This window comes from Urocitellus parryii, chromosome 10, assembly GCF_045843805.1.
Source record: "Urocitellus parryii isolate mUroPar1 chromosome 10, mUroPar1.hap1, whole genome shotgun sequence".
In the NCBI taxonomy this organism is placed as follows: domain Eukaryota; kingdom Metazoa; phylum Chordata; class Mammalia; order Rodentia; family Sciuridae; genus Urocitellus; species Urocitellus parryii.
In genome coordinates, this window is record NC_135540.1 from 55,471,194 (window position 1) to 55,543,282 (window position 72,089).

Sequence of the window (72,089 nt, forward strand, 5' to 3'; positions counted from 1 at the left end):
ATGGAAACACTTTGGCCCCAGGCTCTCCACCTCCCTGAGATTTTCACAGCAAATGCTGATCTGACTGCAACGAAAGCTCCACTCATCTGTTGTGGTAATTACGACATTTGTTTTCCGGAAATTCTTTTTTTTATTTTTTTTTATTTTTTTTATTGGTTGTTCAAAACCTTACACGGCTCTTGACATATCATATTTCAGACATTAGTTTCAAGTGAGTTATGAACTCCCATTTTTACCCCAAATACAGATTGCAGAATCACATCAGTTACACATTCACCTTTTTACATAATGCCCTATTAGTAACTGTTGTATTCTGCTACCTTTCCTATCCTCTACTATCCCCCCTCCCCTCCCCTCCCATCTTCTCTCTCTATCCCATCTACTGTAATTCATTTCTCTCCTTGTTTTTTCTTCCAATTCCCCTCACAACCTCTTTTATGTAGTTTTTTTAACAATGAGGGTCTCTTTCCATTTCCATGCAATTCCCCTTTTCTCTCTCTTTCCCTCCCATCTCGTGTCTCTGTTTAATATCAATCTTTTCTTCCTGCTCTTTCTCCCTGCTCTATTCTTAGTTGCTCTCATTATATCAAAGAAGACATTTGGTATTTGTTTTTTAGGGATTGGCTAGCTTCACTAAGCATAATCTGCTCTAGTGCCATCCATTTCCCTGCAAATTCCATGAATTTGTCATTTTTTAGAGCTGCGTAATACTCCATGGTATATAACTGCCACTTTTTTAATCCATTCATCAATTGAAGGGCATCTGGGTTGGTTCCACAGTCTAGCTATTGTGAATTGTGCTGCTATGAACATACAATCAATCAACAAATACATGAAAAAATGCTCACCATCTCTAGCAGTCAGAGAAATGCAAATCAAAACTACCCTAAGATACCATCTCACTCCAGTAAGATTGGCAGCCATCAGGAAGTCAAACAATAACAAGTGCTGGAGAGGATGTGGGGAAAAGGGTACTCTTGTACATTGCTGGTGGGACTGCAAATTGGTTCAGCCAATTTGGAAAGCAGTATGGAGATTCCTGGGAAAGCTGGGAATGGAACCACCATTTGACCCAGTTATTGCCCTTCTTGGTCTATTCCCTGAAGACCTTAAGAGAGCGTACTACACGGAAATTATTCTTTAAGTCAAGCCTCACAGGCCCCTGGGAGAAAGACATTCCTGTTTTGGATGTCAGGAGGGAGGGAGCATTAACCCTGGCCCTGTTGTTACCTCTTGTCACTAAAGTGACCCTGAGCAAACCACAGGAATCTTCCCTTCCCAGGCCACACCACCCAGAGTGTTGGTGAGTGTAAGAAAATAGGTGTTAGCACAAATTCCAAAATCTTCCTAAACTTTGACTTTTAATACTTTTAGAGACCCCAGCCCCCAACGGCTCTGCCCCCTTTCCTCATCAGACACCTACTGGAAGCCTGGGAATAATGTAAACAATGTTATATTATTGGGGGAAAAAGGCAATTACTCAGTTGCCTATTCACTCAGAAATATTATAGTAGCTACTCACCAAATGATTATGAAATGACAGGAAAAATATACAGGTTGAGAGGTACCAGGAACCTTATAAAGGTAGGTTTTGTTTGTTTTGGTCCCAGGTGTTCATGAGCTGCTATATTGTTCCAAGGAATGGGTTTCACTTCTCCTCCAAAGGATAGGGACCTTGTCTTTCTTAGTCATATCGGATGCCCAGCACCTAACTTTGTGCCTGATGTATAGTGGGAACTCAAAAGTGTTTGTTGAATGAATTAGTAGGTCAAACTTCACTAAAATGAAGAAAAATAGAATGTGACCCTAACACCCTGGCCCTAGGGTATTTAGGAATTTTGCAAATACAGATTTTTAGACTTTGCTACAGATCTGCTGTAATGGAATTTCCATGGCAGGAGCCTGGGGATTTGTATTTTTAACAGGAACACCAGACACTTCCTAGTAGCAGATTTTGGAAACATGGCCCTAGGGTTTTACATAAATATGCTTTTACCCTTGTCAGTGTCTCAACCTGTACATTTTCCCTGTCATTTAAAAATCATTCAGTGAGTAACTACTATAACATTTCTGAGTTATAATACTAAGCAGTTCCCCCATTTTCCCTATAAGATAACGTTGTTTACCTTATTCACAGGCTGTCTGGTGGTTAATACACTTTCACTTATTCATTCATTCACTCAACAAACTCCCATTGAAAGTTTCCGATAGGCCAGTTATATCCAAATAAATTTAGTTGGAAAAGGAAATGTTCATTGAAGTTATTCCTCTGATCCCTGCTCAGCTGTTTTCACTCAGCTTGACAAGCAATTTATGATGGTGGTGGAGAACTGTGGAGGAAGGAGAAGTGGGAAGAGCTGAGGTTTGGCCCCTTGTCAATATGAGCATCTATTCTGCCCTTGGTAGTGGACAGGGACTGTCCAGACTCCTTAAATGGCCACGAGTGTGGTCAGAAAAAATATTGTGTGCTACTGGGGCTCTGATCTTACTATTTTTTCAATAAGGTAATTTGGGTGGTGGGAGCAGTGATCTAGTTTGTATCTGGAGTGTTCCCCAAGGTCACTTGTGTTAAAGGCTCAGTGGTCAGCCTGTGGATATATTGGGCGAGGTGTGTGTGTGTGTGTGTGTGTGTGTGTGGGTAAACTTTAGGAGATGGGGTTTAGAGGAAGCAGCATGTCCTTGAGGGGTCTGGAGTCCTTCCTTTTTGCTTCTAGACCACAGTGGGGTGAGCAGTTCCTCCCTTACCCACTCCCCACTGTGATGTGCTGCCTCAGCCCAGACCCAAAGGAAACAAGACCAAGTAACCACGGACTGAACCCTCTGAAGGTGTGCATCAAAATAAATCTATCCACCTTTTAAGCTATTTTTCTAAGGTATTATCACAGAGACAGAAAGCTGACTAACAGCATCTGACTTGGAGCGATTCTCTCCTGCTTGGGCAGGACGACTCATTTAATCTCCAAATTCAGTTTGCTTTTGCCGCTTCGCCTATGACCTTTTCTTTTTAAGTATGGGGTCCTTCTTGCTGGATGGTATCCTTTATCAAGCACAGGTGAAATGCAGACTGGCGTTACAGACCTGACCCTATTTGGTTTTGCATGTTCAGGAATGTCTTTGAATTCAGAGCTGTTCTTGTGTGATGGGGCACATTGTTACCATGTGTCCTGGTGATTCTGATGCACATGGAGGTCTGAGGAAAGATACAAACTCTGAGGCTTAGGAGTTTTTTTCCATAGTAGAGTTCACCTCCTTGGATTTTAGCTTTCTCAGCTAAAAAGTCACAAGGGTGGTTGCTCTGAGGAATGAAGATAATAAATGTAAGCACAGCTTCTGCACATGTCAGGTGCTCAGTTGGGGATCATCACCTGAAACTAGGTGCTTGGAGTATAAGAGGTTTAGTCAACATAATTCTCATCACCCATTTTCCTGCCAACCTAATTTCTCCCCCAGCGATCCCATCAATGGTTCTCAGACTAGGCTGCTCATAAGAATTACTCATGGAGCTGGAACCTTTTAAAAATCCTGAAGTAGCCAGGTAGGCATGGTGAAGCACACCTGTAATCCCAAGAATTCAGAAGGCTGGGTTGGGAGGATTGCAAGTTCAAGGACAGCCTCAGCGGGTTAGTGAGACCCTGTCTCAAAAAATAAAAGGGACTAGGGATATGGCTGAGTAGTTAAGTGATCCTGGGTTCAATTCCTGGAAACAACAAAACAAAACAACAACAACAACAAAAAACATCAGAACTTCCTGAAGTGGAGCCCCAGACTAATTCCATCAGGATCTCTGGGGTAGGGCCCATGGCATCTTGATTTTTAAAATTCTCCAAGTGAGTGCAGCTGGTCTGCATTCCTTCACTTTCAACTTTTTTTCTTTTTATGTGTGTCCATAACACATTTGATCTTCTAATGCTTTTTTAAAAGAAACAGAAAATAGTCTGTGGCTATTATAGCTATTTCAAGTATACTTTTGAGGTTGTTTCTAACAGAGACAGTGTTTTGGTGTCCATTCTGTTTATTATAAAAATGGGCACCAGGGCTGGGGATATAGCTCAGTTGGTAGAGTGCTTGCTTTGCCTGTACAAGGCCCTGGGTCCTGGGTTTCTGTTCTTGTGACTAAAAGGCTCAGGGGTCACTCCAGTTGAACTGGGCTGAACTGGGCTGCACAAAATAACCACACAAGAGACACAAACACCTTTTCCTTTGAGGTCGCTGTGATGGCTCCTCTGACCTTAAGGGTCCGCAGGAAGAAAGAGAGCGAGAGCATGCACTGACCCCTTTTATTGAGGAGAAGCTATTCAAATGAGGCAAGGGGTCAGGTTTCAGGGGACTGAGTCTATCTTCATGATGTCCACTGTCAGGAGGTTGACTGACACCTGGGTAGGCCACACCCAAGGGCACAGTAAGAGAAGGGGACACACACAAGGCACTTTCATGGAAGATTCTGTCCTAAACAGGGCAAGGGGTTATATTACAAAGGAACAGGTGAGCATAGCTCTACCCATGGGGCTGTAGCAAGACACACCCATGCACCAGACACCGACCCTCGAACCCAAGAAGGGTGGAGAAAGCTCTGCCACATTTCTGTGACTGAGCGTCTCAGCACCCAGCAGGGGAGTGTGACTCAGTCACGTTAGAGGTTGGTCTCCCACACCTAGGTTCAATCCCCAGCACCACAGTTGGGTGGGGGAGGCACCATTTGATAAGCCTAGGATTAAGGCTGGTGAGACATGTGACCAGACAACTTTCAGCAAGCACAAAGGGAGACTTGGAGTGGGGCTGGGAGCTGAGGGAAGCTCTGTGGCTCTGCTGGGAAGATTGGCAAATACATACTCTCTAACTTTACCACAGGAAAAGGGGTGGGGGCAAGGTTCCTTGGTCTTTGCACTTAAACTAGTTTAAGACAAAAAACAATTAACCAAGGAGAATTCAAATTAAAAAGATGACAGGGTTGCAGAGGGACTCAAGGGCAGGCAGTGAGCTCCAGGAGGGCTGGAATGAGGAACCCTCAAGGCCTGGAACTCTTCCTCCAAACTTTGTTTTCCTGCGTCATTTTATGCAACAGTCTCTCTGCCCTTTCCCTGGTAAACAGATTTCTCCTCTAGGCACAGGGCATTTTGATTCCTCAGAGATCCTGAGTTTATGTGTTAAATTTCTGGCTACACAGAGAGATTCAAATCACTCTTTGTCCCAATTCCAAATTTTGCAGCAGAGGAATTTAATGGTCTTAAGCATCTCTTGTGACTTTACAGACAGTTACTCCCTCTGAGGCTCACTCAGCAGCTAATTTTGCATGCTGTTGGTCATTTTATTTCCTTCAGATAGTGGAGCAATTTGACTATAAAATACCCTTGTGGTAACTGAGGTTATAGGTATGTGCTCTTTCTGTGTTTTTTACTAAGATAAATTAATACTCATTGGTCAGGGGGAATTATCATGGTTATTTGTTAATTCTTTGATATGCTGTCATCAGCTATAGACAAGTGACACAGATTGGAGAACATAGCATTATGGTGACAGTTATCCATTGCAGAAATAAAAGGCATAGCATATGAGCCCATTCATAGGAATAAATGTGTGTATCTATTTACCATATTAATGTACAACTTGTCTTTCCACAGCTTACTAATTATGGCATGGTGGGTGTCCCAACTTAAGATAGGGGACAAAAGTAATACTTCTTATCATGTGAAGATAAACAAAATAATACCCCTGAGATACTTTTAAAAAATGCTTGGGATATTTAGTAATCACTCAAGATCTCTTAACTATTCATTGTTATCACTGTATTCATTTTTATCACTAAGGGACCAAACTTGGTTCCTAACTTATAAGATCTACAAAGGACATATATATAAAATAGATGTTCCATGGCATCATTATAAAGGAATCTCAAATTAGGAAAAATTCTTTAAAAATTCTACCACCACATGCTACAATCTGGCAGTACCAGTAGGGGCAAAAGTACAGGTTGACATTCTCTGGACTTAAGGACACAGTAGAAGGGGTGGAGAGAAAGCCCTTTGTCAATTGGTGACTCTGGCAGAAAGCTGGTTTAGAGATAAACACTATTGAACAAGCTTCACTTTGCCCTTCACCCAAGGTGATGAAACTGACAGATGGTAGGACTGCCAGAAAGATCAGGAGATAACCTCTCTGGCCAGTCAAAATTGCTTTTGTCCAGAACAGTGTGTAAGTCCAAGACTGCATGCAGGAGACTCCTGAATACATAACCCTGATACAGGTTGTTTTCTCACCTGGTGCTGATCCTACTAAAGGTTATTGGGAAGGCAGAAGGAAATCAGCATTTTTTGATTATCTGTCATGTTGCAAGCACTGGAATACGTGCTGTTTGCAAAGTTGTACAGGAGAAAAGTCTAAGTCTATATTATAAGTATTAGCTTCATTTTACACCTGGAAAGGATGAGGGCTAGGGTCCAGGGGTGGGAGGAGAGAGAAAGAAACTAATACAACAACTACATAAAACATAACTAAATAAAACATAAATACAGATTTTTAACATGATTATTAGGAGACACACTTATGACGACAATCAGGTCAAGAAATAAAATAAGTGCTACTTATGTATCCCTTCCAAATCATGATCTCTTATTTTCCTTAGAGGCAACCACTCCACAAACTTTTGTGGTAATCAGTTTCTTGCTATATTTAAAATTCATCAATCCCTAAAAACTATTGCTTAGTTTTTGCTAACCTTTAGCTTTATATAAATGGAATCATATTGCAAATATGCCAGTTCTCCCAAAATTGATTTACAGACTCAGCAATCACAATAAAAAATCTGAAAATTATTTTGACAAGCGGATTGTAAAATATATACAGAAATGCAAAGGGCAGAGAATTAGTGAAGTAGTTTAGAAGAAAATTAGCGAAGTAAAAGAACTTGTTCTACAAGATATAGAACCTTATAAGCCATACAGATTGAGACACTGTGGTGTTGCCCCAAGTTTGGACAAATAGACCAACAGAACGGAATAGAACCTGAAGTAGGAACACTCATATGGGCACTTGGTGGTGACAGTGCAGGCCTTTGGAGAAAGAATGACCTTTTTGGTAACTGTTGCTGGGACAGTTCGGTATTATCAGTGAGAGTATATGAGTCAATTCTAGATAGATTAAATACTTAAATATGAAAGGCTTTTAGAAAATATACCAGATTGACCTTCCATATGCACAGCTTCCACATCTGTGGATTCAAGAAATTGTGGGTAGAAAATATTCAGAAGAAAAATTAACTGATGTTCTTGTCATTTTCCTGAAGCAATACAATAGACAACTAAATTGTATTAGGCATTTGTATTAGCATTTAAATTGTATTAGGCATTATAAGTAACCTCAAAGTGATTTAAAGTATACAGGATGACATGTAGATTATATGCAAATACTATTCCATTTTATATAAGAGTGTTGAGCATCTGCAGATTTTGGTGTCCATGGACATGGCTGAAATCAAAACTTTGGACTTGAGGGGTAACTATAGCTTCATGAATCTGGGTTATGAAGGATTTTTTTAAAGATGCAAAAACAGAATTAGAGTTAAATTTAGATTTGATTGGTTGACAAGTCTGTGTTCTTTTGACTACGACTTGCTTTAAGAAAGAGACAGATATCTCTGTCCTGTGGCATTCTGAATTTATGTTCATAATGAGAGAGGAACTTGATTTAAATAAAAAGAAACTTGGAACAGCCTTGGAAGGTATGTTATTTCTCCAAATACTATAAGCTTTATGCACACATGATTAACTACACTAAATTATGTCTCATGTGTGCAAGATCCCATGAAGTGGATCTAGTTCTGCTGCTGACCTTGAGTACAGATGAGTACTGGCCTGAGCCACAAGGTTCAAAAGATTCTAGAGCTTGTCACTTTTAGATACAAGGCTCTGGGTCCCAGTATATAATTTGTCTTTTAACTATATCTAGTGTTGAATGATGCCATGCTTGTGTAATAGTATTCCAAAGCCCAGGTGCATTGGGGACAAGGAGGCCACAGTAGATAAGCTGTGTTCTGCTCTTGTGCCTGTGGGCCTCATCATTCTAGTCCTTGAGAAGGTGTATCCTATTGTAAGTGCCTGTGACTCTGACTGAGGACTTTATCTTGATCCAAATCCGGGGCCAAGCAGAAGCAAGTGAAGGGCCTTGTTAGCAAATTAATTCATTTCTCTCTGCTAATGATGGATGGGAATTGTAAGATAAATAAATCCAGCATCCTTTCCAGTTAAGGTAGGAAACTCCAAGGCTAAGTCTCACAGCAGCCCCACATTTCCTGGCAGGGTTGAGATCCAGTTTCCCAGAGTGATAACCTGCGCTGTCACACATACTTTATTGGTTTCATTCCCTTCCCTATATTGCTGTCCCATTTCCCTACCAGCAGTTCTTGAGATAAACTATTGTATCCAATCCTTTTATCGGAGTCTGCTCCTGAGGAACCCAACTTAAGACAGGGGAAGGAGGGGACACCCTGGAGATCAGGGCACAGACAAAAGAAACTGTTCCCAAGAAAGCCCATGAATATAGAACCAGGGACTAGAAGTCCACAGCCCTGGATCCATGAGGTAGGAGAGACCGCGGAAGAATTACTGTTAGAGAATGTTTATTCCCAAGGAGGGGACACACACTTTGCTAAGCTTGCAGAAATGCCATCAGGACATGATCCAAGAAAACACAGAGGCCATGGTAGCTTATGGTCATGACTGGATCACAGATTGGAGGATGCTGCAGCTCAGCTTCCCAAGAGAATTTGGGGCAGTAATCTAGATTGTCAGTCTGAGCTGTGGCCTTGCGTTCTTAGTGGCCAACATTTTATATGCATCCCTGTAAAAGGAGGCATCTTGGTGTTCTCAGCAATGTCCTTCCATGCTTCCTCCTTAAATGTCCCTCTCTGTCAATGTTTCACAGAAGTCAGTGGGAGAAGGAAGAATCAGACAGCGAGGAGTGTCTATGAGGCGTCCCCTGAATAGCTCATGTCTTTTTTATTTTAAAATTTTTATTCTTTTTAGTTATGCATGATAGTAGAATCTATTTTGATGTATTTATACAAGCATGGAATATAGCTTATTCTAATTAGGATCCAAGTCTTTTGAGGTACATGATATTGAGATTCGCTGTGTTGTATTCATATATCTGCAAAGGAAAGTTTTGTCAGATTCATTGCACATCTTTTTTATTCCTATCTCCCTTCCCTTCATTCCCCAACACTCATGTCTGAATGCAGAATTGTTCAGAGGTGAAGTCATTTAGATTATGAGAGCTGTAACCTTATTGTGGCTTAATCCATTTGATGGATTAATAATTTGGATAGATCACTGGGTGGTAACTGTAGGCATGGGAGCATGACTGGAGAAAGTAGGACACTTGGGTGTCCCCTTGGGAGTTATATATCATTCCTGGCTCCTCACTCATTCTTTCTTCTTCCTGGCTATGAGCTGAGATGTTTTCCTCCACCATACCCTTCCAGCATATGCTCTGCCTCACCTTGAGCTCAGAACAATGGAGTTGGTCAACCATGGACAGAGACCTCTGAAACTATGGGCCCCAGATAAACTTATCCTCCTCTAAGTTGTTCTTGTTAGGAATTTTTGTCACAAAAAGCTGACTAACAGAATGTAAGCAGAGAGAGTTATCCTGGCTCTAATGTTTACTCATAGTATGAAAAGACATGCACTAGTGTTTTTTTTTTTTTTTTTGTTGCAGGTAGTAGGAGCAAGTAACTTGAGAAGGTTAAAAAAAAAAAAAGGCAGAGTTCCCACAGAATCCAAGAGCAGGAATGCAGCTAGGCTCAGTGAGGGTCTGGAAAGGAGAACTGGGAGGTCCTAGGGCCTGTGCTTCCTTCATGTTTTTCTGTTACTTCTGAATAACTGCTTTATTCTGCTGACCAGTTTCTCTGATGGTGCACAGGTCCATGGCATGGAATATGGTTCTGTAATACACTTACAAGTTATATTCTCTGAATATAAAAATTGTATTTCTAGCCACATAAAGTCTTCAGTTGCTAATGGTTTCAAACATGGAGGCAAATAAAATGATTGGCACATCCGGGTATATATCCTTGGCCTGGTTTGTTATAACAAGTGAGTTATGTGTATAGGGAATAAATATGGCTCTTATGGATCTACTTGTGTTAAGGGAAATTCTCACAGAAGGTGGGGAGTGGTTGCTAGACCCACAAAAAGAAGTGTACTTCAGAGGTGGAATGTATGCTCCTGGGATTATCATTTAACCTTCGTAAGTCTATTTTTTCCTACAGAGCAAGAAGGGTGGAGACTAAACACTTTTGTGACCAGTGACAGCTTTATTATCTAGGAACTTAAAGCCTTCCTTTGCATTCTGTGACATTTGGTAAAGCCTGACAACCATTTCTGGTAACTGCCAGGGGAACATCTTCACAGAAGTGCCTCTTTGTTTTAGCCAGGACTTCTTTCCCTCTCAAGTTGGCCTGAATTATTTTCTTTCTGGGAAGTAAGTGCACACTAGGAAAACTGTGAAGCTGGCTCAGAAGCATGTGGGAAGCCCTATTAGAGTCTCTGTCTCTTTCAATCTCCATGGAGGAGACATTCCAGATATCCCACAGGAGGTAGGATGGACTGCATCTGCAGATTAGCTCTTACCCTTCCTTGCTACATGCTTTACCTTCCTGCCAATTAACAGTAGATGGCTCATTTGCATTAATGATGAACTCAATCCTAGATAATAGGAGCAAGTAGAAAGTAAGTAATCTTTCCCTGTATTAACCTCTTTTTATTCTTCTGCACCCCACAAAATATCCACTTTTGCAATACGATATAAATCTGATTGTTTTGAGCACTGGTCAAGTCTAATTCTCATCCCAGCTGGAGCTGCTCACACTGGGGCTTCCCAGAGAAGTAGGCGGGGCACTGGAGCTCCACCCACTCGGGGCTCAGAGGGCCGTTCCTGACTCCTTCCACCCCAATCAACCATGTTTTTCACAACAGGGGAATCCTTTCAGCAAGTATAACCACTGCTGACCTTCTACATCAAAAAGCCAACCATTGCTATGTCGTAGCATCTTCTCAACATTCCAGGTACTCTAGGACAGAGAATTCACCATGCCAGGCATGAGTGAACATACATACATTTTATAAGCCCCCACCATTGTAATTATTGTCAAGAACATACACACCTACAGAGCACTTCTTATTTTCACACATTTTTCTTCTTACTGCCTAAGACAACCCTGTCAGATGAGGTAGAGATTTTGTAAGAAGATCTTTATTGAGGGTTCACAGAGAACTAGAGGTGGCAGGTCTGTTGGGTTCCAGATGGGGCTATCAGTTCTCAAGATTCTCAAGGCAGGAAGCTTTCAACTAGACCACTCCTTAACAGGTAGCCCTGTAGACATTTTCTACCTCGCCCCTGCTTATCTGCAATCTCTCAGTGCAGACCAGAACGAAGGCAAGTCTTTCAATATTGTATGAAAATGTAAACTTGGGTGTGTAAACTTGGGAGAAAAACCAGAGGAAGAGTGACTCTGAGTACCCCACTATTTCACACACCCCTATATTTATACACACACACACACAATTTTAGATTTGTAAATATAGACTATTTTATATATAAATTATATAGGTCTAGCTATAGCTTGCTAATAATTATTCACACATCTAATTTTTAAAATGTCCAAATAGTTGAAAAATTTTTAAAATTTTTACAAATAAATTTTTACAGGTAGATTTCTCAACAGTTTCCTTTTTGGTTTCTGAATTGTGTAACACACTTAGGCTTTTTGGACTTCATGAAATATTTTTAAAAATTTTCCATGATTTTTTTTCTGTTTTTTTTTTTTTAAATAACCCTTAGATCTTTTATGTAATGGAATTTAACCAAGTACAAGATGTGGACTATAGACCTGGTTTCATTTTTCTCCAGGAGGCTACCTAGTTTTCCCAACACTAATAAGAAATAATCTACCAATTATAAACACATTAAGAGCCAGATGCATGGGTTCTATTGTTTGTGAGTTTTCACGTGTGTTTTTTACTTGTATTTTATGTTATTCCTGTTGAGGAGTAAAAGTCAGAGTTATACATATTAACTGAAGTATCTAGGAAAAATTGTTCAATATGCCTAGAAATATTTACAGTTATAAAATCATGCCTTTGAGAAAGTATGGAGAGGATCTAAGAATAAAGTAGTAGCATATAATTAAAATATTTAAGTCAAATGTAGCAGTGGTTAGCTATATACAAAGTCTGCAGAAATTTTAAATCTCTAAAGAATTGTTTTGGAGAAGAGATTTAATTCTGGAGGAGGCAATTTTAAAGGGTTTTCTTAGGACATCATGCAGGTGGATGAGCCCACGACAGTTATTTTTGGAAGGATCAAAAATGCTCAGTTCATTACCTTTTGTAGGTGTTGATGAAGACAAGAAAATTTAGTGGATATGGTGAGAGGTTGGGCAGGTGAGTAGGCAGACTCCACCCTTTACATTCTCTTTCTTTTAAGATATCTTCTTTTAGCTGCCTTACGATGTAAAGTAATCTGGGGCCTGAGTTCCAATTCAGTTCTGCAATTGATTTTACCACTTCCTTATTTGATATTTACTTATACTAAATGATTTTGGAGTAATCTTGGAACCAGGAAAGACATTAAGGAGTGGCCTAGATCCCTGATAATCTTTATCAGTTCTCCAAAGCCAACCCTCACACTCATAAAAGCAAAGAAGAAACAAGTTGCTTACCTTCAAAGCCTGGTCAAGACCAGGACCCTAGTTCTTAGCAATCTAATTGGAATTCTGTCCCTTAAACTCTCCATATAGAAAAATCACTTCTATAAGCTGATGTGGTGGCACATGCCTGTCATCTCCACTTTTTGGAAACCTGAGGCAGGAGGATCACAAGTTCAAGGCCAGCCTGGGCAACTTAGTGAGATCCTGTCTCAAAATCAAAAAGTTTATAAAGGGCTGGTAATGTAGCTCAGTGGTAGAGTCTTCCAGGTCCAATCCATAGTACTTAAAGAAAAAATAAAGTTCTATGATAACTCTATTTGATATATTTAACTCTAGGATTATGTTACCATATTTTCCTAACTTATGCCAAAGCCCAGGGGGGAAAAGTATTTATTCTGATATGATACATACTAAAAATATTAAGAATGCCGTGAATAGCATTAAGGAGGATGTCTTGTTGGATGTGAAGGTACACACCTATAATCTCAGAAACTCAGGAGGCAGAGGCAGGAGAATCCCAAATTCAAGGTCAGCCTGGGGAACGTAGGGTCTGGGAATATAGCTTAGGGGTAGAGCATCCCTGGTTTTAATCCCCAGTACTCTGAGAGTGGGGAGAATGTCATAATATTTCTCTTATTCATTTTTTCATTCACATTTATTCCACAAAGGATATCTGTTAGGAAATATTAGTCTGCAAAAAGAGAAAGCTCTGTTCAAAGGAACTTCATGGATAAAAGGATTTATTGGCTCATTTAACTGGAAAGTCCATCAAAGGGCAGTCTTTAAGATTGATTCCCCCCACCCCCCCCCATGATTCAACAGGGTGCTTTTTTTTTTTTTTAACAGAGGTATAATTTTTATCCTCATAATAGTTAGGTGTCTATAGAAGTTTCAGACTCACACCCTCATCATAAAAGTTCTAATGGTCCATCATTCACTTATCTGAAGTTATTCAGGCCAATGGACCATGGACTGTGGTGTAAGAAATGGAAAGTGCTGATTAATTTTACCAACGTGTGTGTGTGTGTGTCTCCAATTAAAAATCTAGTACTGCCAGGATGCAAGAAGGAGAAAGGCAAACTGGACTGGCAGATAACAAATGTCCCCTGTAGAATGTGTGTTCCACTGTGTGGGGGATGAAATTATGAATCAGAGCAGTGACTGCTCCTAAGGCCTCAAAGGAAAATAGTTAAGATGTATTTCCCCAAATACCTGTACATCCGTGTGCTTCACTTTGCTATTACCCAACTTTGATGCTGTAATCGAAGCCTCCTGAAAGAGAGCATTGTTACATTTTTCATGACTCTGTGGACACTGCTACCCTGGAATTATAGCACTTATATAATGGCGAGAAAAAAAAATAACATGAGAATTATAGGAAAAGCATTGTATAAGGAAAGAAAATGCTTCAGCTTCCAGAATACTAATTTCTTTCATCTGCATGTATTTGTTAACTGTTCATTCATAACAAGCTTCTCATTCTGTGTGTGTGGGAAAAGAAAAGGAAACATTATATTCTTCCTTCCTTGAGCTCTCTTATGTTAAGCTATTCCCATGTATTTTGAGGGTTCATTGGACTCGTCTTTCACTTGGAAGCTATCACTGTAGGAGGCTGAATAATGGTCCCCCAGAGATGTCCTCATTGGAATCCCTGGAAGTCTGAGTGTTACCTTATATGGCAAAGGAACTTTGCAGATGTGACTAAGTTAAGGATCCTGAGATAGGGGGATGACCCTGGATTAATCAGCTAGTTCTGGTGTCAGGCCAAGAGTCATTATGAGAGCAAGGCAGGAAGGTCAAAGAAGGAGTGGGGACCCCTGGTGCAGGAGCTGGAGTGATACTCTTTGAAGACGGAGGAGGTGGACAGGAGACAAGCAAGGCAGGTGGTCTCTCAAGCTGGAAAAGACACGGAAACCGATTCTCCCCTGGGCCTCTACAAGTCACCAGCCCTGGCAGTTCCTTTTCTTTTTTTTTTTTTTTAACCCCTTAGGACTCATTTCAGACTTCTGACCTCCTAGAACTCTAAGAGGATAAATTTGTATTATTTTAAGTCACCAAGTTTGTGATGATTTCTTACAGCAGCAGGGGAAGCTAATACAATGTCAATACCATATTCAAATTTACTTCTCGTCTACACTGTGGATGCCTTAGAGAACTCTTCATATAATGCAAATCTGGGAAACACTTTTCACAGCCCCACTCCCTGCCTCAGTCCAGGAGATAATATCCAAACTCTTTCACAAATGGTCTGCATTTCCCTTCGCAACTCTTACTCTCCCTTTCTCCTTCCTTTCATTGGTTCCCATAATATTAGTCAGCTTTTCATCACCATGACCAAAATACCGGACAAGAACTACTTAGAGGAGAAAAGGTTTATTTGGGCTCATGGTTCCAGAGGTTTAGTCTATGGTCGGCTGAGTCCATGACCTCTGGGTGCAAGGTGAGGCAGAATATCATGGCAGAAGGGCGTGGTGGAGGAGCGCTAGTGAGTCACACACCCTTTCCTTCCTTTCTGCAATAGTGTAGATAAACCTTAAAATGGTTCCTTTGGGGCTGGGGATGTAGCACTGTGGTAGAGTGCTTGCCTCCTATGTAAGTTGGGTTCACTTTTACCAAACAGACCCCCATCTTAGTCACAAGCTTTTAATCCAGAGAGAATGCTCCAGGAGAAACCGGGGAGGAGACCCAGGGTTTTGGATACTCTTAGTTTGAGCACAACACTTGTACTTATGGATATAAGTACAACAGCAGTCCCAACTTGGGAGTAGTTTTAGAAAGAAAGCTAAGAATTTCAAATAATAGAAACTCAGTTAAACATTCAGCCTTTAACTGATGATCTCGAAGTACTTTTAAATAAGAGTATAAAATAAGAGAGGATAAGATGCTTTGATCGGTCTCCTGGTACAACCAGGACTTGGTCTATTGCTAATTTACCCTGACCCTCTTGTTCTTCAGTCTGGGCTACAAAGGTTGTCTTTGCTATAATCCTTCTTTCATCCCAGCCTCTGAGAAGCTCCAGCAATCAATGGGAAGGGCCCAAGGGAACAAGAAAGTTTGAGAAGAAACAGGCAGAATGAATGTCTAATCTTGACATTGAAGGAATAAGAAAATGCTCCACTCTCCCTTTCCTTTAGTGGCTCGATTGACTGTCTAATCTTGACAGTCAAAAAAGGAAAATAAATCAAAGTTTGGATGTTGTCATGATGGAGTTCCAAATCATACAACTAGGAATCCAGGTTTTTGGAATCCTAAAACTTATACAGTCTTGGGCCCTCTTCAAGGAAAAAAAATACAAAAATATTATTTCTTTATTTTACAGAAACAAATGACCAAGTGAACCTATTGGGCTTGGGCAAGGGATTCCTGAAGCTTAAGCTTTATTTCACAGTAGATCCTCTTCTGCAGGCTCCAGGAAGTCCTCAGATGACACCTGCTACACATACACACCTCCCTGCTGTTTCCCAGCCCTGGTCCCTGGGCCAGAGTCTAATGGCTCCTGCTAGTGATAATGTTCCTGATGCTTTCTGGATCAGGAGCTGGCTGCTGAGGACCCTGCCAAGGTTTGTCTCCTGGAAAAGTTAGAGATTTTGTTGGGCTCAGGGTTCTAAATAGGGTCTATTTAGAATCTAACAACAGTATTATGCCTCATTCAAAGATAAGGGCTCACTTTCCCCAAAAACATGACTTTCATTCTCCTAGCAATTATGTATGTATATTTAGACAGGACTCCCGAGGGAAACGCCAGTGGGCTTAGCTGTGTCAATAGGTCAATATTGATATTCAGCCCCTGGGGCCACTGAGTCAGGCAGACATGCTCCTGTGGGCTTTGGGTATTTACTCCAGGACAAGCAGATGCAACTAGAAAATGTAGTATCCCTGAGGCAACCCTCAACCAATGGTTGAAGGAATAAGAAAATGCTCCACTCTCCGTTTCCTTTAGTGGCTCCATTCTAAAATGCATCACCAAATTTGTTAGAGACCACCCTGGGCCACTGTGGCTAATCTCATTACCGCTTCCTCCCCTCCCAGTCTCCAATTTCCCCACTTCCACATTCTCTTTCTGGGATTATCTACAAAGCAAACCCTGCCCCAGGTCTTTGTCTCAAGGTTTACCTTTTTGAGTAAATCCAGACTGAGGCATTGTTTAAAACACATGGCTATCCATTAGGGAAAAGGAAGACTTTCATGACTTGACTATGGGCATAGAGAGCAGAAGCGGAAAGTTTTCTGCTCTTTGATTTTGAAGTCTCAGTGCCTGACCTAATCATCTGGTAACTTTGAGGATACTCTACTTCTCTTTCCCCTGACTGGGGGCAAGTCCCTCTCCAGGGACCATCCCTGTCTGCACTTTCAAATTATGGCACCCAGAATCAAGCCAGCTCAGACACAATAGCAATGCTGAACTATGTAATGCAAACATACCATTGAAAGAAAAGGCTATTTCATATCACTCTTGGACTTAACTTGTGAAGCTTTTATAAAGACACATGGAAGCAATTGTAATGAAAGATTTAATGTATTTTTGGAGTAATGCTTATTTATTTTAATTATCTTTCAAGTTGAATTCCATGATGTTAGAAAGACTTTAGAGGAAATCTTAGGTTTTATTTTCAAAGCTATAGATTTCTCATTTGTAATATTAATTATTACTATTTTTTTTTTGGATAGGAACAAAATGACCCAGATTGAGGGTTCAGTTAGGATTTTGTATTCTTCACAGGATGTTTTTCCTATTGAATATGCAAATGGATTCTTTTGTGTGAGGATTCCCAAAGCAGTTCTTGTTAACAAGGATAACTTCACATTTTCAAGGGAAGGCAAACCTTGTATAAATTACCAACTACATGAACTTTAGGCTTTATTCTAATCCATCAGAGGAATTTTGACTTTTCTGTTTTGTCTTTATAACTTTGAATATCAGAGAAAATTCATAAACTTTATTCTCCTTTTACATTAGACTGACAGAGGCCTCATTGATTAGAATAAAGAGATTAAGTTAACCTCTATGGTCAGGCAGCTGCCTGCAGACTATGGTTTCCCTGAAAGACAGCACTTCAATTCTTGACCCACAAATGATGACACTGAGGAGGAAACTGGAGTCTCTTCCTGATGCCCTTTGACCTGACCAAGGACCAAGGAAACACCAAGGCCTAGTTGCTCACAGAAGCAGCGGACCTTCACGTAGACTTAATTGTAAACAGACAATGCCTCTGAGTGTAGACATGGGATATTCTCCACCCCAGTCCTCCCAAACAATTCATAGGTCCAAACTATTAGCCAGAAATATACTCTGTGGTTATGCTGTGGACTAAATTGAACCCCACCCTCAAGTTCAGATACAGCCCTAAAACCCCTAATGTGATGGGAAATAATTAGGTCTAGATGAAGTGGAAAGGTTGGAGCCTACCTGGTGAGCTTAGTGCCCTTATAAGAAGAGATGCCAGGGACCTGGCTGTCTCTTTCTCTCTCTACTGCATAAGCATAGAATGAGAAAGTGGCCATCTCCAAGTCAGGATGAAAGCCTTCATTGGCACCCCAAACCATGTTGGAAGCCTCATCTCTGACTTCTAGCCCCCAGAACTGTGAGAAAATTACTTTCTGCTGGTGAAGCCTCACAGCCTGCGGTATTTTGTTATGGCAGTCTGAATCCATAAGCACCACTCAGGTAGGTAGAGGATTCATACATTCTCTTTGCTTTTCCTTTAAAGCCTTGCCTCTTAGAATTCTCCTGACAACCATAGTTCTTAAAGTCAAACACACAATGATCATAGACCAGAACAAAAGGGCTTTGTTTTCTTCCCAAGTTTTCATATGTTTGTCAAATATGCAATATGTTACCAATCTGTAGACCTCAAGAGGATGAATTTTACTGTATATAATTTATGATTCAATAAACCTGGATAAAGAAAAAAGACAATGTTTGGAAATAGGTTTCTATGAGGAAAGCCTGGAATCATTGAGTTTATTTAATTTAGAAAAGACAAATTCAGTAGTAGTTTAACATTTTATTTATTTACTTATTTATTTCTGGGGTCAAATCACTTTATTGAGGAGGTTGGAGATTAAGGAGTACAGAAGTGCTGAATTAACAATTACATCCGACACCCTTCACAGGGCCAGATATTTTAAATCCAAATGTTGGTTTCTTGTTCCACCTAAGGGGTCAAATGAAAATGCTTTTGAGCAAAAGCAGCATCTAAATCTTTATTACATATATATACAGAATTCCATTGAAATCCTTGTTCATAATATATTCTCATTGGTTCATACATACATGGTCTTTTATGTAGTTATATTATTAAATATTGTACTAATTGTAACAATAAACACTTGAGAATGCAACATCTGAATCAGAAGCTTGTACCTTGACAGTCACTGACATTCAAACATATGGCACTTTCCAGCTAACTCTTCTATTTTCTCTTACCCATAGTAATGTAACCCTGTGTTCCTCATTGCCCTGTTTTGCTTCTGCTTACTTTTTTTGGAGGGGGATATATTTAAATGTATTCTTAAAAATCACGTATATTCAGGCACTGTGGTGCATGCCTATAATCCCAGGGGCTGAGGCAAAAGGATTACAAATTCAAAGCCAACCTCAGCAACATAGCGAGGCCCTGAGCAACTTAGCAAGATCTTGTCTCAAATAAAAAATAAAAGAAGTATGCTGGGGACATGGCTCAATGGTTATGCACCCCTGAGTTTAATCCTTGGTACCATATAAAAAAAATCACATATGTTCATAACACTTTGGTTTTAACTTTCTAAGCAGGGGTCTCATGCAGTATGTAATCTTTTGAACTTATTTTTAATTTATTAATAAGATTTCTACAAAATTGTGTAGCATTGCAGCTTATAATTTTTTACTGCTATATCATATTCCACTCTGTGAATATGTGATAGTTATGAATCTACCATGTGATGGGGGACAATTGAGTGTTTCCAGGTTTTACAGTTATGAACAGCACTGCATTGGCTATTCTTACATATTCTCCCCTGGCACACTACAATAGTTTCGGCTGCTGAGAGCAGTGGAATTGCTCTCAGGGTATATGAATGTTCAACAGTGTTAAGAAGACCTGGGATTTGTCTTAGTCTGATATGGTAGGACACACAGACATGGAAATTACTGTTATAAAGGAAGATGTTTTTTATACTCACAGATCCCTAGAGGCTGAAGGCACAGTATGACACCAGGGCCACTGTTAGAGTCTGTAAACAAGTTAGGATGGCGCCTGGCATTTTGCTAGAGAAATATTAGGGTCTGTAAACAAGTCAAGATGGTGCCTGGCAAAATGCCAGAGGGAGTGGTCTGCCGCAGTCCGGCTGCAGCAAAATAACAGGGGTGGGGGTGGTGGTGGGGTGGTGGTGGGGTAATGAACAACTTGTGTACATTGATACAGCAGGAGAGGGAGCCGTTTATTGTAGGACAACAGAGGTATTTATACATTCCACACAGCTTATCTAATTAACATAAACTCAATACAGCAGTCAACCAATAAGGAATCTCCACACTTAATGGCTCGCTGGCGTTACTTTACAATTTGTTTAGCAATTTGTTGTAACAAGTCTTCCAAGTAATTTTGATTCCTGCTTTATTAGCCATTGTTTTATTTCAAATTTCATTTTTTTAGTTAAAAAATATTTCTATTTAATGTTTTTAATATTCATTTTCTTCTCCTTGCTTCTCTGTATCTTCCCTTTTCTCCTTTAACATGTTAACATTAAGTTCTTAGTCCTTCTCTGCTAATATTTAGGCACTTTGATATTTGTAATCTATTGCCTTGTTTTCATTTTGGAAATGCTGGTGTTTTACTATTTTAATCTGATCACACCTTGGATTATTGGCGAGGGCAATGGATTGGGGAAGTTCAGAACCCTCAAACTCTGGGAATGGGGTGTGGGTGGTGGAAGAGCATCAGGCATCAGAAATATAGTAGGTGCTCCCTGCCCTGCACAGAAACGCCTCCAGACTTTCCACCCCAGGGAGAAGTAGACTTAGGAGGGACTTTCCATTTTGATTCATGGCTTAGAGGAGGAGGAGTGGGAAAGCAAGAACCTGGGATTGCTGCATCCTCACCTACATTTCAACCATGGACTTTTAACACTCATTTTTCTCCTGGGGACACTTGAACCTGAGGTCTGGAGACACTGTGTGTGGCGGCAATGGCAAGGGTGGAACCACAGCAAAGCCCTCAAATCTCCCTCCCTGTTTTCTTTCATGGCCAAGCTGGGCTGCCTCTTTCCCAGACCCACCTTCCCTACTTTCAGCCATCAAGCTAAGCACCCTCACTGAGGATGTGTCACACTAGCTTTTATGTTCCCTTGGTTATTTCTGCTACCTTGATCTTTAGGAGAGGAATAGGCTGTTGTTGAGCATCTGGATCCGAAGTGTCGTGGTTTTGAAGTTGGTCCTTGAGAGCACAGGTTAGTATGGCCATGGTTCCTAAGCACTTCCGTATGTGTTGTCTCATCTTCTCAGGACCATGTAGGAGGGGCTGCCCCAGTTCTGGACCAAAGGCCTGACTTTGGGGATCCATCAAATCAGGGCTGGCCACCTGCCCCAAAAACCAAACAGAAAAGGTAATGTTGAAAAGCATGAGAAGAACTGTAATCTGTGTAGCTATACTGGGAAGGGAGGACAAGGAGACCCATGTCTTTAGTCCTAGATTTGAGGGCTAATAATGACTTTGAGGTTTTACAGAAAGGGGAATGAGGGTCAAGGTGAGGGTTTGCACAGCTGGAAGCTTTTCACAGTTGCCAAAGCAGGTGATCTTGATCAGGTGTGGTCTGTCCATCATTATCTCAGGCTGGATCAGGGGGCCTTGTCTACAATAAGAAAGTTGCTCTTGTTGGGAGCAGGGGGCTTTGATTCATCTCCAGAGATTTATTGATCATTCCTGGAATCCAAGGACACTCAGAGCAAAGGAGACAGATGCAAAATGGAGGCAGAGATGCTGAATCTTTAATACTGTTTTTAGGTACCCATCGGACCTGGATATCTGCAGGCAAAGGTAAAGAGTCAAAGTCCTTCTTGCAGAGGTAGCTAGCCCAGGTGTTACTATCCTTACTCCAGAGATAAAGAAAATTCCAAAAAGCAAATGAGTCACTGAAATCATGGCAATCCAAGTGGCAGAGCTGAAAGTGAACACGAGCTGTCCCCTGGTTAAGCAGATCCTGCTGTGACCTCTGACCCTGAACCTATGTACTTATGCTCTGAGAACACAAGGGACCACAAGGACCCCTGCCCTGCGCTCCTGCTTCCCTGGGTTCGCTTGGCTTGAACATGCACATGGACGCCACAGGGCAAGCCTTAACTTGAAGCGCCCCTTACTATTCCTAGCTAAAGACAAGATTTGTGTCTAATGAAAAGAGAGGTTTCTTGTGGTTCCCACTCCATAAATATTCTCTAACTGCTAGGAACCTTTAGAATTTGTTTTCCTGATAATGAAAGGAAACGATGTTTTTAAATGCTCTTTCTATGCTCAGGCACATGCCTCTGTCTTGAAATGTGTTGGAGGTCTCAAAGCAAATAAATGGTATTTAAAATCTCTTCTGTGTCTAAAAAAAAGAAAGCATTTTTGATGGATGCTGTTGGTGTTCTACCACCCCTCCTCTGTCACACTGGTGTACCCAACCTCCAGTTTCTGGGAGTTGGCTGGTAGTGGCTCACAGCTGCCCCTTTCTCTAGAGCATGTCTTCTGCCTGAGAGAGCTGCCTGTCCAGAAATATCTAGAAACAGCCCCTGGACTTGGTCTGTAGCCAGTTGCTTGAATCAAGGCAGGTTACATGTAGCAGGTTCCAGAGAACCTGGTGGGATGCTGCAGGGACTCTCTGTAGGCTCCTTTGCCTTCACTCTTCTCTTTTCCCCTTTCTTTCTCCTAACAACTTCTTCCTCATCCCCAATAAATTCTTGCACAAGAATTCCTGTCTTAGGCTTTGCTTCTAAGGAACCTGACTAACCTATCCTTCAATTAATAGAGAATATATTAATGTACTCCAAGTGCTAAGGGCTGCATTAAAAACTTGGTATAATAAAGATCAGAGCACAAAAAAGAAAGTATGTAATAAGAAACAAAAAGGATTTTAAAAAGAAGAAGAAAACACATTAGATCAGAAATACATGAAAGATACCAAAAAATAAGAAAGATCAATAAAAGGAAGAGCTGTTCCTTCAAAAATATAAACGAAAATGTTTCTAGACCTTTAACTCGACTTAGAAACAGTAGACACAAAGTCAGAGATGAAAAAGGGAAAAGATTACAACTGTTGCTAAAGAAATAGGATCATTAGATTATTATGAACAACTATTGGCCAACAATTTGATAACGTAGAAGAAATAGACAATCCCTGGATACAGACTCCTTACCAAAACAATCATGAAAAAGAAGAAAACCTGATTAGACCAATAACAAGTAATGAGAGCGAATCAGTAGTAAAAACTCTTCTATCAGGGAAAAGCCCAGGACCAGATGACTGCACTGCCAAGTTCTACCAAACATTTAAAGAAAAACAAATACCAATTCTTCTTAAGCTATTTCAAATTGAAGAGGAAATTCTTCCAAACACATTCAGCAAGGCCCGAATTACTGTATACCAAAACCCAGATAAGAATGCAACAATCAAAACAGCAGGCCGACATCCTCCATTAACAGATGCAGAAATCCTCAGCAAAATCTAGCAAATCTAATCCAAAAGCACATTAAAAGATTATTCCTGATGATGTGGAATTCATCCCAGGGAGGCAAGGAGGTGCAACATATATAGAAATCAGTAAACATGATGTGCCATACCCACAAAATGAATGTCAGAAACCATATGATCATCTCAACAGATGCAGAAAAGGCATTTGAAAAAATGCAACATCCCTTCATGATAGAAACATTGAACAAATTAGGTATAGATGACGGCACCTCAGCAAAATAAAGGCCATATGTAATTAGACAAGAGCTAACATAATGGGGAAAAGATGAAAGTTTTCTCAGGAATAAAATTAGGATGCCCACTTTCACCACTTTTATTCAACATAGTCTGAGAAGTTCTGGTCAGAAAGATCAGGCTAAAGAAAGAAAGAGAGGACATCTAAACTCAAAAAAAAAAAAAGAAAGTCAAATTGTCAAATGTTTGCAGGTGATATGATTTTATATATAAAAAACCCCAGTGATGTTACCAATAGTGTTTGGAGAAACTATTAAAACTAATAAATTTAGCAAAGTTCTAGGATACAAAACCAACAGACAGAAGTCAGTAGAATTGCTATGTATCAAAAGGAAATTATCCGAAATAGAAACCAAGAAAGCATTTTTATTTACAATGCTACAACAAACAAACAAAACCTAAAAATCTAACCAAAGAGGTAAAAGATATCTACAATGAAAATTTATAAAACATTGATGAAATTTTAGGATTGAAGATTGTCATTGGTATTTTTATAGAGATTACACTGAATCTGTTCATGGTTTGGGGTACTATGGACATTTTAAAGATATTGATTCTTGCTGGGCTCTGTGGTGTATGCCTGTAATCCCAGCAGCTAGGGAGGCTGAGACAGAAGGATTATGAGTTCAAAGCCAGACTCAGCAACGGCGAGGCACTAAGCAACTCAGTGAGACCCTGTCTCTAAATAAAATACAAAATAGGGCTGGGGATGTGGCTCAGTGGTTGAGTACCCCTGAGTTCCAATTCCAAGTTGTCCCCATCCCCCAAATAATGATTCTTCCAATCCACAAATAATCAGTGGATGGGGCAAGATTGATTAATGGGTACTGAGCTATGGTTAGATAAGATTAAGAGTTCTGGTGTGCTGTTGTACATACTGTAGACAACAATAACATTCTGTGTATTTCAAGAAGTTAGAAGATACTAAGATTGGTGGCACATGTCTGTAATCCCAGATACTTGGGAGGCTAAGACAGGATGATCACAAGTTCAAGGCCAGCATAGGCAATTTAGTGAGATCCTGCTCAAAATAAAAGATAAAAACGGCTGGAGATGTATGTAGCTCAGTGGTAGAGCATTTTTGGCTTTATCCCTAGCACTGGGTTTGCAAATAAACTTTCAAATAAAGAATTTTGAAAGTTTTAAAGAAAAACAAATACCAATTCTAGAGCATAGTCTTCTGCCTGGGAGAGCTGCCTATCCAGAAATATCTAGAAATACCCCCCAGACTTGGTCTGCAGCCAATTGTTTGACTCAGGAAGGTCAAGCCCCTTTCCTTAAGGCAGGTGACAGGTGGCAGGTTCCAGAGAACCTGATGGGATGGTACAGAGACTCTCTGCTGGCTTAAAGAAATGATAAACATTTGAGAAGGTAGATATTTAACCTGATTTGAACATTGCACCACTATATATGTGTCAAAACATCAAACAGTTGTGTCATAAAAATAAAATTTTACTTAAAAATTTGGTATATTTGATATTTGACATTTACCATTTCTAGTGTCCCATGAGAATTCCATTTGACCAATGATTTAAAATAATATTGTTTAACTTCCTAGTGTTTGGAGACTTTTCTGTTACTTGGCTGTTAATTTTCAGATAATTCTATTCATGAAAGAGAATACTTTGCATCATGTATCAGTCAGAATCCAATAATAAAAACAGCTTCTAGGTTATTAATATCTATATCTATTTGATATATTTGTATATATATATAATATATATATATATATTATATATATATATATATATATAATCTTTATCATCTCTGTAAAACAGTACAGTTTTCAGACGGTAAACATGGATGTGAGGTAGGTACAGTAAGAGGAAGCTGGAATTCAAAGCATACACTGCAGCCTGTGGGGAAAGACTGAAACTCATGTGGGGTTTTTGTTGCCTCTGACCCTAGTGGTGTGGATGTCCTGCATACACTGCGCCTTTTGTTATGGAGCTTAACACAAATACCTCAAGTCTAGAAGACATAGTTGCGAAGGGGGAAAGTGGAGCCACTGCCTCACACCAAGGAGGCGAGTCAGCAGATCAGCAATAAAGTTGGCTAGAAAGTAACTACTGCTTCACCTCCTCACATCAGGATCACTCCTGTGGCCCACCCCATCCAAAAGCAGGTAGGAAAAGAGTGCTCAGAAACTATTCAGCCTAGGCAAAGCCCCACAGTTCTCCTCTCGTCCCAGGCACATCTATAACAAATTCAGTCCACATTTCTGTCTCACAAATTCATCCCTATACCACATACAGCCCAAACCACTGTATAGCTTTCTCCAGAGGAGGATAATGTGTCCCCCTCCTTCCCTCTCTTTGAAAAACCTCTTTAGTCGATGTTATCTTTCTTTTGCTTTCCAGCTGTACTTTTCTTTACCTCCATTGTATACTAGAAACACCATTTTCCCTTAAGGATCAAAATCAATCATCACAATGAGTTAAAGTAACCACCTCCTTTGCTGATTGATTCAATGGCATGAGACTCCTGGTAACAGTCTCAAACTTCTAGTTCAGGGGAATCACTGTTGCGCTCTCCAGAATTATTCCTTTGGAACAAAGACTTCTAGATCAGTAGAGTCCAAAGTTGCAGAGACAGAGGATGCAAAAGTTTTCCTAAAGGATTCCTGGGATTAATAGAGGAGGCACTTCATTTCCACCTCCCCTCCCACAACCTCCTTGATAACACTCCTGTGAATTCCTATGCGAGAATAGCACCATGTGGCCACTGGTTTAGATCATATGCTGAATCCTGGGGGATGTTTCTCCAATCTTGCAAGCTGTTTCAATTTAGTTGACACCATAACTATTCATGCAAGCTAGTTTTTTTTTTTTCCAGGATGATGGAGAACATGGGAAGACTGGTGAATTCTGTGAACATGTGCCCTTTTCTATACTTCATTTGCTTTGAAAGAAAATCCTGATCAGAAATACTGCAGAATGAGATACCAGGACTATGTATGTTATTCTATAGATCCATGAATGATAGTTTTGGTAGAAGTGTCACAGGCAGGAAAGGAAAATTCATAGTCAGAGTAACTGTCTCCTCCAATAAAAACATACTAGCCTTGTATGAGTAAACCTAGTACAACTTTATCAGCCTGCTACCAGGGGTCTGGCTGATCTCCTGGGGATGATGCCATTCAGTGTTGGTCTCTGCTGTTAGCGGATTGGGCATTCAGCAGTGGCTCTAGCTAGACTGACTCTGCAAACTGAAATTTCACATTATTGAGTCCTTCAATTTCCCCCTTGATGTTTCTAGAAAAGTAATCAGAAAGGAAAATAAAACTGGAAATTCTAAGATATCTTAGGAATCTTGGGAATACTACAGGGTAATATTTACGAGATACTAAAAAAGCAAATTATTAAGCATTTGAAAGAAATGAATATCTCTCATTCTTCTTTTTAAAATTTTTTCACACTGAAAACATAAGCTATTTTGTGAGGCATATCATGGGACTCCTCAGGGTGTTCTGAAGAAGGCTTGTTAGAGGACCATAGCTCTCCGTTTTCTAAATCTGTACTTTCTGCTCTCACAGTCCCATTTCCACTCTAAATCCTGTGCTCTTATGGCTATTTTCTTCTCTTCAGGGGACAGAAAATGAGCTCTGGATTTCTAATGGGGTGGCTATTTATTTCACTTCACAAAAGATATTGCTATTGATAAAGGAAGCACAGGTCAGCAGTTGGTGGCCAATGTTTCATTATGTTCACGTCAGTATTACCCAGTAGAATTATTATGTATTTGATACTGTATCACTTGGGTGAGTTTTCTTAATTAATATTTTCGTGTCTGTCACTGATTGATAAACAGTGTTTTGCCTTATGCTTGCTAGTAGTTGAAAGCCAATTCATCAAAATAACTGGGTTTATAGCATTTCATTAGTAAAGTTGACCATCCATATCAATTGATTACTTTTAATGCTTCTGATTTTTGATGTTTTTAAAGGGTGTAAAGGAAAAAGCACTGGCAAGAAGTTACAGTAGTTGGGTGCCAGCCCTGGCTTTGCTACTGAGGATGTGGGGCACCTTATTCTGTCTCTTAACATCTGTAGCCTTCAGTTTATCCATCTGTCAAACAAGAAGCTGAGTCACAGACCCATACCAGAGAGAATACTGAAAGGATGTTCTTTAAGAGAAAAGGAAGAAATGAAGAACAATTAAAAGTAAAGAAAATGTAAAGCAATTATATGCAAGTCTAACACTGATTATATAAAATGACACTAAGGTAGATATACACAACAATAACATTCCAGTTAGGTTGTGATAAATGACATAAAGATATTCTTAAAGTTTTTGCATTGACCAGGAAGAGGATAAAAATCTCTGTCAACAATGGATTTTTATGAGATAAGGATGTATGCTATAATTTCTAGGATAACTCCTAAGAATGTTGCATGTCTGCTAAGTTCATGGTGGGGTGAAGAGCATATAGAATAATTAAAAATGCTTAAGCATATTCCAAAGACAATAAGAAAGGAAAGAGAAAGGGGAAAGAAATTGGTAAAACAAATGGTCATTAAGGAAATATTTTAAAATCCACATATGTCAGAATTATATTAAGTAAAAATACTTGAATTAAAAGACAAAGGTTGTCCGATGGAATAAAAAGTACAACTCTGTATACTAACTTACGGATGTGGCAAAGTTGGAAAGAGTGAAAGTCAGAAGAGTAGAAAGAAAAACTCTTCCCTAAGAATGAATATTCAACAATTATATGTTTGTACACATAAAGTAATATCTCTAGATTACATAAAGTGAAACACAAAACTATAAAGAAACAAAGCATGTATATTTTTATACACATCTCCCTTTAACTGATAGAACAAGCAAACATTCTAATAAAGATATAAAAATTTGAACTTGATCAAAAATTTGACTAAATGACACACATAGAACATCACAGAATTCATATCCTTTCAAGTACATGTTTGACCCATATGTGGGGCCATAAGGAAGTCTCAACGAACTTCAAAGAATGATAACATGTTAGAGTCTGTAAACAAGTCAGGATGGCGCCTGGCATTTTGCCAGAGGGAGTGGTTTGTGAAGTAACACCAGTGAGCCATTAAGTGTGGAGATTCCTTATTGGTTGGCTGCTGTATCTATTTTATGTTAATTAAGATAAGCTGTGTGGAATGTATATATACCCCTCCTGTCCTACAATAAACGGCTCCCACTCCTGCTGTATCAATGTACACAAGTTGCTCGTCACCCCCCCCCCCAGGTTATTTTGCTGCAGCCAGACTGCGGCAATAACAGAGAGAGAATGTTCTCTGACCAAAATGCAGCAAGTGAGAGAAAGCAGTTGAATTTGTAATTCAAGACCTTCCCATAAAGAAAATATGGAATACAAATCACAGCACAGTAACCATTCCATTATGCCTAGTGAGAAGGAAATAAATAATGGTAAATTTTTGCACTGACCAGGAAGTCCTTGGCCTGTGGAGAAAGTGACATCATAGCGAAGACCAGGTAGAAGCCCCTGACATTTCCCCTTCACGCACATGGTGTCCATGCTCAACCAAGATGATAAAGGCAATATCACATTCTAGGTTGATGGTGGAATTAGGACCACTCTTAAGAATCTAAAGAATACTAATCTAAACTTCCTATTTTAACTTTTTAAATTGCCAATGTGGCACAGAAAGTAGATGACAATTGCAGAATACTATATTACTGCAAACATAGCCAAGCAGGGACCTCAATTGTATCTGTAGTGTCAGACATGATGTTGTGGCTAGGATTAGTCAGGTCTTAGGTACATGATATGTGGCTATTAATCTGGAGAATATGCTTATTATTAGGCTCAGCAGAAGCAGTCTGTATTCCTATGGAACACAACATGGCGGTGATCCACTGCGTGGATGGCGCAGTGCTGACTCGGGAGATGTAAGCAGGAGGAGGGAGTATGCTGGAGGCCTTGAGAAGACATGTGCTCAAGGGGGTGGAGATAAACCCTATGAAGAGTCAAAGTAAAATGGATGATGGTTGCTTTGCAGCCACACTCAATGGTGGCTTTGAAGGAATGGCAATGGAGACTCTTCCTGGTGGCAGAGCTTTGAGTGGCATACCTGGCCATCCACCTTGTGTAGAAGGAGAAGTGGTGTGTGTGTGTGTGTGTGTGTGTGTGTGTGTGTGTGTGTGTGATGACAGTGGTTAATGGTCTGATTAGTTCCCAGGAGCCTGAAAGTACTAAAAATCTGAGACAAAGAATAGTTAAGACAGAGGAGGGCACAGGCATATGAGTAGTTTTATGGAGTAAACACCACATATTAAGATTTTTGTATCACATGTTTATGTCCACCAAAAAGCATCCACCACAGAAAAGTACTGAGCCTCGAAGTACACAAAATGAGTTGGCTGGATGATGTTTACTGGCTCTTGTCTTCAGTCACCACACAACGAGCATAATGGGCTCATGAGCAGAGTACACACAGTGGCACAGATGAAGGCAGTATGTGGGCCAATGGCATGGGCTCCCACTTGTCAAGACAGATTCTGCTATTGCCCCCACCCACTGCCTACCACTGAGACCAATACTGGCACTATTCCTTGGGGAGGCCAATCAGCCACTTAGCAGCCAGCTGACTACATTAATCCCCTTCCATCCTGGAAAGTTCAGTGGTTTGCTCTCCTACGAATAGACACCTTTGGGGGGTTTGAGTTTTCCTTTGTGTTTGCTATTTGTAGATCTTCAGCAAACACCACAATCCAGGGTTTTACAGAGGACCTGATCGACAGGCATGGGATTCCAAAAACATATCCAAAGGAGGGACCAAGGAGAAAATGTACAGGAGCAGGCTCACGACCATGAGATTGACTGGTTATATCATACTCAAACCTTTCAGAGGCAGCCAGCCTGATGGATTTGGAATGTAATGCTGATCTCAGGCACCATCTCAGAGGTAATGCCCTGCAAGCCTGGGGTGCCATCTTTCAGGATGCAGTATCTACGTTGCATCAGAGACCTCCATATGGCACTGTGTTCCAAATGGGATCCTGGATTCAAGAGCTGAAAGCCGTTAGTGGCCCCCTTCATCTTCAATGATTCTTTGGAGAAATTTTTTTCTTCCTATTCCTGCAAGAGTGGGCTTTGCAGGGTTGGAAGCCCTGGTCCCCTAAAGAGGTGCCCTTTTGCTAAGAGACAAAGCAAGAGTCCAGTTAAACTACAGTAGACACCTGGGCACCTTGGGTTTCTTGTGTCTTGGAAGTAGCAATTAGGAGACACCACATTGGCAGGGTTAGCTGACCTCAATCAGCAAGATGATCACGGTAGGGCAGGGAAGGTGTGTGGGGGACTCAGAGGATACACCCTGGTTTTCCTGGGTCCTCCTAGTCTATCTGTAACTGTGTATAGACAGGTATAGCAGCCCTGGCCCAAGAACAGCATGGTCACCAGGGGCTCAGACTCCTTAGGAAAGAGGATGTTCAGAAGTTAACAAAGGGTGACTGGAATTCGGATAGTAGAGAGGGAGATGATAGGCTAGCTGTGGCTCAGAAAGTATTTACAATGGCAGGAGTTGTAGTTTGCCTTGCTAATCTTGCTCTTTTAAATTTTCTCTCAGGAAGAGACACCTACAGAAACCTTGGAAAACTGCTCCCTGAAACATCTGCATAAGTGGATCTGTGTAGCACAAGGGGTACAGGGGTATACTGCCACAGCCACAGGGGGGCGTGGCTCAGCTCCCCATTCTGATGAGCTCAGAGAGGAAGCTGTACTTCCAACTCCATCTTGGGATTAAATATATATGTCTCCGAGGCTCTATCTTGGATCCCAGAGGACCCAAACTATTACCACCTGTATTTTTAAAAATATTTTTTGAGTTATAGTTGGACACAAAACCTTTATTTTATTTATTTTACATGGTGCTGAGGATCGCACCCAGCATCTCACATGTGCTAGGCAAGCGCTCTACCGCTAAGCCACAACCCCAGCCCCACCACCTGTATTTTAAAACCACAGAAATGAGGCAGCTACCTGAGACCCCATGCACAGGTAGTGTTTGTCGCATTCAGGAGGGATATTTGCATACCTTCCCTCCTTACTATTTAAGCTGACTTTGTAGCTAATGAAGAGGAGTTTGTCAGAAGAAGGTCTTAGCTTTACACTCAGAAAACTCAAAACACAAGTATGTGCTTTCTTGTTGCCCTGCTCTTGAGCACAAATAGCAGCTCTAGTGCTGGAAGGAGATGGGAGCTGTTTGAGTCTTCTAACAAGATGTATGCACACGGGTGTGGATCTGGGCTGTGGAAGGTCTGGTTGTCTTGTAATGATCTTGCCTCCAGAAGCAAAGCAAACCTCTATTCTTTCTCCTCACCAGCTCCTGGGAGCCAACCTCAGCGTTATCCTGCCAGAATCCACAGTCACAGATAATATTTTTAGAAGCCAAAAGGTAATAATGAGAAAGACATTTTTATAGCATTTTTTATGATGTACTCAAAAAAAAAGCTTTTTTTGCAATTAATTTTCCTCTCAATCTCCCTCTGTTATCAGGAAAGAGTCATAGCAAAGTTAGCGTCTCTTTTTTATGAAATAAAAAAACAAAGCACAAAGTTGAATAGCTATTAGGAAGGCAGTAAGGATATAATGTGAAAAGTCCACTCTAAAATTCAAATTTCTTCCAGTTCAGTACATTAGTGAATGTCTCCTGGGACCATCATGTAACAAAGAAACCCCTGAAGTCCTGGGTTTCCTCACTTCATTTTATCCGGGTCAAGCTAGGGTGTGTGTGTGTATGCCTATAACATGTTCCGACTTGGGTAGATAAGGGGGTATATGTGATGATAAACTTGTGATAGAGGAAGGTGATGGGTTAAAATGTCAAGGTAACACAATTTTTTAGTAGACAGAGCTGAAGTCTCCAGACTCTAAAGGCTGTGCTTTGGCTACTGCTGCTGTTCCAGAAACACTCAGATGAGCGTTTGTGTATGCTTTTTGTTCTCCTCCCTGTCTCCACAGGGTGATGATTAACTAAGTCTCCCACCAGAGGTTATTATTCATTCACATTTTAATATTTGCAGCATATGATTTTTTTCTACATGACTTTGATTTTTTTGGCACCCCAACCTTTAACATTCTCTGCAAAAGAAGGGTAAACACTTTCCTAGTAAATTTTTAAATGTACATCATCTTTTATTTATTACAGTCCATAAATATATTTTTATGTTAAACCATTATAGAATTCATATTTAATGTACAAGTCTCCAAAGTTAAGAATCTATTATATTCAGTTCTTTAATTTCAAACATTGAAACCTGAGAGGTAAAACTGCCATCTTAGTTTTGTATTTCCAAACTTAAATTTAGAAGAACAAGTTAAGTAACTTCAGAAATCTCAAGTAAGGAATTAATAGGCTAGAGAATGAGTTAGTAACCTTGGCTTAGTTTAATTGCACTTGGTTTATTCTTATTACTCATTTACCTTTTTCCTTACAAATCTAAACTGAATGAAAACTCTACCTGTAGATAGTACAATAGAACTACAAAGAGATGAGACGTATCCATTCATTCTCTGCAACTCTGGAAAATGATGACTTCATAATGCTAATCTCTCATGTCTTGAGCCTTTTACTGAGCAGTGAATGCTGATTTGTGCACATTCCATTTCTCTTTCTGCTGGGATTTTCTGTGGGGTCATTGATGCTGTCACTGAGCAATTCCACATGTGAGTCCTTGTGCATCTGCAAGACAGACACACAAAACTCTCACCGCTGCACCAGCCCAACCTTTGCAAGATCTACTTCACAGACGAACACACACAAACCCCAGGGAAAAAAAGAACAAGACAAAGCAATATTGATTGTTCCTCTCTAACTCCCTTATTAGTATCTTCAGTAGACATTTGAAATGTGATGGCAACATAAGATCTGGGACTCTAAGTCAAAATTTCATACATGTGTGTTGATTTTGCTAACTCTGGAAAGGGATTTCCTGTGGTGAACTTTTGTTTTTGCAGGATGCTTTTCAGTGCTGGGTCAATGTGTTTTTGCAGCTATGATTCTATCCCAGACTTAAAAAAACTGCTCTTGAACTTCATATAAAAATGGATTCCTATATTCCTGTGTTGAGTGAAGAGACAGAAACATTCCCATTAGCAAATCATTTGCTCTCACTCAAACAGCCCAGTATTTTTTATCATGGAAAAGACTGTTGACTGCACTGGATGTGCGGGCGGCCTCTGGGCACGGAGTGTTCCTTCACGCATCTAAGCCACAAACAAATAACAAGTTATGCAACAAAACCTCTCGAGTTTTTGCCTTTTTGTTTCCTAACCCAGGGTGCTCTTTCTCACACCCTGGGCAGCTTGGGAAGAGAATGGAAAGGCCCCTGTGCTAGAAACACATCAAATGCAGAAACTAGGCCACTTAGTGCCAGATGATTCCCCGGCTGCGTTTAGAAGCTTCCACTTCAGTTCATTTCAGAACCAAGCTCTGGCACTGTGGAGCCACACTACAAACGCCTCTGCTGATGGTAAAGAGCAATGAGTGGGAACCAGAGGCGGTTATGCAGCTTAGGTCATTTATTACCATCTCTCTCTATATTTTGAAAAAGCTCTCTTTGCAGGCAGAGGATATTCCTTTGTGTGTGTGTGTGTGTGTGTGTGTGTGTGTGTGTGTTATAGAAATGATCCTGTAAGAATGGATCTTTTGCTTTATTTCTCTCAAATACTGTGATATAGACTTTGGAAATTTAATTGTGCACTCAAATTTGCAACAACAAGCCCATCCTAGCCTGGGCTTGTTTTCTTCTATTAGCCACTATACAAGTCATTTTAAGTTTTGCAATTTTTTTTCTTAAATTCCCAAAGCTTTCTACTTTTCCCCTACAAATAAAGTAGCCAACTCTTACCTTTGTTCTGCACAGGGTATTCTCAGAGACCACACTTTGAGTTTTGGCTTGCATGGCTTCTTCTATAGCTAAATCAAGGAAGATATCATGGAAAAGACAGATAACAGAAAAATCCTTAAAAAAAAAAAACTTTTGGTGTCCATCAGAATATCTTTATTCTAAAGAATGCAGAGGCAAGTGTGTTTTAAAAAGTGTCACTACTGCCAGGCATGGTAGTGTATGCCTGTATTCCAAATGGCTCAGGAGTCTGAGGCAGGAAGATTGCAGGTTCAAAGCCAGCCTCGGCAATTTAGCAAGGCTGTAAGCAACCTGGTGAGACCCTGTCTCAAAATAAAAAAATTAAAAGGGCTGGGGATGTTACCCAGTGGTTAAGCACCCTTAGGTGTGATCCGTGATACCAAAAAAATCATATATATATATATATATATATATATATATATATATATATATATCTCACTATTAAAACTTCTGGCTTAAAATTTTTATTAGAACAATTTTTTTCTGTCCCACTGCAAATGATACTCAAGCCCTGAGTTGGCTTCTGCTTTCCCAACCTATATCCTTTCTTCCAGGGGTGCTAGGGGGACTGAAGACACACAGGCTCCTAAGGAATGCTTGCCATGTTTGGGTGTGAGCACAGTTTCTGAGTCCAGACAGTTATCCTATTGTGAACAGGCTAACTCTCAAGTTTCCAAACATTAATTATAGATTTCATATGCTATATTGATTCCTTGATTCTCAGCCTTATTCTAACCCTGAAAGGTGAGAAGTAAGCAGGAAGTTGAATCTTAAAAATATAACTAAAAGCAACAACAGAAATGAATGAACTTTTAAATAGTGCTTTATGATATTCAACATGGATTTACGGTGCTTATTTACTTTCTTTTTTTAATATTTATTTTTTAGTTTTAGGTAGACACAATATCTTTATTTTATTGTTATGTGGTCTTATGCATGCTAGTTGAGCACTCTACCACTGAGCCACAACCTCAGCCCCAGGGCTTTTACTTTCTAACCCAATTTATGTTCATAACAGAAAAACAAATTTACCTAATAGCATAATATGAGTAAATAAAGACAAATTCCCATGATAGGCTATAATTCTGAATGATAAACAAAAGTAAAAAAATTAAGTTGGAATAAACCAAGATATTTTAACAAATATTTCAAATATTATTTCAATGAAAAGAAAAAATTAAACCTTAAACACACAAAGTCAAACAATTCGGCATGTAATAAAAATTGCTAACCTGTAGACTATAATTTTTATTAAAATGTTTTAGGTGTTTTAATGGTACTGTGCTGAAAACTATATGCTGTGGTATTTGTAGTGCATGATGTAATGAAGACATTCAATTTTAAAATCCTTTTCCTTCGCCTTCCCCTTTGTGTGTATGTGACTGGAGATTGAACCCAGGGGAATTCTACCACTGAGCTACATCTCCAACCTTTTGTATTTTTAATTTTGAGATATGGTCTAAGTTACCCAGGCTGGTTTTGAACTTAGAATTTTCCTGTCTGAGCCTCCCCAAGTAGTTGAGATTATAGGCATATGCCACAGTGCCTGGCTAATATCCTAGTTATTTAAAGTAAAAATAAATAATAAAAATAGAAGTGTGCTATTTCAGTCAAAACTTAGATTTGAAGTTGTGTGAGTATAAACTGAAAATTTTGATGTAACTAAGAGCCTATGTAGTTGTTATTTTTCAGCTGTTTCTAGTTCTAAATGGAAAGTGATACATTTGTCCTCCTTCACTTCCATCATGGACACAAGATGCTCACGGTCATGGATGGCTGAGGCTGAGGCTGTGGGGAGGCAGTGAGTTTTGAGGAGGAGGCCAGGAGACATCTTAAATATCTGTGTACCCACCTGTTAAAGTCCCATCGAGTTGGTCCACCATAAACTTTGCATTTTCTTCAGTGAAGCACATGGGTGGTTTTATTTTAAGCACATTTCTATGAGGTCCATCGACACTGAGCAGTACTCGTTTTTCTTTCATCCTAATTAGTGTAGAAAATATGTGTGAGTGTATATGAATGACAGCTAAAGATTGCTTAAGGACCATGGGAACACAGTGCAGACATATACTCCGCATTCAAGAAGCCCACATTTATAAACTGCATGTGTCTTAAATTTTCCTTTTCTGGAGAGGTAAGAGTAAGTGAAACAAGCTTTCAAGTGGGCCAAGGTACCAAAAGATGTGGAGGTGAATTTACTTGTAGATGACATGCTGGGCTTCTGCTGTGGCGGGGGTTCTTTCCTCATGGTCCTTCACTAAGTCAATCCCGATAAAAAGGCCAATGCCCCTGGGAAGGTGGGGAAGAAAAACTTGACACACATTCTAGAGAACACTGCACTGTCACAAAAAAGTAACACTGTCCCCAAAATTCAGTTTAGTTTAAAGCTGAATGTGATACCCTTGAAGTGGAATTGTTATTGATTTTTAACCAACCCAGTGTTCATGGTTAATTCTAGTTTTTGAAACGGTTGTTCCATGAATTTTTTTTCTCAATTATAAAAGGAAAGGACCTAAAACAACCTTTTCATGCCATTTAGTTTCTCAGGATATTTATGATGGTAGATATCCATATGTATCTGAAAAATATCCAACTTTCTAGGAGGACATTTTAAATAATTTTGCATAGATTGTTTAGAATTACCTTAAATGTCTTCATTTCATTTTGGGGGGAGCTGAAATTATGCTAGATTTATAAAAAAGAAACAGGATGAAAAGAAAGATATACACACAAATGTTAACAGTGATGATATCTGTATTCTGAAAGAAGAATGATTTTTGCATTCTGTTTCTCAGTGTTTTCTAGATTTAGTTTTATATACTTTATTTTAAATTTATAATGTAAAATATAAACTTCTATTTTGGAAAAAACAAATAACTAGAAGACAACTTCATAATAAACATACCTAATATTGCCTATCAAAGTGTGCTTAGCCTTCAGCTTATTCAGTAACTCAATAAGGTAATTTCCTACTTTCATAGCATTTCCCTGGAGGTCTTCCTTTTCAATGATATCCAGGACAGCCAAACCAACAGCACAAGACACTGGATTTCCTCCATACTTCAGAAGAAAGACAGAACCATTGAATTAGTGATATTGCTTCATCTATGAGAAATTTAGCTTCCACATTCATAAGTGAAAATATGATTTTAATAACATTTTCTCCTACAATATTAATTTCTCAGATTTAGAATACAGTATGATTCTATTTATTTAGGATTGAGTGGAAATCCATTCCAGAATTTATTTTGCATGCTGCATAACTGGTATGAAGGATTATCAAGGAATGTATTGTTTCATCCAAACAAAAACAAAAAGACATCATATTATAAATGAAGGATTTCAGAGTATGATTCAGTGAAGGAATTTGAGCTTTCTACCCTTGAAGAGCTGAGTGAAAATAGCTAAGTAATGTCATTTTCTCTGGATAATCTATGTCCTTTGATTCTTACTTTTAACTTTTCACAGATTTTGTATACATATTGTACAATCCACAGTAATTTTTCCAAGGCTAAAGCTTAAAAACTTTTGGGTTTAAAGCCATGAAAATAAAATTTCCCAAAGATAAAAATTTATTATCTCTTATGATAGTTGTATAACATTTATAATACTGAATCATCTAAATACTTTAAAAGTCTCTTGGGAATTTTAATCATGATACAAAAAGATCATATTGTTTGTGAATATATTCTAACTGACAAAGTTTAACAGGATAGCCAGCTGTTACTAGAAAAATTAATAAGGCTGTTTTAGGAAGAAAAAGACACATCAGAAAAATATAAGGAATGCTGTGCTATATACAATAAAATTTTGTTTGGCGAGGGTCCTCGTGTGGTTACTGGGGAAACAGTCTTAGTCTTTACTATACTGGCAAAAAGTGTAGGAACATGCATTATTTTTCCCTCTTAGAATTAAAGTTGTAGAATTTTTAGTCATGTCCTTATTGTCAAATACTTAAGTTTTCTCACATTTTTACATTTTAGTCAATAGCCATATAAGGAGCATTTTTAGTACAAATTTCTAGACTTAAGATCAGTAGTCAGTATGGTTTGAACATTTGTAACATTTGTTGAACATTTGTTTCTTCCTAGGAAATCCAGTTCTAGAATCATCTATTTATTATTTATCCTCTCATCCATAGTGTGTTAAGCAGTTGTCTTATCCCACTCTGCTCAGCATTAAGTATTATAATAATCTCTTATATTGTAATGAATGGATTAGAACAAATGGTATCTAGTTGCTGTTTTAAGTTGTGTCCTTTGATTATTTACAAAGTTGAAATTTTTGTAGGTTTAATAAAACAATTTTTAAATGAAAAAAAAAAAGTTAAACTGGTAGACCAAAATTTACCGTATTGAAATACTCCACCCCAGCGTTGTTGAAGGCTTCTGCAATTTCTTTGGTTGTCACTACGCATGCCATTGGGTGGCCATTGCCCATGGGTTTTCCCATTGTGACAATATCTGGAACAAAGTCCTCACCATGCATTTGGAAGCTCCAGAAATGTTTTCCAACTCGGCCAAAGCCTACCTGAACTTCGTCAGCTATGAACACTCCCCCTGCTCTGTGTACATATCTGAAAAGCAAAGGGGTACTTTAATGCCTCCAGATTACCAAGTGTCCCCAGACCTACACATAAATATATAGATTATTACAAAAAATAAACATAAAAAATATTTTTTAAAATAGTGGAAAAAAGATGTAGATTATTTAAGACAAAAAGCATTGTTAACCTGAAGCCTTGATGTGTATTAAAAATATTCAGAATCCCACACATATGTTACAATATAATAATACAATTTCTAGATTGGATATATTCCACACTGTTAATGCATGTGTGCTGCTTAAAGTAAGCTATATTGCAGTGTTTTAAGTGGAAAGAGAAAGAATTGAATGAGTAGTTTTTAGCAGGGTTAATCTTCACATTTTTACTAATTGGTAAGGCTTAGGTGCCAGCCAATCAGACAGGATGCCAGATGAGGGGCTTGCACAGAATTCTGGAGACAGCTCTGCTGGGCCATATGCAAACCCTTTATTTTCTGGATCTTGGGGAAGGAAAAGGGGGGCATCCGAGAGTCCTGGGATGGCAGGCACTCAGGAGTGGCTATTTACCAGCTAACTTGGGAGTACTTTAGTGTATTGGCAACCAATATGGCCCTATAGAATTGTCACAGTGCCCTCAGTCTGACCAATGGTGCCCACGTCAAGTACATACTCTGCCACTTTCTGGAAGTAGCCTGCTGGAGGGATTATTTGTCCGCCACAACTCTGCATGGATTCAGCAATAAAGGCAGCAATCTATACAAGAGAAGATGGAGTCACAGTCTATTAGGTCCCCCTCTAACCCCCTAAGAAAGAGGATTGCTTATAGAGCTGGTTATTTAAAAAGTGGCCAGGAATAGAACTGTTGTTAAGTGGCAGGTCAGCCTTTTGATTAAAAACAAAAGGTGTCTATGCTAGAAAAGCAAATGATCTTATTAGTTGTTGAAATTCTAGGGTACCCATCAAGCTACCAAGAGAAATGGAGAAGATGAGAGGGAACTCCCATTTCTGCATCATTAATTAAGTGCAGTGGTTTCATTATTAGGATGATCTGAAAAAGACTTTGAGAAGACCCTCTAACGTTTTACCAAGGTTTCCAAGGCATCACCATGGCACTTTTTAGCCAGCTTGGTGAAATAGGACTTCTTGAAGCTAGAATTGGCCTAAAGGTGGCTTGTGGCCATATGTGATTGTTCCTTTACTATATTTTCTAGGTCTTGCCCTGAGCCACATTTCCCTCACAGTTAGGCAACTCACAATAGGAACTATATATGAAATATTTTAGAGACTAAGGAAAAAGTAGGAAATAGAAACTGCTCAAGTAAGAAGAGAACATGCAAGAAGAACATCAGATAAATCAAGAGAACCAAGGGTCTAGTTCAGACTACTCCTTTACAACTGTATCATCTTGGGTTAAGTTCTTCACTTGTTAGCACTGTCAGGTATTAGCTATAGAATAAGCCTGTTGGACTCCAGAGATTTCTAACCTAAAATTCCGTGGGTCTGCAAGCACATCATTCAGAAGCACCAGTCTTGTATTTTCTCATTGTCTTTAGCATTGTTAACACAGCAGCATTAACCCCCAAACTACCAAATGCTAATATTCTCAAAAACTTATCCAGATTCTCTTTTAGTGAAAAAGGCCTATATGATCTAGTTATAATGTAATTTTTTTCCCTGAAAGCATTGACTACCATCATAGATGTAAAGATGTCTAGGCTTTATTTGAAGAGGAAGTATAAAGCTCCCCAGCACAGCTAGAGTTTTAGGTATATCTGCATAGATATATCTCAAAAGAGGATATGGAAAATGGATGGATAAGAAGAAATAGTGAAGAAATGTGAATAGATCTCTAGTCATAATGACAAAAATATTTAAGTTAATTGGAAAAAGTAAACCATTTTAAAATTTTTTTAAAATTAAGGGGTTTTCTTTTTGAATTGCTACATCTATGCCATAAGCCAGTTTAAAGGCAAAGTATTATCAAGTTGCATCAAATACCCACATAAGTAACCCTCAAATTGGATGAGAATTGAAGATGAAGCTGAATTTGTAGGATAAAGACTAAAAAAAAAAGAAAGAAAGAAAGAAAGAAAGAAAGAAAGAAAGAAAAGCCTTTGAGGACTCTGTTTCTGAAGTTTAGGCCCATATTGGAAGGACATTTTTCTACCTTGGCTTACCCAGATGCAGACCAAGCCCAGGCAGTGTAACTTAAGGAAGCTTGAACTATGTCCATGGAAGAGCCCTGTGGGAAGTCTACGTTGATCCTGAGACTCCAGAGCCACTCTGTCCCTTCACCCTATGTTAACCCCTATGTTCACCTCAGAAGAGTCTTCTCTGGTTTATCACCTTTCTTAATTCTCTCATCCCCAATCCCTCTGGACCAGACCCTGCATACCATGAAGAGGTCAGAAGTAGGCTACTAGTTCTTCAATGAGGATGGTGTTTGCATTTCCAGAATAAGTATTAGTAGACAGTAAGAGGTGTGACTGTAATCATGCTTTTTTCCCCCCCTCAACATGAACCAGAAATGTAGCCAGAGAAGCACAGAAAGGGAATTCAGATCTAATCCTTTCTCTTCTCTACTGTGAATTACAGTTTCAATCCATTTTATAAAAGGTGTTAATGTGTTTTGAAAAAGCCAACCTTCCTTCCATTGTTATGAGCTTCTTCAATAATCTTCCTCACTTCCTCTGCATAAGCACTGGCTGGGTCTGAGTGGTCTTCTCTATATTTTCCTCTGTAAATATCTGGAGTTGGTGCCTGAAAACATCACATGATTCAGCTTCTCATCATTTACCTCTTGAATAAACTTTTTTGAAAAAGCATTTCCCCACAAGGGCATGGGAGTAAGTTGATCATGTCGAGTTAAGTGACTCTAGGTTTTTCTGTTCTTTTTCCTTAGCATTTCTGAATTCTGTGAAGAAATGACCTCGTGAATTATGAATTTGCTTTCAGAACCTTATAAATGAAACTTTGTTTCTATTCACATAAGTAGCAAATTCAAATCAACAAGTGTAATTATATCACACAAAAATGTCAATGAATGGAAACCATATTAAACATTCTATATTTAAAATGAATCAACACTTATCAACTATATTATTCATATGAATCATTCAGAAATATAAAGAGTGCTTCAGCACTGTCTTCAGCTATGAATAATAGTCTTAAGAAAGCCTACGGATCCTCGGTTAACAAACACACCAAATGGATTTCACTGTTTCTCAACTTGGTTTCTTTATTTGACTTTTAAATTAATCTATATAATAATGTAGCAATAGAATAAATTTTATAAGTCATGCAAACTCAATTTAACTCTGAATTTTAAATTGGCATGAGTGGTATAAAAAAGAATTGATCAAGGAGAAAGTAAAATGAAATGACAGCTGTGAACAACATACTGTACACCACAGGCACTGACTTGCCTGTGATGATACTCACCAGTGAACTAAAGCCACATTTGGTCTCTAGTCCTTAGACTTAGCAAGTCATGTAACTATTCTAGATCTTAGTTTTCTTTTTTATGGTTTCCTTCCTTCCTTCCTTCCTTCCTTCCTTCCTTCCTTCCTTCCTTCCTTCCTTCCTTCCTTCCTTCTTTCCTTCTTTCATTGCAGTATTGATGATTGAGCCCAGGAGGGCTTTACCACTGAGCTGTATCCCCAGTCCTTTAAATTTTTCATTTTAAGACGGGGTCTTATTAAGTTGCCTCGGCTGAACTTGAACTTGAGATTCTCCTGCCTCAGCCTCCTGAATAGCTGAGATTACAGGCATGTACCACACTGCCTGGCCTTGGTCTCATTTTGATGATGTTGAGCTAGATTATCACTAGACATTTTTCTAGTACTAGTGTTCTGATTCTAGGATTGTCAGATACTTACCACATGAACAAACTCTTTCTTGACATCTTTGCCCTTCCGAAATTTATATGGACTGATCTCAATTAAAGATGATAGGTGACCATGGTAAGCACTGAAAAGAAAAAGAATAGTAACCAAGATTTCTCTGGAAGGATGCTTTTCTAATGTATAAAAAAATAGTGTTGCTTATTAACCCTATGCATACATCCACATTGATGCCAGGTTTAACTCTATAAGATCTAACTTTTCATGGTGACTCTGGCCACTTAATTTGTTCATACGTGGAAGGCCTCAGGTAATTTCTTTTCAGTAGCAAAAATCACATTATTTTTTGCTAGTGCTAAATTAGATTGTCTAAAGAATTATTTTCTATATCTTCATGCAAAATTCTATACATATGTATTTTTTCAAATATATGTGATAGTTGTATACTGGTAAATTTTGAGAACAACTTTATTTTAAAATTTTTTTGTTTTTATTTCTTTGGAGTACTTGGGAGTGAATGACAAACTGCTTTATATCAAAGAATGGGCATGTGCTTCTGTTTGGGATGACTTCTGAAGGATGTCCAGTTGCAAATATTAGGCAAACAGTAATTAGGAAGGAACAGGAGGTGTGTTCAAGAGAAACCTAGATTATGGTGACCAAATGGTCATGAAATTCCTCTCATGTAAAACACAAGTGGCTATGATATTTTTTGCTTGTTTTTTTTTTTTTGCAGAAATATAATGGAGAGATCTGGAAAGGAAATTACAAAAGGCTTGAACAGATAAAGCAAAAAACTTGCCCCAGCATAGATCAGACAGGCTATAATGTCTTCATAATAAAATTAGTATGGTATCAGAATAAGGACGTATAGACCACTGGAACAGAAAAAGAGCTCAGAGGTACATCCATACATAAACGATAAGGAAGTGGGGGCCAGGTTGATTCAATATGAGAAATAGTTAATAAATAGAAGAACATCTTTCTAATCTGGGGGGGGGTGAGATGGGGATTGGGAAAAAGGGGAGAAACATTTTAAAAAATATGTAAAAAACCCAAACCACAAGATGCATATGAAGAGAGTCTCAGGTTAATAATTAGAAAAATGTAGAGTAAGATGACACCGAGAAATATGTTATACCTATTAGACTGGTAAAAATTATTTTAAAAAGTTAGCTGGATAAACATTAGTGAAAATTTTTAGTGATAAATTTTAGTGGACAATAGGAACTCTTCTGTGTAGGATGCTGCTACCATTTTTCAGACAACTGTGACAGTATTTAGTCAAATTAACAGTATTTCTAGGTACCCTATGGCTCAGCAGTCCTGTTTCTGGGTGTCCTAAGAAATTCTCAGAAAGGTCATCAAGGGCACAGGTATGAGGAAGTTTGTTGCAGCACTATTGCTTGAGGTGGCTGGAGGTAGGTGGCAGTTACAGTATCTGTATTTGGGGACTGCTGTCAGATAGTTAGAATTGCACTGAGATTTCCTGTGACAGTCATTTCCCACATGTAGCTGTTGGGTGCTTGAAATGTAGCTAGTCTGATTTCCGATGTCCTGTGGGTGCAAAACCAACACTGGACTTCCAATATTTAGTACAAAAAAAGAATGTAAGATGTTTTAGTATCTTTTATATTGATTGAACATTGAAAGGATTATACCTTTTATAATGGCTGCTCGAACATTTTAAAGTGCTTATATGGCTCACATTATATTTCTATTGGACAGCATTCAGAAGAATAGAACAGATGTCCCCCTAGCAACATAGAGTTCTTGAAACACAATGACAAGGGATAAAAGGTAGAAACAGAAAAAGAGATCCAAATTGATTTTTATAAAATTAAAAGAGATACACATTTTACATGAAATAAAATGAAAGATACACATTATTAGTTGTCTATAGGTATGGGAGGATGGGCACAAAATAAAGGACATAATTAGTTCCCCCCTCTGCAACTGAAGATTGTGGGATGGAAGTTAGAAAATAAAATAAAATAAAAACCTCCCTAGTAAATATAGAACTTGTCAAATTTCTTGTTTAAAATGTAATAAATCAAGTTTGAGAGGTAAGATTAAATGTGACTTGTCACAAACTTACTTGGCTGTTGGGTTCCTTTAAAAATTTGTTCTAAATTGTTACCTTTAAAATTAATTACAATGGGTAATCATGAAAACAAAACAAATACTATTTTTTCTTTTAAAGAAGACTGAGTTAGATGTAGTAGTGGCAGAATAAATACTGTGTGAAAATTCAGCCTGATTCATGCAAAGCCCATGAGGCTACAGCCTCCCCAGCACCAAGTGCAGCCCTCCCCATGTGCCAGTATGAAAAGAATTATCCTCTGGATTTAAGCTGCCCTTGACACCTTCATACAGAATTTAAAAAACATTGTCCCATGTGTCTGCCCTCTTCCACATGTGCTTATGATATTAGTATAGATATGATCAGAACAGTTTTATGTCTGAGGGGGGTTCTTGATTAGAAATCTGTCTGAGACTTACTGGTCCAGAGTGATCACATCTTGATGGTCTCGGAACTGCCGAGCCAGGCGTAAAGCTAAGTCATTGGCTTCAGATCTAGTAAGATAACAGAGTAGAGAGAGGGGACAATGTGATGATCTCTTTATAAAATATTTTAAAATGTTAATTACGAAAGTTGTAAGGTTATATTTTTTTTTCAGAAATTTATTAAGTAGTAAGAAGTCCTTTTCTTCCTCTTCAATCTTACCCACCCTGAGCTCATTTCACTCTCTAATCCAGGTCTCCCAGAGGTTTCCAATAGAGAATGAGACATACAGAAGCTGCCCAGTAAAAATCACAGACCTGCTGCCCATGTCAAGTCTAGCCCAGCCCCATCATTAGGTGACTATCTTTTTAAAATATTTATTTATTTTTTATTTGTTCTACTTAGTTATACATGTCAGAAGAATGCATTTCAATTCATCATACACAAATGGAACACAACATTTCAATTCTCTGGTTATACATGGTGTTCAGCAATCATACATGTGGGAAGGGGTTACGAGAGGAGGAAAGACGGTGGAATGAGATGGAACTCATTATCCTAGGTGACCGTCGTTGAGGACTTCTTAGGAAGCCTGAACTAAGCTGATCACAGGAGGAGGAATAGGAGGCCAAGGGTGCATGCCTGGCTACCAAACTTGTGTTGGCTCAATGTCTATGGCATGGAAGTCATTTCCCCCCTAACTGGTTCAGAGAGTCTAAATATACTACCCATACAGGGAGGAAGAAAATAATCATTTGGGGAATCTTTATTGTTTGCTTTATTATGCTGAATACTTACCAGTATTTATTCTCAGAACAACTCCACAGGAGTTTCTTTGTCTTCTTTATATAGATGAGGAAAGAGCCTCAGAGAGGTTAAGCAACCAGAAAAAGGTTTTACAACTAATAAGAGGTAGAGTCAGGATTCAGATTAAAGCCTATATAACCCCAAGGCCATTATTCTTTGTCCTAGATCTGCATCCAGTCTTTGGGGACAGTGTTCTTTGTGACTAAGGTCACTTAATAACATGGAATGCTTTGTAAATGTAAGTAAAAATATCACATTTATTAGAGGCAAGATTGCTTTATAACAATAGATCCTAAACCATCTTCTTAATTCTTTACAAAGAAAAAAAAAGAATATTCTGATTATAAGTTTGGTTTTAAAATAGCTTATGGAAAAGTGAATCATACAAAATCATATAAGCAAACATTTATAGTATTTACAATAGTTAATTTTAATACATACATATAGATAGTTAGATAGATAACTTTAAAAAATGGGATTTCTGCTGCATATACAGCTTTTCCAAGTTTGCAAATAGATACATGATAATTCTAATTCACAGAATTTAAAAGTTGGAATGTACCTATTCACTTGAACTTCCCCTTTCCTCCTTCCCCACCCCACTTCCTTTTTTCTGTTTTTTTTTTTCCCCTCCTTCTCTTTCCTTCCTTCCTTCCATTTATGCTGGGGAAATACACTCAACTTCTGTAAGAAAATGAATGAATCAAAAATCATATAAAAGTTAAAACTTGTTTAGTAGATTTATTTCTTTGCTAAAACTCATTATTGTTTTGAAAGAACTATCCTGGCCTATTGCTTCTTTAATGACTTACTCTACTGCCTGAAGAGGGGAGCATCATTTGACCAGTAAGATTCAGAGTCAAGAGACAAAAGAAACAGAAAGTCCAGTTCCTAATGTGAGGTCACTTGGTGACTGGTGAGAATCTCACCCAAATTTTTCAGACGTCCACGCTCCACCATGAATCAAAAGGAAAGGTGTACTTGAGAGAAGGTAGAATTTAACTGAAACGAGAATGCGGAGGAAACCAGAAACTTACCCTGAATTTGTAAAATAGAAAACAGAGAGCTTCTTGGGCAGGGTGGCCGAGAGGCGTTTGGCATACTCCACAATGTTGTCGTGGAGGAATCGGGAGTTTGTATTTAGCAGTTCCATCTGTTTCAGGGCAGCTGTGAACACTTCTGGGTGACAATGTCCCACTAAAATTTAGACAAAGCCCAAGAAATAAGTGACAATTGTAAGGGCTCAGGACTTGAGGGGAATTCTGAAGCAAGCAAGACAAAAGTTGAGCTCTTCTCTCTTCCACACTTAACTGTAACTTTTCCCTTTATTCGCCCATTCAGCAAAGAGGCTGCAGCTACTGCAATTCCTGAGATAAATAACTGCTTCATAAACACTTATTCCAAAGAACTACAAAGACAGGACATTTACCATGGGCAACATTGTTGATGCAGTCCAAGTACTGTACTCCTTTCTCATCGAACATGTACTGCCTCTGGGCTCGCACTATTTTGATGGGATCCGCAGCAAAGAAAACTTCGCAAGAGGGCCTAGAAATAATCAAAGGAAATACTTTGGTCTGGCAGAACAACTCAGTATTTGTCCTTCTAAATGGAAAATTACCATTACATAAAAGAAAGGGAAAACACAACCTGGATGACGTGCAATTTTTCTTTTCCATTTCTTATCAGCCTGCAAACGTTTTATCATAATCCCCCATTCATGCCACTACTCATATTTCTTATGGTAGTTATATTAAATTTGCCATGATTTGACAATTCAGTTTAGAGGCACAAGAATCAGTAACTTGCAGATAGCTCTAATCACACAAATCAATAACTAATTTTCCTTTGGGAAATTTTGTTTTAAAACAAAAAAAGTATTTTTTTTTCTTTGATGCTTCCTGTATGGCAGAAACTATTACATATTTCACAAATATTATCTCATTTAATCCAACAACACTATATAATAGGGATTGTTGTCCTCATTTTGATTAGTGAGGAGACTGAGGCACAGAAAAATTAAGAAACTTGATCAAAATTTATTAGCTAGTTAGTGAATGGGAAAAAAAAAGGATTTGAAAGTAGACTTTGCCTCTTCTTTTTTTCCTTCCAATCTACTCTATAAAGACATAAACAGACAGGACACGATGGTGCCCATCTGTAATCCCAGCATCTTGGGAGGTTGAGGCAAGAGGATTCTGAGTTCAAAGCCAGCCTCAGCAATTTAGTGAGGCCTTATCAATTCAGTAAGAAATAAAAAAAAAAAAAAAAAAAAAAAAAAAGGGCTGGGGATGTGGCTCAGTAATTAAGTGCCCTGAATTCAATCCCTAGTGACCGCCCCGACACTCCCCCAAAAGAGGTGAACAGCACTAAAAGCTAAATAAAAATAACTTACCGAGGGGTGGTATTGACCAAATTACATTGTTATATGCATGTATGAATATGTAACAAAAATCTTCCTATTATGTATAGTTACAATGCACCAATATGGGAAATAAAAAAACTAAAAAAAATAACAGAGTTTAGTATTATAAAGGAGATTTTGTAGATAACTTCTATTTCCACATATTTTGAGGGAATTTGTCCTATATCAAATGGATTTTCTATTCTTAAATAAGAGAGTATATTGATTATTGTGTATAGCAACTTCAGATTTTAAAATTGCTTCAGGTTGGTATATTTGTTACTAGAGAGTTTGCTTTTATTTTTAATTTTTGTAGTGCTGGAAGTTAAAGCCAGGGCCTAACAGTTGCAAGGAGAGTACTTTATCACTGAATTCCTACATCCTCAGTCTCTCATTGAGGTAGTTGATTGTTTTGCAGTACTGAGGATTGAACCCAGGGGCATTCACTCACTGAGCTACCTTTCTAGCCCTTTTTCTTTTTTACTTTGAGGCAGGGTCTTGTTAAATTCCCTGGACTGGCCTTCAACTTGCAATCTTTCTGCCTCAGCCTCCAAAGTAGCTAGGATAGTTTTAAAACAAACTAAAATGAAAATAATATTTAAGGAGAAATTTCTTGTTGATTCAAGCTCAACTATTAGTTTATACCTACTAGTTAAGATCCACAGAAAACCTTTTGCTATGAATGTGAACAGAAAGCTGCAGACTTCACCTTGCCTTTTAAACATAGTTTCCCACCTTGTCCATCAGACTTCAGGTAAAAATTCTTCAGTCAGTTCATAGCTACATTCCTCCCACCCTAGAACTTGTTCTGCTCATCATGTCAGAAACTATTAGATTTCCAGTGGAATCTAATTACATCAGATTGAAAACTAACAGAATGGGTGATTAGAAAAAGTGGGTGGTGATCAGCTATGGGGGGGATTTGGCCATTTTTATCCCATTTTGGAGTTGAACTCTAACTAGTCTCCTAAACCATCTAGAAACTTCCCTGTTTGAGGTTAGAAGCTTCAGTATGAGAAAATGCACAGCTTTCCCCCATAGAGGACACTACTTCTGTTCTTTTTTGTGTCCTTCTGTTCTTTTTTTCTCCTCTCATGCCCACCAGTCGGCTGCAGCAGTCAACTGCAATACTGCTGACAACTGGTCTTACTAGGTTAGTGCTAATACCACTAAGCAATCATTCATATTTACATGTATTTTTTAAAAAATACACAAATGCTAACCCTGATTTTCATTTGCTCGCTCCTCTAAAGCAGAATGTTATACCTACTTTCATAAAACAGGAAATGAATTTGACAGAGCTCACAGAGGTAACGTGACACCCAACTAGGACCAGAGTTCAGGTCAATCTTGTAGACTCACCATTATATTACAAGTCGTTTATAATGTGGGCAAAACAAAGAAGATTGGGGAGAACACAGGATTTGATATTCGAAGTGAGGGCACAGCTTGGGAGACCTAGGTGGGGCTGAGTCTGGGCATCTGGTAACTGAACTGCCCGCTTTCAAGTTTTTTCAAGTTTTTCCACTGGCTAGATTAACCCTTTACGGCTTAACCGAGTATGCAAGTCACACACACACACTCCTCTTGTTTCAAACAAAAAATGTCAATATTAGTTCGTTTTCATTGCCAAAACTGCTTCTGGGTCCACACACATTTCAAGCTCTCGGGCTGGGTGGGCGTGGCGGCGCCCATGCATCGAGTGGCCGTAAACTCTGGTCGCCAACTCCTCCAGCCGCCTGTCGTCAGCCTCCTGCCCACGATCGCCTCCGCCAGCGCAGCCAGATGCGGGTGCTTCAGGGCTGGCCGGCTGCGCCCGGGAGCACCGCGCGGGCAGAGGCAGGCGGGGGCGCGAGTGCGCAGGCGCGGCAGGCGGGCGGCGTCGCACCCGCTGGCCGGAGCCCTGCCGAGCTGAGGTGCGCAGGTCTCTCTCTCACTCTCCTGTACAGCTTGGGCTCTTTGCACGCTTTCCCACCCCATGCACCTTTCCTTCGGGCTGGGTAGCCCTTACCCGATGTACTTCCCTCGCAGCGCCAGCGTGTCCTGCTTGCTGTATAGCTCGCACATGGCCGCGGAGTGCTGGGCACCTCGAGGGGTCTCCCCTTTGAGGTCAGTGCGTTTCTTTCAGGAGTCGGAGACTTGTCTCAGCTCTCTGGCCTTTCCTCCCGTGTATCCCTCAAGGGGTCCCCTGGCCCTGGGCGTCGGAGGTCACTGGTGGCATCAGCTAGCTAGGGTCATCCCCCTTTTAAGTCTTGCTCTGCCTTTGCCCTTGGCCAAGTCCCTCCCTCCTGCTCCCCTCCTCCGCCTGGTGCCAGCTTGGCAAGTCACCGGAGCAGCCACCCCCGCCCCCAGTCTAACTGGCTCCTGTCCCTGCCCTGCTGATGCCCACTGCCCCTCCCCATCTCTGCAATTCTTTTTAACTGGCCTTTTATTTTCCTGTCTCCTTCCTTTGCCTGTGAATTCCCTCCTTGCCACATTCTTTGTGCCTTCTTTTTTGGAGTATTCCTTTATCTTTTTTGTTAAAATTCAAAGATAAGGGCTCTCTGGAGATTCCAAGATTGTACAGCTTTCTTCATTCTCACATAACATAACTTACCATTTACTTAGCACAAGTAACAAGTCATATGCCCTAACGCTAAATAAGAGGACCAGTTACCTCAGTTGGGAAGTTTGTGAACATTGTTTCAAATATCTACTTGAACAATCACTACATATCTAATTTCTAACACATTCACATGGCTTGGGCTCTCTGGAGATTCCAAGATTGTACAGCTTTCTTCATTCTCACATAACATAACTTACCATTTACTTAGCACAAGTAACAAGTCATATGCCCTAACGCTAAATAAGAGGACCAGTTACCTCAGTTGGGAAGTTTGTGAACATTGTTTCAAATATCTACTTGAACAATCACTACATATCTAATTTCTAACACATTCACATGGCTTATCTAATACAGTCTTCAAAATAACCTTGAGTAGGGTATGTGATAGTTATGCCACATGACATTCGGGGAAGTGAGATTATTTCAGCTCCTTGATTTCCTTTAAAACGTTCTTCTCAAGACTTCTCAAAATTGAAATTAAATATATGGACAGAGCTATATAATGCTGAGTTATAAATTATTTTAAGAACTAGAGTTCATCTGGTTTAACTGCTCTTTTCTATGGATAACAACAGTGAGGCCCTGGAAAGGGACAGCTTTATTCAAGGTCATTTTAGCTATAGAGTTAAAACTAGATCATTTCATTTGCTCTGTGTTTCCTAAGGGCAACAAAGAAGTTTAATTGGCCTGCATTGACATATTTGATAAATATTTGCAAATGACCTTTCTCTTGAATAAAGTGGTTATTAATTTACATCAGCTGGAGGAGTTGAATTTTGTTTTCTAAGGTGGAGAAACAGAGTTCTAGCAGGGACCGCTTGAAAAGAATTCTAGGTGTTAAATTTGGGGAGGTTTGTGCACACCTGTAATCCCAACTACCTGGGAGGCTGAGGCAGAAGGACTGTAAGTTCCAGGCCAGCCTGGGCAGTTTAGCTAGACCCTGTCCCAAATTAAAAGTGCTAGAGATGTAGCTCAGTGATTGACCACCCCTAGGTTCAGTCCCCAGTACTGGGGGTGGGGTGGGGTGGGGGACTTAGGTAGAAAGGCAGAGAGCTGGGGAATGTGGCTCAGTGACAGAGCACTTGCCTAGCATGTGTGAATGTGAGGCCCTGGGTTTAGTTCCCAGTAACTAACACACACACACACACACACACACACACACACACACACACACACGAAACTTAAATGAAAGGCAGAAGGTACTTTGGAGACTTGCAAGAAATCTCAAATGTAATCTTGGTCTATTTCCAAATTTGAAAGATGTTTCCAGCTGTTTGTGTATTTTCGAACCGTCTGAGCTTGGTGAAGTCGTGAGGGTCACACTCCCTCCACAAACCTCCAGGGTTCCTTATGAGTAGTCCTCATGCTTTAAACTGTTCTTTAAATAATCCTCAATAGAGAATTTTGGGTTCTAGAGGGGGTTCTTCCATAAACCATGTGGGCTTCTTGACTTCTCTGGGGCCACACTTTTTGTGTTGAAATGATCTCTGTGACTGAAAGCATTACAGTTAGGCTTTAAATGAAGTCTTGATTTGGTATTTCTTAGGAAGAGTCCTGAGCCCTTTCCTCTGCATTCTTTCTCAAAGTAATCCAGTGATTACCTTGGATTTAGAATTGGTACCAATGTCAATATACCAAAATTACATCTCCACCCAGACTATTTTCTCAGTCCCAGACTCTCATGTTTACTACCTTACTTGTCATCTTCACTTAGATGTCTCACACACACCTCAGTTTTAACCAGTCCAGAATGGAAGCTTCATTCTTCACTCTCAAAACGATTGCTCCAATAAGTCCTGTATCACCAGGCATTACTCACCCATTCAAAATATACCAAATGCTCACTGCATGCCAGTGAATGTTTTATTTGCTGGAGATACAACAGTGGACCTGACCAAGTAGTCACAGCTCCCAGTCCCCAGCTCCCAGTCCCCAGCCCCCAGCGCCTCATACTCTAGATCTGTACAGTCCCATATAAGGCTACTAGCCACAGGGGCTTATTGAGGACTTGAAATGGGACTAGTCTGAATTGAGATGAGCTGTTGGTATAAAATTTGCACCAGATTTCAAAGACTTCTTTCAAAAAATACTAAAGATCTCATTAAGTTTTTATATTGATTACTGTTGAAGTAATATTTTTGATATACTGTATTGGATTTCATAAAAATATATCATTAATTTCACCTCTCTTTTTTTGAATGTAGTTACTATAATATTTAAATTACATAGATTGGCTTCGATTACTGTTCTCTTGGACAGCGTTATGGGATAGATGGATAAAATAAACAAGTAAACAGTTAATTTAACAAGATGATAACTTGCTTTAATTATGACAAGTACCTTCAAGGAAATAAACAGAAGAAATTACCTTAAGCCAGAAACACTGGAGTCCTGGAGAATTCCTTTCTTTTTCTCAATCCCATCTGTGTGTCAAATTATTTTCAAGCCTCATTCATGCCACTTCAGATTACATCTTAAATCTATATGCTGCTGCCCTGTGTAAACCATTTCTCTGACTTTTTCCCTCACTTCCACTTCCCACCTTCTGCAGCTTTATCACATCCTTCCTCTTCTTAAAACCCACCAGTGACTGCAGCTATCTTCTCCAGGTTCTGCTTGGATCTTCTGCACATGTCTTTCATTTGTCCTTAGTCACTTCAGGGACTTTGCATTTGCCTGGGATTTCAATTTAAATGTCTCAGGTGGCCTTGCAGAGGTCATTCTTGATTACTCTATCACATGAATAGTTTTCAGCTAATTAAAAATAAAACAATTAGTCCTTCCCTTGTTTCTCCATCTTAATCTGTTCTTTGTTTCATTCTTATCTGTCTCTTTATCAGTGTACCCCAGTAGCACAGTGCTTGGGACATGGAAAGTTTTGATAAGTATATGTTGACTGATGGACTGAAATGAAACACATCTCAAGATTTAATACCTGGTTTTAAAGATGAAAGTTCTTATGAGCTATGTGGCCCTTGAAATGGTTCCATTTACTTATGTGTTGACTCCTAATTTGTATTTTAACCATATGTTGATTCATGATCTTTTTTTTTTTTTTTTTTTTTTTTTTGGTACCAGGGATTGAACCTAGGGGCTTAACAACTGAACCACATTCCCTGTTCCCCCTCCATTTTTTTTTTTTTAATTTAGAGACGGGGTCTCACTAAGTTACCTAGGGCCTCACTAAGTTGCTGAGGCTGGCTTTGATCTCATGATCCTCTAGCCTCAGGCTCCTGATTATTATCTTTTATGACAAAGCAAGTAACTGTTGCTTGAACAACAGATCATTTCCCTACTGCCTAATTTATTTCACAATGTGGAACAGATAATATTAACTAAGTACAAAGAAAGTCAGCTGACATCCATCTTTACAAAGGCTTTGTCAAAAATAAAATTCAAGGGATTTCTCCCATGTATTTGGCAGGAGTGTACATGATGGTGTTTTTTTTTTTCCTCCCCAGGTTGATGTTCTCTCAATTTTGGTCCTGACCCTATTGATTGGCTCATCCTATTGAGTGAGTCCTCATGTGAAGGTCACAGATTTCTCAACAGTCTAGGCTTGGCCAAATAAACCATATGTGTACTTGACTGAAATGAGGAGATACAGCTCACACAATCCCAGGACAATTAGAATTCCAGTTGGTAATCCAGTGGAAACAGTATGAATGGCAGGTTTTAATTTTCTTCTGGGTAAAAAAACATGCAGAGGTGGGTGAACTGTATATTCCAAACAACAGCGATGGTCCAGCTCATTATACAATACTCAAGATGGAATGTCAGCTTTTGAGTAGCTCCTATTTCCTGTTCCCTGCCCTGCCCTAACCTCTCTGCCCGCCACAAGGACTTGTCTTGTCTGAAACTCGTGTCATCTGGGACAAATGCCAGGTATGGTGCTTTTTCTGACACGACACAGGATACCTAAAAGGGTCCCCAGAAGGAATTTTGCAGGTTTGTTCCTATTGTTGTGAGTCCTATGCCTGAAGTTCCCTTGAGGTGAACACACTGATGTCACCTTGTGCCTATTCTGTGTGCACAGCTTCTTGTTCAGATCAGGAGGAGCCTGACAGGTCTACAAAAGCCATTCCATCCCTGGGAGTTTAAAGCCACTTTAAAGGAGCCATTTGACCACCCATGTGTGTATTTGTGTCCCTACTACCTGCTGATATCACATCAGAATATGAATATATTGCTCTAACATCTAGTTTTATATGGCCCATAAACTAAGAATGGTTTCTAAATCTTTACAAGGTTAAAACAAATCAAAATATAAGTAAATTATAATAAAATTCAAATTTCAGTATCCATAAAGGAAGTTTCATTGGAACATAGCCATGCTTATTTGTTTATATATTGTGCATGTCTGCTTCTGCTCTATAACATGGCACCGCTGAGTGTGGAAAGCCATGATTTGAATCACAGTCTGACTCTCTCGTGGCTGCATTGGGCTGGGAACTGCCTGTGTGAAGATACAGGTCAAGATGGCCCAATTGCTATGGTGACACTGGCCCAAGGAAACTGCAAAGGCTCAGAGTTATCGGTGGGAAACTTGAACTCAGTCACCAATTCCCAGGGATAGAGAATTCTGGGCATAACAAGGTAACCCCCATGTCTCCCAGTCCTGTGTCCTTCAGTCTGCCTGCTTTCCTGAAACTTTCCCTCTGTAATGATGACACCTCTGTAACAAGCTTGCTGAGCTAGCTCTGGGTCAGTCAAACTCCACCAGAGTTTGGCTACTCCACTGGCCCCATCTTTTTCTCTTTCTGTGTGTTCGGGTGGTCCTTTCTTCATCCCCAGTCGATCCTGCTCATCTGGTATTTCCTTAATTAATGGCTGCAGCTCAGAGAGAGATGAGAGGTGTTTTTTAGTCAGTTTCTTTATTGTTTTGACTAAAGGACCCAACTAGCACAATTGTAGAGGAGGAAAGTTTTTTTGTTTTTTTTTTTTTTTTTTGAGGGCTCATAGTTTCAGAGGTCTCAGTCCATAGAAGTCCAGCACCATTCCTTGGGGCTCCAGGTGAGGCTAAAGATCATGGAGGAAGAGTGTGGCAGAGGGAAGCAGCACATGGCGATCAGAAAGCAAAAAAAGAGAGACACTCCACTCACCAGAAACAAATATATACAAAGCCATGCCCTGATTCCCACTTCCTCCAGCCACACCCTGCCACTTCAGTTACCACTCCCCCTACCAGAGGATTAAATCACTGTCTTGGTTAAGACTCTTACAACCCAGTTATGTCTCCTTTGAACCTTCTTGCATTGTCTCACATGTGAGCTTTTGGGGGACATCCCATATCGAAACCATAACAAGAGGGCTGCCGCAGTTGAGTAGCTGTGTCCTACAAAATGGGAAATGTTTACTCTCCAGACCTTTATAGAAAAAGTTCCATTTCTCCTCTATCCCACGACTGTTTTAGTCTTTCATAGTGCTTTCCACTGTCTCTGTTTTTGTTTACTTACTTGATCTGCTTTCTCTAGAACATAAGCTACCCAGGGGCAAAGATCTCACTGCATCTCAGCTCTATAATCATGGTACCTCACATAGCAGTTTTCATTGGGAATGAGCAGATAACAATAGATGTTGAGCCCTGACTGTATGTTGGGTACATGTGTCCAGTCTTTTAATCCTGGCAATAACTGCTGGGCGGATATCATTTGTTATAGGCTAAGTTGCACTGCCCCTACCACCACCAACTCATGTGTCGAAGTCCTGATCCTTAATAAATTAAAATGTGACTGTACAGATGTTTCTTGACTTATGACAGGGTCACTTCTTAATCCATCATAAACTGAAAATATTGCATTAATATTGCTAACCTACCAAACATCATAGCTTAGCAACATAGTACATTGTAGAATAGCATCTGTTTGCTCTCATGGCGTGTGGCTGACCATGGTGCTGCCATGGTGCTGCCACCTGCATTATAAGAGAGAATCATACTACATATTGCTAGCTTGGGAAAAGATCAAAATTCAAAATATGTTGAGCTGGGCTGGGGATGTGGCTCAAGAGGTAGCACGCTTGCCTGGCATGCGTGCAGCCCGGGTTCGATCCTCAGCACCACATACAGACAAAGATGTTGTGTCCACCAAAAACTGAAAAATAAATATTAAAAAATTCTCTCTCTCTCTCTTTAAAAAAATATGTTGAGCCCTTACTGTATGTTGGGTACATGTGTCCAGTACCAGTGAATATCACTTTCGAATAATCGTAGAGTTGAAAAATTATAAATTGAAACATGGCAAGTCAGGGACCACCCCTATTTGGAAATAAAGGCTTTAAAGGAAAATGAGGTCATTAGGGTGGGCCCTAATCCTATCTAACTGGGTTCCTTGTGAAAAGAGGAGATCAGAGCACAGGCACACATAGAGGGGGAAATCATGTGATTGTACAGGAAGAAGATGCCCATCTACAAGCCAAGGAGAGGGTCTTAGATGAACTAACCCTACCAACACCTTGATCTTGGACTTCCAGGTCCCAGAATTGTGAGAAAATAAGTTTCTGTTGTTTAAGCCACCTAGTCTGGTGAATTTTGTTCTAGCAACAAAATTAATACACCACTATTAATACACCACTATTATTTCTCTTTTCAGATGAGAAAACTGAAGAAGATGGAGATTAAGTAAATTCTTCAGTAAATGAGCAAGAGAGCCAGGATTGGAACACTAGATTCTTAGACATGATCTCTTAACCACTATGCCATTCTGTCTTTCTGGAGATGAGTGGACAGAGGAACAGCTGGATAGATACACTGCAAAAAAAAATGTTCCAAATGGAGAATACATAGAATTTTCCAAGGAAACTATCCACATAAGTTCCTAATATTTTCCTCCAGAGGCAGGATTAGAGTTTGGGGCAAGTAACAAAGTCCCAAGTTCAATGACCAGTGAATTGGGGAGGTGCCATTTACCTCTGCCAGACTTTTGCAGAATACAGAATGAGACTGACCCTTCATGCTGTCTCTCTCCAATCCAGCTGCTCCTTGTCAAGTTCTGGCAGTCACAGAGAGCCCGTTCAAGCTTCATCCAACAATCACACCTCTATTAACTCTGGAAAAAAAAAAACATATTTCAAGGAACATGCAAAGAAACATGGATTTTGATGGTCCAAATATCAGAAATAATATAACCGAAGTGCTTTTACTTCTAAATAGAAAGGCTATTATGTGAAGTAAAAGTTTACACTTGCCTTGACTGGTGGGGGTTCTGAAAAGTGACAAGAATATGGGTTTAGTTTATAAAGGAAAAAAGAAGTTCTGATTCTCAGTGTGCTCTGCAAATTAACGCTGAACAAATTTGCTTAAGGATCAAAATCAGCCAGGAAACTTGTTTAAGGTATAGTTGCCAGCTCCACCCTGGATCCACGGAAAGTGAATCTTCAAACCAGAGTCCTGGTAACCTGTATTTTTAACAAGTTTCATAGATTCTTATCATCAGGTAAGTTTGAGAAGCGCTGTAATAGGAGCTACATGGCTATTTCATCATTATCTCTGTTATTCCTAGTCTCTAATCTCACTCCCTCTCACCTGAATTATAACAATAGTCTTTTAATGGTGGCTCCAGGTTTTCCACTGAATTCCTGCTCCAGTATTTCCTCTTCAGAGTAACAGGAGTGACACATTTAATAGAAAAACTAGATCATCTCACTCCCTTGCGAATACCGTACTTTTGAATACCTTCTCATTCCCCTTAGTAATAAAATCCATGATCCTGAACAAGGCCTGCCAACCCTATGTCCTCTGGCCTCCCCTCTGGCTTTCTCCCCGTGGCTTGCTCAAGTCCAGCCACACTGGTCCTCAGCTGTGTTCTCAGCTGTGAAGTTCCCTGGCACCCTGTCCCCTTCCTCTCACCTGTCCCCATTTAACCCTGCAATCTCATGCCTTGGCTTCAATGGGGCTTATTCATGGTGACCTCACAGCCCTCCAAAGGAGTCACTCTAGCTGGCCTCTATTTAGTATTTTCATAACATCCCGTGCCTTTTAGGAGTTTTCATGATTGGGATTGGATCATAAATTAGTTTTCTTGGCGTTGGAGGTGGAGCTTGGTGGTAAAGTACTTGCCAGGCATTTGTGAGACCCCGAGTTTGATCCCCAGCACTGGGGAAAAAAAATTATCTGTGTCATTAGAAGTTGAAGTTTCCTCTCTAGAATCAAAGTTCTATGAGACCAAGTCTGATCTTTATCCACTGTATCCTTAGTGTCTAGTCCAAGGTCAAGCACATAATAGGTACTCAATAAATACTTTAAAAATAAGCATCAAATTTAGCAGTCAGAATAATAGCCCCTTTTCATATGGTTGGCATGAACTGAGTATTCTGATTTATCTCTCTAATATTGGCATGGTAAATATTATTACTTCCATTTTCAGAGAAGGACACTGAGACTCAGAAGATTGTATGATTTACTCAAGGCTGCAGGACTGCTTTGGGGCAGAACAAGATCCCAGGTCAGTTTTACTCTAAAGCCTAAACCTTTCATTTTGCCTGACTACTTTAGGGCTACCAGTAGGCCATCATTACCCACCCCCTTCAAAATACTCCTTTATTCCAAAAAATGTGTTTATCTTTTTCTCGCAGTGCCAATCTAGTCTTTGCTAACATAGGGTTAGATAAAACTCTTGCAGGTTTGGCTGAGATTGATATATCATCAGCTGCTTTTCCTAGAGAAAGTCTGTTTGAGGAACACAGTCAAACTAGACATTAGAAATAAAACAAAACAAAACAAAAAGCTTCCTTCTCGTACTGGGGATTGAACCCAGGGGTGCCACTTAACACTGAGCCATATCCTTAGCTCCTTTTATATTTTATGTTGAAACAGGGTGTTGCTGAGTTGCTTTAGGCCTCACTAAGTTGCTGAGGCTGGCTTTGAACTTACGATCCTCCTGCCTTAGCCTCCCAAGCCACTGGGTGTGTGCCATGGCTCACTCTTCTTCTTTAACTTAAAAAAAAAAAAAAGAAAGAAAGAAAGAAAGAAAAAGAAAGAAAGAAAGAAAGAAAGAAAGCCATCTGTGTAGCAGAATTTGATTGGTGTGTTAGTACATTTTATATGAAAAAGTCCAGAAATACCAATAAGTCTTTAGTTGCCAAATACAGAAAAAAAAAGGGAGACAGTGTGAGAATAGATTGTGACGCAGGAGTCTGGGGACGTGGCTTCACTGGAGACTGGCAGACCATAGAAGCCAAGTGGCTGCCAGTTGGTTAACCAGCAAGGTGTCATGTTTTTGTTTGTTTTGTTTGTTTTGTTTGTGGTACTGGGGATTGAACTCAACTAAGTTGCCCAGGCTGGTGTTGAATTTGGGATTCTCTTGTCTCAGCTTCCCAAGTCACTGGGATCACAGGCACATGCCACTACGCCGGGCTTAAGATTCCTTTCTTTGCAGCTTGCTATCTTCAAGGGAATAGGTGAGGATCAGTAAGAGTTGTACAGTAGGTGTGTTCCACTCTTTAAAATGTAAATATAGTGTCATCTGATTTGATATTATAAATTTGGTATTATAAACTTGAAAGAGTTAGTAAGTGAGGTTTCACGGCATTCATTCAGTGTTTGTAGCCTTGAACCCTGAAATTGCCCATCCTCCTCCCTTAGTTTTTCTGATTATAAAGATCTGTGGCATGCTTTGCCAAAGGGGAAAATGCTACTGTAAAAACCAGCATCATCACGCTTGCTCTGGGAAAGAGAGCTACCTTAGAAACAAGACCAAAACACCTCGAGGTTTCTGGATGTGAAACTGCATGACTTGAGGAACAGGAAGGATGATGAACCGATTCTCCTCTCTGGGAAGGGATGTGCATTCTTGCTCTAAGCTCAAGAAGAAGGAAGGTGGGAAAAAAGAGCAATGGATTTCAAAAGGGGAAACTGAGGCCTGCTTGGAAGGCCAAGAGACCTTTAAAAAAATTGTTATTATTTAATAAGAACCAGGCTGTCCAGTATTCCATTTTGAGATGCTGGCTGCTGTGCATTTTTGTTGGACCCTTCATTCCACTGGGCCTTAGGCTCGTGTGCTGTCTTCACACTGTGTTTACCCTGGCACATTGCTGTGGAAACCTTGGGAATGGGGCTTATTCCATAACAGGGCCCACCACAAGAGTGGGAATTGGAATTAAGCAGAGGTGGAAAAGTGAGGTGGAGATATTAAGGAGAAACCACTCCCTGGACCATGGGTGGGAATAAAGTTCTTCTGGACCAGGCTGGACTTCTCCCAAAATGTAGCAGGAGGTTCCTGAATGTTATTTTCTAGGTTTTGAGGAGCAGGGAAAATGCTATCTGGGGTGGATTGGTGGAGAGCTGGACTCCCAGGCCTGCCTGTTGCTTGTCCTCATCTTGGGCACCTCTTGTCCTTTGAGTACATTTAGAGTTGAGGGATCAGAGGTTTTGGAGACAGGCTGACCAAAATTTTGACACTAAACTCTGTTTCAATTGTTGAACTCATTTGAGCCATGTTTTTGTCAGCCATCAAATCTCACAGGACAGACTTAGGATGAAGCTTAAATGAAAAGACATGTCAATGTGGGTTAAGAGCTCAGGTCCTGGGGTCAGACTACTTGATTCAAACCCTGGCTGCACCACGTACTGGCTGCATGATTTGGGGTAAGTTATTCAACTTTTATGAAAAATGAACAAATAATGCTACCTACCTCCTAGGTTGTTTGGGAAGGTCACATGAAAACACAGGAAAACGTTTAGTGTCTGGCAATACAGCAAGTGCTTGATAAGTGTTAGCCATTATGGTTGTTATTGTGTATAAAAATCTGACCCTGTGGTTGACCCTTTGCTAGAAACACCCCATGTCTCCCTAGGATTACTTTAATCACTTAAACTAACAGCACATGGTTGATTCATGGGAAACTTCCCTCATCTGTCTCCTCTCCCCTTCAAGACTGATACACAACAGATGACCAGCTGCCAGGTTTCCTCAATCATTTCCTCCTGAAGGTAAAAGAAGCTTGAAACCTGTGTTAAGATGGCCTTTCAGAAGAGTGCTGCTCCACCATGCTTGGTCTCAATGGTTTACCAAATCAATCTTTTTCCTTGCCCCGTACAACTTGCCCCTAATTCATTGGGCTTCTTTAGAGTGGGAGCAGCTTTGGGGCTGGGGATGTGGCTCAAGCGGTAGCGCACTCGCCTGGCATGCGTGCGCCCGGGTTCGATCCTCAGCACCACATACCAACAAAGATGTTGTATCTGCTGATAACTAAAAAAAAAAAGTAAATATTAAAAAAATAGTAGATCCCCTTGTTTTTTCTTATTTTGGTGTGTCCTCTGGGCTTGCCTAGAGCTTGTTTCCTTTCACTTATAATGCAGAGGATCTTACGCATCTGATTCTTTCCTATTTACAGTGGTGGCAGCATTTGGGCAAGGTACTTTTATTCGTCTGTTTTCTGTTACTATAACTGTATACCTATATACTTAAAAAAAAGGTATATTTTGGCTCACAGTCCTGGTGGTTCAAGACTGAGGGGCTGCATCTGACAATGGCCTTCTTGCTGACAGAGGCCCAAGTTCAAGCAGCATCTCGCATGGCAAGAAACAGGAGCACACATTTATCTCTCGCTGGTCTCTCTCTTTTCTTTTTTAAAAATGGTATTGAACTCAGAGGTGCTTTACTATTAAGCTACATCCCCAACTCTTCTTATGTTTTTGAGATAGGGCCTTGCTAAATTGCTAAGGCTGGCCTTGAACTTAGGATCTCCTGTCTCAGCCTTCCAAATGGCTGGGATTATAGGTGTAGGTCACTTTGTCCAGATCTCACCTTTTTAAAAAGCCACCAATATTCAATCATCGAGACTCCACCCCGATGACCTTATCTCATCCTAATCATCTCCCAAAGGTTGTGAAATGCACATTTGTCAAATGTTGCTAATTATTAGTCACAGTATATGAGTTGAAGAAGGAAAATAGTTTTCTACACTTTTTCATGGATTTACTGGAAAAAAACATAACTGTATCTATTAGGTCTTATTCTAATCCTTTTAAAATTTGGATCTGAGGCTCACAGAAATATTTTGTTTGCTTATTTGGTGCCTTTGATATATTAAAAACAGAGGATGCTATTTGAAAGTTGTATATGTAGAGCAAATACATTTTTAAATGAGTGTAAGACTTACTGACATAAGCAGAAGTACTTGAAGGTGTCATTTTTTATGTGTAGTCCACAAGAATATTAGGCTCGAGGGTGGTTAAGGGTACCTAATTTTCCTGGGCGTTCAGGGTCTGCCCTCTATTGGTAAGATGTGCATAAAATGCTTTTATTCCCTCCATTTCTGCACTTTTGAAATAAATTTTGATTAGGCATTGTGTTAGTGTGAAGTAGGGTAATGAAAAAGGTAGAATATCCTTTAAAAACTAAATCAGATTATGATTTTTTTCTTAGTATGGAATTTGTAGTTCATGCAGTAAGACGTTTGAGAAATGCTAAGGGAAAATAGCCAAATTATGTGCAGTTTTCATTTTCACAGAAGAATATCTACTTGAATCAAATAATGAATTGCACATTTTTTATTGAAGCAGAACAAAGGGCTACTCCATTTCACCATGCATCTATTATGCTATTTAATTTTACATAAGTGTGTCTTGAACCTTTTCATATAACAGTTACTCCCTCGTTAACCCAGTGTTCTTGTTACTGATTAGTGTATTGTGTACTAGTGAATGTATTGTGCTTTTGCCCATTTTTTTTTTTTTGTTTTGGGGTTTTGTGTGCTGGTGTTTGAACCCAGAACGTCCTACCTGCTAGGCATGTTGCCCTACCAATGAGCCACACCCTATCCAGAGACTCTAAATATACTATGAAATATAAAATGTTTAGTTCATTGCAGAATACCCCAACCTAAGTGTTATTAATTTATAATGAAATTATGTATTTATGAAACAAAGTTACAACTTCATTGCAAAATTAAAGTTTACAGCTGGGCTTGGTGGTGTATGCCTGTAGTCCCAGCAACTGGGAAGGCAGAGACAGGAGGATGGCAAGTTTGAGGCCAGCCTCAGCAACTTAGCAAGATTCTGTATTGAAAAAAAAAAAAAAAGTGCTGAGGATGTGGCTCTGTGTAGAATGACCCTGGGTTCAATCCCCAGTACCAAAATAAAATAATTCAAGTTAATTTGTGTGATAAGTCTTGGAGATTAAAAACAAATGTTAATATATTTTTCCCTATGTAGTAAATGCTACTCAAGTGGGCTCAGGTAACTGTTTACACATTGACATTTTCATAATTTAAACACTGACTTTGGTGATTACACTTTAAAGTTGTGAGTTATCTACTTATTCATTCCAGTTGCTGGGCGTATAGACTTTGGTGCAGTCTGAAGTGTAAATAAATTCCTATATTTGTTACATAAAATTTACTATCAGAAAAGAATATGGAAATCAAAATTGCTTTATTATGAAGGCCTCTCTTTAAAAATAAGTCTTTTGCAGAAACAATGTCCTGTATGCTGAATGCTTGGTTTTCGAGTATCACCCTTACTCCCAGAAAAATTACTCTTGGTTTCACCGCAGTTGGCTGGGCCTCATGAATTGGGGCAGAAAATCAAAGCTTCCGATGACGCTTACTATACATATATTCAACTTGTGTGTATGATTTCTTGTTGTTGTTGAACTGTGTTCCCACAGAATGTTGAATCCTACCTCCAAGTATTTGTGCATAGTATTTGTGCATAGTATTTGTGCATATCTAAAAAAAGATCATTGTCTTTGCTGATGAGCATGTGAAGATGAAGTCATTAGGGTGAGTCCTAATCTAATTCCTTATAAAAATGAAAACAAATCATAGAAACTGACAAGTGAGGACACAGGGAGAAGGCAATTTACTAGGAACACCGGAGGCTGCTAGAAACCTTGGACCTTTAGCCACATCAAGCTGTCATCTCTCTGTATGTGTACTCGGTGGTTACCTGAATGGATCCCAACATCCCTTCCTATCTACCTCCCAGCCATTTCCATTTCTCTCTGAATCAGATCTTGTTTTGCTGGAAGTCCAAATGTTGCATCTGTTAGTGCCCTAAAGATGCACAAGTTCACAGTGTCGCTTTACTTCCCACTTAGGTTTCAACGATTCTGTTGCTTCTTATGTTTCATTGATGTAATACTTCCGACTTTTATTTCACTGAACATATAACCCCCATCCCTGCCCTAGATTTGGCTCTGCTTGAATTTTGAGTGAAGTTGCCCTCACATTTCAGAAGACATGTGAAATATGAATTCAGTAAATAATGATTCTTGGGGAACACTACACAGGAATTGCTCTAAGCCATGGAGTACTGTTAATGGAAGCTTTCGTCATAGTTATCAGTCTTGCATGATACCTTGCATTATGTATGTATTTTCATTCCTATCTTCTCCTTCTCAGAGAAGAGGCTGATCAGTTGAAGAGAATCTTAAGGCCACTCCACCATGAACTGTTCTCTAACGTTAATTTAATAATTCATGCTGGAAATACTTACAATTCATGAATTTATTTTGACAGTTCTTTTCTAAGTCATCCCTTTTTATTGTCTGATTCATATTTCTCACCAGCAATGTTAGTCTAAATGGGTGAATATTCTCAATATAACAAATATAACAAAATGGCACTTTAATCATGTAATAAGGTTTGTTCATTATTTAAATCATAATTTTATCCTTTTGTATTCTGGAATATGGATCTGCTACTTCTGTAATATAGGATTGGTTCTTGCTGTCCCAAGAACCAAGTGTGTGTGTGTGTGTATGTGTGTGTGTGTGTACACATTGCATATAATATGTATATGCATATAACATTTACATCTATGAGTTCTGGGTCCAGAGTTACACTTAAAGTTTGTGTCAGTTTAATCACTACAGTTAGCTTCTTCCTGCCATGCTGCTTACTCTGAAAAACATTATATTTTATCAAAGAAGAGATTTATTGGGTTATGGCTGGCTTTTGGAAATGAGAAACTTATCAAGAGATGGTGACCCAGTTTACTGTGGGATTTGATATGAATGATGGAGGGACAGAGAACATGTTTAGCAAGTATCATGATTCCCAGTTTTTGTTTGGTCTTACAGTGGAGGGAAGAGTTCACCCTTCTGATCCCTATGGGCCAATTCCAGGAACAGACATTGGGGACTGGTGGGGTTGCCTTCGGGGTCCAGGTGAGTTTGTAACTCCCTATCATGAATCCATTCACATTTTTTACATTTTTATTTATTTATTTGTTTTTAGCATTTTTGAGTTGTAGAATGAGAAATGTAGTTTACAGGATCAACCCCCCACCCCCACTTTTGGTATTGAGGATGCTTTACCCCTGGGCTTTGATACATCCCCAGTCCTTTTATTTTTATTTTGAGACAGAGTCTTGCTAAGTTGCTCAGGCAAACAGTCCTCCCTGTGCCACACTGTATCCTGAACCTATCTTTAACTTTGTATTGCCTGAGAGGCTGTTAGTTCTAGTACTGTGGGCAAAAACATAATGATTGATTTCAAATTCTAGTTATGTGGGCTTGGATAAATGACTCCATGTTTCTAAGTTTCAGATTTCTAATGTATAAAATGAGAATGATAAAATATGATGACTAAATGAGATAATATAAATGATGCTCAGCATAATGGTATGTGATAAGAGTTCATTAATTGACATCTGTTACTATTAGCCCTTCACTGGGGTAGCTCATGATTTCCTTTGTTTCTTATTTGCACAGAGCTTAGGGGCAGCCCTCTCTCACTTTTGAGTTGCACAGATTCATCAGAATTTGGTTATACAGTGCCCATGTTGCATAGAACCAAGCAACTGGTTAGATACGGAGGTTTTGGTGGATCACTTAAATTCATGCCACTGGCCGTAAAGGACCTTGAACAAGAATATTTTCTTGGTTCATTGCAAATCTATCACTCATGTTTGAAAAACAATTTGGGTGCTCATGAGCCAGAGGCATCACTTCTGGGGTGGAAGATTACGGAGCAGTTACTCAACAACCTCTTGCAGTGCCCTATTTTATATAATAATACAACCTGTACTTTGGTCAAAATTAAGTATCGTCAAAAACTCAATCATACATGGAATTGTTAGAAAGTTAGAGAGTTCTGCAGTTATCTGTGATGATTTATTTTATGAGTTAACCTTTTTTTGCATGTTGACAAAAATTCTGCTCCATTGAAGTTGAACTGGAAGAGACTAGTTCAAGAAAAGCCCATTTACCCCAAGCTAAGTGTGAATAATCTCTTTGTTTTTGTTAATATTACAATATGCAGCATAGTACCAGGCTAGAAACAAAAAATTCTGGGTTATGTAAGTGTTCTGGCGTGTGGAATTGCTTGAGCAGGGCATTTGGAATTCTATCTTGGTGGACTAGGTTGTATAAACAACATGGGTGAAGATACAGAAAATACCTCTATTTGTATGTTTCTAAATTCAGCTGTCTTTCCCCTCTCATTGTTCATCTATGTGTCTTTCTCCTGTCAGTAATTTACTATTTTTTCTACAAGGAAACTTGCTGACAGTTGCTGGAGATAACATTATTTCTGAACTCAAGTGATCAGAAGAAAATTACCTTTCCCATTAGATTTTATATCAGAATCTGTGTCTTTAGATACTTTGGGGAGAGTGAAATACTCCAAGAAGTGTAAGCAATGCATTCAGCATTGAAGAACAAATGTGTTGGTCTGGTTGTCACTCAGTGGTAGAGCGCTTGCCTAGCATGTGTGAAGCACTGGGTTCAATTTTCAGCACCACATATAAATAAATAAAATACAGGTCCATTGACAACTAAAAAAAATTAGTAAAAAAAAAGGAACAGATGTCTCTTTCTAAATGTAGAGCAACCTACTAATCATTGCAAACTTTCTATAAAACTTTATAGATATGCAGGGCTTTGTTACAAAGGGAATAACAGCTAGGGGGTTACTGAATCCCGACTATGGGCTGGGTTCTACCTAAGCACAAATACATAGTAACTCACTAATATTTGTATTCACTCACACCTTGATGTAGGTAACTTTATCATTCCCATTTTACAAATTGGGAAGTGGAAGCTCATCAGGATCGGATAACTTGCCCTAGTAAGTGATTGAACAGCGATTAAAATTTAGTCCCTTTGGTTTTAGCAACTGGGTTTTTCAACATGGAAGTCTATGGAGTGGCAAAAAATTTGCAAACATCAATTGAGAACATTTTAGAAATAATTCACTATCAAATGGAAGGAAGAAGAGCTTAACTCAGAAGAAAATAATGAGAATTTGGAATTTTTTCTTGCCCCAAAGAATCACATGGAAATTATGTGTTAAGAAAGCATTCAAAATATTGATAACCTTAGATTTCATTACTCTCTCTCTCTCTCTCTCTCTCTCTCTCTCTCTCTCTCTCTCTCTCTCACACACACACACACACACACACACGTGGTTTTCATGTTCCATCTTGCTAAAAGGACAAAGTTCTGAGAGGAGTCTCTGGTTCCAAAGTCTGCTGTTAATAGCTGGGCCACCTTAGCTAAGTCACTGGTCCTCTATGGACTCTTATGTTCCAGTGGAATGCAGCCCTACCACAAATTGATTTTTAGAAAAGTAAGATATGGATTTCTGAACTATGGAATGGAAAGATAACATATTTTTATTGTTTTAAGCCACTGCATTTTATTAATCTGTTACAGCGGCTATAGAAAATGATTTCAGGCAGCATTCTTTCTTTTTGAACCTTTTACTTTGTGTTTCTTTTCTAACTGAGTTGTCTGAGATCTTCGATATACTATTTAATAGCAGCAGTGATATTGAATGACTTTTGTCTTTATTTTTTAATTTTCATATAAATGTTTCTAACTTTTGCTGTAGGTCTTTAGCATGACCATCCTGATCAGGTTAAGAAAAACTCCATTCTGTTTTGAACTTTATCAAATTCCATATCTTAATTTTCTCTTATGTATTTTTCCCTCTCTTTGGTATATATTTATGAATATTTTAGTTTGAAAAACAGAAAAGATACCTTTACTATTGTAGCATTCCCAGAGCAGTACCACAATTCCACAACTGTTAGAAGAATTTAAAAAGAGACTGAGAGCTAGTTATCCCCTAAGTTATGAACAGTAAGTTTTAAACAGCAAATAGCACAAAATATGTGACTAAAACTCTTGGGGAATAAGTTGTTAAACATTGCCTGATTTTTCCATTCTCATTTGCTTCTATGTTAGATTTTGCTTTCTCAGAAAACTCCATAGTTACTTGATATCAGAATGACTTAAAAATTTGATACCTTGTTTATTTATTAAACATTTTAGCCACAGATGGAATCCATGACAATTTCTCCCAGTCTAACCATTTTAATATTCCTATCTTCTCAAAGATTTGATGTACTTGTCCAATGTAAATGTGGCTCACTTTCTTTGCTTGTTCCCATATTTTTTAATTATTAGAAAATGCTTATTTCTCATAGTTCTAGAGAAGGCTGGGAGTTTGAGATCAGGATGACAGCATGATCATTTTTTGGATGAGGACTTGGGTGGCGGATAGTCATTTCCTTGCTGAGAGAGATTAAGAGCAAGCTCTCTGGTCTTGGTTTCTTTGTTTCTCTGTCTCTCTTTGTCTCTGTCTGTCTCTGTCTTTCCATGTCTGTCTGTCTCTGTCTCTGAGTGTATATGAATGTTTCTCGACCTGTTTGTTTCTTTTTTTACTAGAGCTTTATAGTTTACATGGTAGTTAGTTTCATCCTGACAAACTCGTGTATGCATGGAATTTTATTTCAATTCATGATCCCCATTTTCCCTCCCATCCTCCCTCTCCTTTCCCATTCTCCTCCTTCTACTCTACTCCTTTTGTTCATCTGTTTAGTTATGTTTGATTAGTTCCTTTTACTTATGCATAAAAGAGAAATTCCCTGTGGTATATTTATATAGTCACATAATATACTTTTAAAAGAATTTGTTCTGCATTGTTCCCATATTCTAATCTTCTTATTTTCATAAATTAGAAAAGTTTGTTTAGATCACTGCCTAGTAATTACTCCACTGAAATGTGTTTCCCAAATGGGACTTGATGACTCTTAGATCTTGTCATCACCCTTGAAAGTGGATTCTAGTCACTGCTGAGATCAGGCTCCAACTCAGACTAAGACTGAATCCTAGTGCCTTTTGGATAGAGAGATGAGTATTGAGGGTGGAAGTGGAGATGAAAATCTGAAGTGAAAAGGAGTTTCCAAGAGTGAGGAGTTACCAGGGAAGACCGCTCTGGGTAGATGACTCCCTGGAAAACCCTGGTGACTGGGAGGCCAACTGAGCAACATGGAGCATTGCTTGCATGCATACCTCAGGGCAGGTTTTGACTGAGTTAGAACCAATAATACTGTAGAGCATTTCCAAACTGTTCTATGCACACTGTGTCCTTTATCCCTTTCATAGACATTTCAGGTCATGTGTGTGCACGTCTTTGTTCCCAGGGATCAAACCCAGGGCTTCATATTTGCTGCTCAAGTGCTTTACCACTGAGCTACATCTCCAGCCCTCCTGGTCACATTCTTATGTTGAATGGCCTTATTTGTGGAATAACTGTTACTATTTTAAGAAAACTTGTTTTCTGGAGAACACAGTTTGGTTCAGATCAGCCCTTCTAGGTCTTTTTGCTGTCATTACTTGAGGTTGATACTACAATTTAAAGAGAATAGAAAGGAAGATGCACATGGAATTGTGTGCTTTGTAAAGGACTCTTTGCTATCAGTTTCAGTCAGTGGAAAAGTCATGCAGATTTTAACAAACTCTATGCTTACTGTTGTACTATTTACCCATGTGCTTGCTTATATTATTTCTGGAAGGCTTGTTCTGTATACCCTTGGATCATCACTTCAAGTGGCTTACTTACTTCTTCAACAAATACGTATTGACCACCAACTATGTGCTGGACATTAAGGTAAAAAATGCAACAAAAAAGACATTTCTCTTTTTGGAATCACCTCATGTAAGGGTGTAATGATAATTGAAGTACGTGGTGCAGAGAGAGCTGCCCATGATTTGAGGATCCAGAGGAATTTTCCCTAGAGGTAGCAATGGCTAAGCAGAAAGTTGAGGACTGGAAGTTAGCAAGGTAAAGTGGATGTTAGGCTAAAAAGGGATGATAAAGTGGCAGATAACAAATCTGGGAGCAATAGAGAAGAGCCTGGTCAAAGAATTGAAAAATAAATACAGGTAGTCTAGATTCAGTACAAGAGAAATGATGAGAGGTAAGGCAAGAAAAGTAGACATGGACTGAGACAGATTGGGCTGGAAACCATAAGGGATTTGAGAGTTACCCTGGAAAAAAAGGAAGAACTTCAATTTAAAGACTTATAAGCAGGGAACAATGATTCTGGCTTCTGTGCAGGGTAGGACCAACTATCGTGAGACCTGCTATTGTAGTAAGCCAGACAAAGGTACTAGTTGTCCGGCCTTAGGTTGTGGCCATGAGGATGCTGTGACGATGGCAGTTATTGTACATATGGAGCCTGAATAAGGTGCTGGTTTTGAATTGTGACTGGGGATGATGAGAAGGATATGTTGGGTAAGTTTTGGTCTTATCAGCTGCGTGAGTTACCATTCCCTGAGATAGGGACCCAGGAGGGGTAATGTGGCAGAGGAGCAGGGGACAAGGTCATTGGTTCTGCACATGCTGGTTTTGAGATGCCTCCTGCACATCATAGGAACGTAGTTGCAACTGAACTTAGAGTGGTGGGGTCGGGGGAGGGAGAGACAGACAGACATGCCAATGGGATCTTAGTCCCTAATCTTTTTAGGAGTTTCCTACAGAAGAGGTAGTTTGGTTGAATGGGACAGGGATGGATAGGGATTGAGGAGTGAATGGGACGTTAGGAAGTAGGGACAGTGAATATTACATCAATTTCCTAGAAGTTAGTCTTCAAGGGGATGCAAGAACTAGGAGGGCAGCTATAAGGGATTGTGAAAGGAC

At 39.4% G+C, this 72,089-nt stretch overlaps 1 protein-coding gene across 1 annotated transcript; it reads right to left on the reverse strand.

The window, feature by feature from the left end:
- Window positions 1-33,172: 33,172 nt before the first annotated feature.
- Etnppl (ethanolamine-phosphate phospho-lyase) lies at window positions 33,173-50,769 on the reverse strand. The gene is made up of 13 exons (XM_077803445.1): window positions 50,622-50,769; window positions 47,636-47,754; window positions 47,244-47,403; window positions 45,396-45,470; window positions 42,930-43,020; window positions 41,695-41,811; window positions 39,722-39,804; window positions 38,857-39,082; window positions 37,412-37,566; window positions 36,706-36,795; window positions 36,359-36,489; window positions 34,489-34,556; window positions 33,173-33,320 (listed from the first exon to the last, which is right to left on the reverse strand). Exons 1-13 carry the CDS (start codon window positions 50,675-50,677, stop codon window positions 33,192-33,194), a joined length of 1,500 nt encoding a protein of 499 aa, XP_077659571.1. The 5' UTR covers window positions 50,678-50,769; the 3' UTR covers window positions 33,173-33,191.
- Between the last annotated feature and the right edge of the window lie 21,320 nt (window positions 50,770-72,089).

Coding starts and splice junctions, on each gene's coding strand:
- Etnppl (XM_077803445.1), bottom strand. CDS start 50,677: ATGTGCGAGCTATACAGCAAGCAGGACACGCTGGCGCTGCGAGGGAAG. Junction 39,805..41,694: donor CTCATAACAATGGAAGGAAG/GTTGGCTTTTTC, acceptor TCTCTTGTATAG/ATTGCTGCCTTTATTGCTGA. Junction 34,557..36,358: donor ACTCGATGGGACTTTAACAG/GTGGGTACACAG, acceptor TCCTTGATTTAG/CTATAGAAGAAGCCATGCAA.